The sequence below is a fragment of the Solanum stenotomum genome, chromosome 5 (assembly GCF_019186545.1).
Source record: "Solanum stenotomum isolate F172 chromosome 5, ASM1918654v1, whole genome shotgun sequence".
In the NCBI taxonomy this organism is placed as follows: Eukaryota; Viridiplantae; Streptophyta; class Magnoliopsida; order Solanales; family Solanaceae; genus Solanum; species Solanum stenotomum.
Window position 1 is genome coordinate 43,585,166 of NC_064286.1, and position 72,089 is coordinate 43,657,254.

Consider the following 72,089-nt stretch of genomic DNA (forward strand, 5'->3'; position numbering starts at 1 on the left):
GGAAGACGATGTGAATAACATGTCATTTGAACGACATGATGACTTAACTTGTCTCTTCAAAGGCTGACGACCCACTTTGAACTTAACGTGCCACTTAGAGGGAGGTACTTACCCAACGCTTCTCTTTAAAGGCGGACGACCAAATCTTGAGCTTAACATATCAATTAGAGGGAGATGACAACCCAGTGCGTCTCTTTAAAGGCGGACGATCCAACTTAAACTTAACGTGTCACTTAGAGGGAGGTTACAACCCATCGTGTCTCTTTGAAGGCAGACGACCCAACTTGAACATAACATGTCACTTTGATTGAGGTGACAATCAAATGTGTCTCTTTGAAGGCGGACGATCCAACATGAACTTAATGTGCCACTTAGAGGGAGGTGACAACCCAACATGTGTCTTTGAAGGTGGACGACCCAACTTGAGAATATGTCACTTTGAAGTTGGTAACGTATCTCTTTAAAGGCAGACGACCCAACTTGAAAATAACATATCACTTTGAAAGAGGTGAACACCCAATATGTCTCTTTAAAGACGGATGACCCAACTTGAACTTAACGTGACACTTAGAGGGAGGTGACAACCTAACGTGTCTCTTTAAAGGTGGACGACCCAACTTGAACTTAACGCCACTTAAAGGAAGGTGACAACCCAACACGTCTCTTTAAAGGCAGACAACCCAACTTGAATGTCATGTCCCGAGGCTACCCCCTTGACGTAACACGGGACCTAGGATCACGAGTGAACCCAAGTTATCCCTGTGTCTGGCATATATCAAGCATATTGAGAATAACTGAATAAGACATGTACTATGCGAAAGCTAAAACAATGGATAACTAACTGAAAAGAGCGAAAACTCAACTGGCCTGAATAGATAAAATATAATGAATGTCTAGTGATGACTGGAACACCACTTAACAACTTAAGTTGCATCTACTACTATGTTTGAAAAGACTCTAACTGAGTTGAGTTGTTGGGACATGCCCCCAGAAGACTAAAATGAAAACATGTCTATTGTCCTTGAAATATGATGACTCACCACTGAAGCTGATGAATGCGGACCGTGAATCGATCTATGCGTGATCTGGATGCTGAGTACCTGAACCTACATCATGAAAAGATGTAGCGCAGAATATGCGTGAGTACTCAGGAATGTACTGAGAATGTAGGATATATATATACTAAGTTGAACAAATATATATGAGCTGAACAAAGCATAACTGAACAATGACATAATCTGAGCAAGAATATAAATATTAAAACATAACTAAAAAGTTAAGTTGAATTCAATGACCAAGTAATAATCACGAAGATAACATGCTGAACTATATACTGATATAAATGTTGAAAACCTGATCAATGCACTAAGAGTTTGACTGTGGGAGCTACTATTAACCGACATAAACGACGTGAGCTAAACGTGGAGTCCGATGTATACACCTCATCGAGAGGACCCAATATACCTTGCCAGTGGTATAAAGGCATGATTATGGCGTGATCACTAATATTGAAGCCCAACAAATGAGACTTATAAGCCTACGCGGGCACGTAGTTCTAAGACTATGAGGGTACGCTGAACCCTAGTCCAATTAGGTGCTAAGTCTACTCCCAACTGATTATGTGTATAACTAAAATGCAACTGAAATACGTAGCTCAAAACTAACATGCTAACTGAGAATGCAACATTTATATACTGAGAATGTGACATTCGAAATCTGAAGCATGATGTTTCTGTCTGACTGACCTAGCAAGTATAATTCATGAACTAAGAGAATTTACACAAACTAGGGTTCTGAGTATTATACAGGGAATTATGCAGACTTTCCACATGCAAGGTGTATTCAATTGCAACTAGGATTCTTGGAGGCTACTCAATCCTAAACTATAGTTCATGCCTATATAAAGGGTACTATATTCCCTTGAAAATGCATCTCGAAAATTCTATCACAAATTCATGGAATATTCATAAAGAGATCGAAATCTTGAATATCCCATAAACTCTTGGATATTCATAAAAAGATCAACCCAAATCACCTAGTTTGAGAAATATGTCACTAACTACCCTCGAATTATAGAATTCAAGTTCAAATCATCCAAGTTCGAGAAGTACGCCACTAATGGCCCTCGAATTATGGATAAATGAGAAGAATCAAGAGAGGAACAATTTTGTACCCATATTGATTTATCAATAAAATATTCATGTTTCTTTAGATTTTATTTGTGTGATTGATCTATTTTCCATATGTGTAAAATTTGTTGCAAACAAACGTGCAAAGTTTAACATGGATAAAAAGAAATTATAAATAATAAATAAAGTAAAGTATATTTTATTTTTAAAAAATACCATGTAAGAAAAAATTATTTATGCCAAGTTTAAGAGTACCGCAAGATGCTATGCCTAAAAATGAAGAATTCTTCAAAGCTCCGAAAATATACTTGATGAATTAGTCGAGGGGTCTGAAATTTGATTTTAACACTATTTTGTCTACAAGAAAAAAACAGTATTTCCTCCGATTCAAACGAATTGATGTCTTATGTTTGAGAACATGAATTATGAAATTTAATTGACTAAGATACTCTTAATTATAATTTTCTTTCTTTTTTAGGTTGACATAAATGATCATCATAATTAGGAATATGTCAAGGGCAAATGTGAGAAAAAAGAATTAAATATCTTCTTGATTATGTAACAACTAGTGTACTTGATTGTGCTTCGCGCGGTTAAAATAAAAGATTAAATATATTCTGAAATAATTAGTTTCATTACTTGACAAATATTCTAATAATAAATAATGCAATAAAAGAGAGGAAAACTAAGTTACGATTCTAATATGACCTATTCAAAGAAATTGCTAAGAAAATTATGCTACAAATTGCTGATAAAAAAAGATGAAACATAAAAGTTGATATGAAAAACTTCAGTTAATTTATTATTCAATCATCATAGTTTCATAATAATTAAAGTTAATGATTTATAGAAATCTTATTAGTTCAATCACAATCTACTCCATCATAAATTACTCCTCATGTTCCATACTAGTTGATCAATATACTAAAAATAGTTGTCACATATTAGTTGATCACCTTACTAAATCAAGAAAGCATTAATTGATTTTTTCCCAAATTACCTTGCAATTAATTCCTTTTTAAAGTGTTTTGTAAAGTTTCAAAAAAGTTCTTAAGGGGTGAATTGGTAAAACTACCCACTTATTATGATTTCTAAATATATGTTCGTACAAAGAAAAGTCATCAACTAACATGGGACGGAGGGAGTACATGATTTTCTATTTGTATATATGATGACTATATAATAAAAATAAATAAATAAAGATATATGATTTCATAATGTTTGCACGTAAAAATAAAAGTGATCAACTAATATGGTACAGACGGAGTACGTGATTTTCTTTTTGTATAAATGACTATATAATAAAAATAAATAAATAAAGATATATGATTGCTTGTTTATGATTTCTTAATATATGCGTGTAAAAAAAAGTGATCAACTAATATGTGACGGAGGGAGTACATGATTTTCTTCTTGTATAAATGACTATATAATAAAAATAAATAAATAAAGATATATTTGTGGTAAATCATGATGAGAGAGAATACATGAATTATAGTGAACCCGATCCGGCTCCTCTTCATTATATTTTTTCTCCATTTCATCAAGAGTATACATTTAGATGAAAGACATGTTCTATTTAATATCTATAGGTCAAGATTATATTACATTCCTAACTATAATTAAGTAAATAAAATTAGAAAAATACTCTTCAAAACTAGTAAAATATATATATAAATATTCCACAAATTTTGAAGATCCATTAATACCATTGATTTAATCTTAATTTTATATTATTCAAAATATCAAAATTGTTGAACATGAAATTAATACGTTTAATTAGCCTGATAAATAGTAATCTTTTGAAAAATATGTCTTATGATTCACATACATACATAAAAGAAAAGATAAAAGAATTTCTACTTTTTTAAAAGGAAAAATTGAAAAAAAAATTCATTGACACAACAGCCTCCGCATATTTAAATATCAATAATATAAGATTTATTTATTTTATCTCCAAACAGAGTAGCCTCTGATATTCAAATATTTAAAATATAAAAATATAAGATGATATTATTGTGTATCTAAATTTGTATGAAATATTTTCTTACTGAATTTGAAAAGTACTTTTCAAAACTTATTTACTTAATTAATTATGATTATGATTTTATTTATTTAATATAATTTTTACCTAACAAATTTTGATTATGATTTTATTTATTTAATATAATCTTTACTTTTTAAATTTAAATAGAACATATATCTCTTATCTAAATGCATACTTGACGAAATAGAGAGAAATGATAATGGAGAGGAGAGTTGAATCCTATTCAAACATATTTACTCCTTAGTCAATAATTTTAGAAAAGAAAGGTCAATAGTTAACATATTAAACAAATAAATAAAACATAAAAAAAACACAGAAGAAAAAGGAAAGAGATTGAACACATTAAGGAGGCCACTGTTAATTTTTTTGTTAATGACTACTCAAGACTGCAAAGGTAATGGAGGTGTGTAGATACCATTTTTAAAAACGATTGACATTACAATATCAACAATTTAGTAATCAACTACCTTCGCAATACGAAAATATTATGTATTTTGTATAAGGGAAAAGTACTCTACGCATGAATTAACATTTGTTTCACAATAAAACTAAAAAGTTACATTTATTCGGAGGCAAAAACTTATAAGCAAACACGAAAAGATGAGGTGTACTGAAAGAGACTGTTACTCTCTTAATCAGATGTCTAGTCGAATCTTGAGTATGAAAAAACTCTTTGTAGGAAGTGCTCGCTCCAAATGGAGCCTTGCGCATCGTGAATCTATATATAATCAGGCTACAATATGGATACCAAATATAATATAGAAAACCAAAAAATATATAAATTATAAGAACATTATGTAACTTTGCATGATAACCAATATTCCATAAAAATTGATATAATTTCCATGGGAAGATCTTTTCAAATCGTTTTGAACTTCCTGCCAAATTAGACAATATAAAGTTAGACATCTTTTCTATCAACTATTAGAATAGTATTAGCAAATCATCAAATCCAAATAAATTTATAAAGAGAAAGAAAAGATTAATGGAAATTAAATAATGAAGTATAATTTTATAGGACCTTAATATTTTGGCCGTTGAAAAGCATTAATTCTGAATTTAGAACTGTAAACTATTTCTCCAATTATTATAGCCTTAATTTGAGGAAACGGTTAAGGGCTACTAATTACAATCAAGAATTGGAATTTTAAACGGTATCTTTCTCTTACTTAAACTTTAATTAATTTAAACTCATTAATTATTATAGCCTTAAATTGATGAAATTAAACGGTAACTAATTAGAATCAATTTAGGTCTGAAAATAGGAAAAAAAATCCTCCAAAATAGATAAATATATTCCTGATCATTGATGCATGCCATATCAGCGGGCTGAAGATCCAGCTTTATATATATAGAGAGAGAGAGAGATATTATTTTGAATCAACTTTTTCAAGCTAAAATATAACTATTTTTTTCGTTAATGATCTTAGAAAATGTAAGAAAATGAAATAGGTCACACAATGAAACAGGAGTAGAAACCTATGCTTTGTATGAGAAGTATTGCATTCTCTTCTCTTTTTTGGCTTTTGAAGTAATAAGGGTCATTTAACACGTGAGATAAAGAATAATAATCTTCCGATAAAATTTAAAATTAACATTATGTCATAGTTAGTTTGAGGTATTAGCTAATCATGAAATTGTATTATTCCATAATTGTACTAAATTTATGAAATTACTATCCAATATAAGTAGGATAAAATGATCTCATAACATATCCCAACAAAAATAATGCAAAATGTTAAGATATTCTTAATGATATTCGAGCTTCTGCCTGCAGTCTTCCATAACTAATCAACAAGTAAAAGGATAGTCGGACCCATTGGCAGTTATTGATGGCTCGAAAAGAAAGCTAGGCTAGGTCTTCTTCCCTTAGAGAAATTGCTTTTCTTTTAATTAGTAGAACTTTTGTTTTACATTTTACTAGGGGTGTACAAAACCAAATCGAAAACCGAACCAAACCACAAATCGAGTCAACCCGGAAAAAAAACCCAACTAGTGATTTGGTTTGACTTGGTTTGATTTTGAAAAAAAAAAATCCGACTATATTTGGGTTGGTTTGGTTTTAACTAAAAAAAACCAACCCGAGACTAAACCAACCCGACATTATATATATTAATTTTAAAATTTTATTTTATACATAAAAATATTTACTTTGATATAATTTTTAAATATTTCTTATACTTTTTCATAGTTTTTATCTTTTAATATATTATTTCAAGTTTGAAACTTAGAATTATGAATAGGCCAATAAAGATTATAGTCCACATATGTTGTTGGTAACAAATTACTTAACTACACTCATTTACTTACCTTAATATCCATTTATCCCTACTTGTTTCAAAAATTTCAAAAATCCCTTATTTACCTATGTATCACGTGCACAACGCTATGTATCCCGCTATGTGGAATGTATCAAACGCTATGTATCCCGTGCACAACGTTATGTATCACACATGTATCCCGTGCACAGCGCTATGTATCCCGCTATGTGGAATGTATCAAACCTAATGTATCTCGTGCACAATGCTATGTATCCCGCAAACATCATTTTTAAGGGATTTTTGGTAAATAGAAAACTAGAAGGGATAGGATGTATTTAGTACTTATAATATGTGGTTCCTATAATTTATACTAATAAGGAAGCTTAAATCAAAATCAAATTAATACTCATTCAAAAAGAAAATCAATTCAATACTAAGAATGACAATAATATTGAATATTTGTTCTTTAGTTTTACATTGATCTAGACAATTAAAATACATAATCTAATTTTAATTTTCCTTTAATATTTAGTCATGTAACTAATACTTATTAAACTTAATTTTAGCATGATTTAGTACTTTTAAATTATGATCATTTTCATAATGACTTGTTAATTTGCAATATTTATTTTACGCGATTTCATTATTATTATTTTTGTTGAATATTTTAGTGTCATTAATCATATCATATTGTGTTATATTTTAAAGAAACATCTTAAATAGTTGTATTTTGATAAGACTAAAGAAATATTTGAAATACAAGTAGATCATATGTTTGTATGAATACTTTACCGAAAAAACCCAAAACAACCTGAAAAACCGAAAAACCCGAAAAAACCCAAGGTTGAAAAACCCAAATTTTATTGATTTAGTTTGATATTTGAAAAACCCGAACCAACCTGGTCATATACACCCCCCTACATTCTACTTTCAAATTTTCTCTTCTTTTAAGACATTGATACATTCCTGCAAAAATAATTGCACCAAGATCGTAACTACTAACTAGTACAATATCAAATGCTTCTCACTAGTAGTCACAAAATCCAACTTCAATAATAATTAAGAACTCCTCAAATACAATGCAATATAATAATATAATTCTAAAAACCAATACTTCCCAGCACATTATCAAACAAAATTCTCATTGTTAGCCAGACTATAGAAAAAGTAAGCCACCAGAACATTTTCTTGTCATCACTCTCAGCCAGTTACTCTACATGATATAATTTATATGAAAAGTGACATCTCACTATCAAAAGAAATGTCGAGTTGTATACACCTAGCTCCATTGTTGGGCTAGAGGGCGACCTTCTGACTTGGGAAATAGTCCACGACTTTCACTTATCATGCCAAACAACGTTGATCGTTGCATGTATAGCTTTCTTGAACAGGGATCTGTTCTTTATAAATGGAGCATCCGAAAAATAAAATTAATTATAATGACATGTAAATGTTAACATTACATCTTTGCAAAATAGAGTACACTACAGAATGACCAGACGCAAATGGCAGAGATTGGAATGTATGTTGGCTCATCTGTCAGTCGCGTCAGGTCTGCTGCTCAGTTGAAAACTAAGAAACAAGTCTGAGGTCAACTAGTGCTGCCCGAGAGATCTCCTGAAAGCGCACTTCCATATGATGCTGATCCTGTGTATGAACTAGTAACTCGAGACGAATTACCAACACGATTTTTTTGTAATTGGCGAATCTTGAAAAGATCTCTAGGAAGGGGCTGGCTTTGTATAGTCGTTGATTCATCATCCTCTTGTCCTGCAACAAGTTAACTAGGCCTTTGAATGATATAAACAAGGACACATAATTAGCATCAAGATGCCAAGGCATAGATATTGCAGACTTAGAAATACAGTAGTAGTAGGGAATGAGTAGTTCCTGCATTGCAGGAATGAAATCATAGGACAAGCCTACATGCCAAGAGTGAAGGTAAAACAGATTATGATTTGATGCAACAGTGAGGCAGTGAAGAGACATATCGTTGGGTGTGGCATGAGCAAGAAGAACATAAACATCTCATAGGTAAAGGTTCACATACTGTCCATGTCTTTCCTCTTTCCTGGCTGTCTGTCTCTCGGCCTGAATTTGCTTGAATCAGAGAGGTCACTCGTAGATGGAGCAGCACCTGACTGCAATGGCAGAGAGGCAGTCCCGGATTTTCCAGTTGCTGCAGGGATGTTGCTTTGCAAACATACAGATATCACAAAATCAGCATCAGGAGAAGGACCTGATAAGATGCCGAGAAAACTCAAGTTATTACGGAGCAACCTATACTTCCGATAGAGGAAGCAATTGGCAGCCTTATCCTCCAGGATAGTTAAATTGCTGTCTGTGAAAATTAATATATAGAAAGTATTGTAGGATAATTTGCAATGTCAGTTATTCTGTAAAAAAACACCCTTTAATAGAATCCACCCAAGTTGTAAATTCCCTTCTGCAGCTTCTCGGATTCATCTAAAAGCCTAGGTACAAATAGATGATTGTCTAAAAATCAAATTAGCTCTTGCTTAACCTCTTACTGTCCTTCAAAAGTTTTAGGTATAATCTCCTTGTTAGAACATCAACACTAAGATCACCTTCTGCAACCAACTTAGCTCCCATCCAATCATTTTCAGATGGTATGTTGTTATTTCATTTGACTGCTGATTTTCACTTAAACTTGTGATACAAATTGGTTTGGGCTTGGGACTTCCATGTTGGAGGTCTCAAGTTTGAAACCCCTTGCCAGCGAAAGCAAGGGGTTTGCCTTCTGGGTCGAGCTTGTCACACCGGGCTTGCCTAGCGTGGGTTACCTCTCTTGTGTGGTTTGCGAGCTATTGCATAGGAGCAGGGGTTTTACCCTGTAGTGCACCCAAAGAGTAGCGGCTGCGGGTTTCTCTTGTCATAAAAAAAATACTTGATAACATTCACACGATCACTACGTGAAAAAAAGCTCCTATCTAGATGTATGCCTACCTGCAGCAGATTCAATTGATAACCTACTGTATTGGACCAAACAAACCTAGAAGCAGATATCACATCTAGGAAGTTGAATGGAAGAAAAGAATTATATTAAGACACACAATGGTCATACCTACATTAAAAAAGGCAACTCTAGAGTCTTTCCAGGAAAGGTGTTTCACCTTCTTCTATTGGTAGACCACCATTGACATGCAAATGTAAAGGAGTAATCTGACTAAAAAAACAAAAGCTAACAACAGACTAGAGCGACTTATTAATTTTTACGAAGGACCAAGATTTCACAGGGTAAGTGACTGGAAAATTTGATAGAAAGAGAAAATTCAGAACTATACCTTCAACAGCCGGCAAATTTGCTATGAATGCTGCAAATGCAGGGGGTAACGATTTCAAAATATCATTAAGGGCATTTGGAGGTCCATTGCTGCTAAATGGACCAGAATAGGGCAAGGTGCCTGAAGCAGATGGAGCTGCAAGCGCAGCAGGACCTGGAAAATCCAGCATCATCCAACAAACGTAAGCTGATAGTTCCTCATATAACAGATGCCCACATTACAAGAATATAGAGTTCTTAATAAAAATCCGCATGGTTCTCACTGAAATTGAGGAAAAGTTGTCTACTATACCCTACTTTTCGGATCTGTATATAGTTTAGTCTGAATCTAGAGGACCTCATTGAAATAAGTGTCCATTAGTGTTTCATCATTATTATATGAATCCAAGGATGTGGGGTAGAAAATGTTTCCGATTTGGTTGGTCAAATCTTTGGGAAACATCCTCTCTAGGAAAATAAGTTCATTAAAAATGAGAAAAATGTCTTCCCTTGTGGAAGTAGGAAAAACACGTTGCATGAGTTCCATTCCACATTAATCGTCTCCTCATCTCTCTAACGCACCCCAAACCCAGAGTGTTTTAACAGATTATATAGAAATGTTTTTGAGTCGATATTTTTTATTTACTTATCAAACACCAGAAAATAAGTAGAAACAACACTTATTTTCCTGGAGAACTTTTTCCAAGAAGATATTTTCCATGGAAAACAATTTCCTTCCTATGAAACACACACCAAAGAAGAAAATAACCATAAGCACTTTAAACTTCTTGTATTCACAATTTTTAATTTTTTTGGCAATCAATTTTATTTAATTACTTGACAGCATACAAGTTTACAACTAGCTGATGTGGAGAACAGAAATGAATCGAGAAGGCAATTTTTTTTACGAATTTCATCATTTGGACTACCCATAGTTTCTGTGTTCTTTTATTCTAGAAACAAAGATTGGTCTCTCCCATTCAAAATGATGCATATTCATGTACCAGGGAGTAACTCGCAAAGCCCCAATCCCAGTATATGCAAGAGTCTATGCATTATTTAGTGTCATCCAATAATCACAAAGCTCTATTTTCTCTAAGAAGAGAACTCTGGCAAGGAGGAAACTCACTTATTACTGCAGCACAATGCAGCCTCCCATGATTGGCTTAAAACAATCAAAAGAGCCCTACATCTGAAGGCACTTCACTGCCTAGGCATCGAGGGATCTCTCTTTCATATCATGCAGACCACACAATCCGCATGCATGTATTTTACGTCGTACCTGCAAGTAATTACCACGGCTCCAAGCACTGCAGAGAGGGCTAGCGGGCTTCTTATTTCAAAAGAAAATGAAACCTGCTAGACTTTGAGAGGCAAAAGCTTGCCTAACATAAGTATACCCGACAAACCTTGGTCTGACTTTTCAAGACTTTCTTCAGAGGTTTGTCTAACATAAGTATACCCGACAAGCATGCTTGACTTTCTTCAGATTTTCTTGTATCAAACAAGCATCCTTACCAGCCAGCCAAATAAGGCATGCTACTTTCCAGCCAAACAAAGCATGCTTCTTTGCAGGGTATTTTCACCTTCCAGATGTATTTCCAGTGCCACAACCCAGCCTGCTGCCATTGTCTTTCAAATGTGTGTGCAAATTTCACAGTGTAGGTACAATTGCTGTGTTTTAGCCATAACTATCTGTCTTCTTGATTTGTGCTACCATGGAAATTGCTCCAATGTTTTGAAAAGAAACAGGCCTGTTGATCTCCCAGTCATTCTGAAGCTTAGATTCCAGCCCTATTGACTCCAAATCTCAGCTATTATTGCATTCTGTTGTTGACCAGATTGTATTTATCAGGGAAATATCCTTGAGAGGTCCATGTCCAATCCAGTTATCACTCCAGACGGAAGTCTACATCCCATTCCCCACTTTCACATATTGATTAAGGTAGGCCATAGTGCTCTTAACAGATTTTCAGACACTAACACCATAGGGTGTAGATACCACTTTAAGAGCACCATTGTCCCTCTTTCCCATAGTTTTCATTGACAACTCATCTCCATAGTGCCTATTTCTCCAAGTTGAACCTTCAGAGCCATTTCATGAATAGGCTATTATAGTTATGCTTGAAATTTCTTATGCTTAAACCCCCTTCTGTATTGTTGATGGTGCGAGTCTTCTACTTAACCAAATGAAAACCTTTCTTCTCTCTGTTACCGTGCCATATAAATTTCCTCCTTAAAACATCTATTCTCAGCTGATGCCAGGAAGCACAAAGGAAATACTAGACAGTTGGAGCAAACATGGAATTTGACCTAACAGAAGGAGAGATGGAGGATTTTCCCAGCGTGTATTTGGTGGGACTGTTTGGAAAGAGAGAAACCAGAGGTGTTTTGAGGAGAAGCAGTGCAATATCCAGAAGTTGAAGATGAACTGCTTAGTCCTTTATTATTTTTGGTGTAAACAGGAATGTTTAGTAGAAGCTGAAGATATTTTTGATGTTTTAGAAAATATGTAAGAAGAAACATAGATAGGAAGTTTTCTTGTTTTGGAGACTATACAGTTGGTATAGTATACCTGTTAATATATAGAATGTTACGATCATCAAAAGTATAAAAACATCTATTCTCTTTTCAATATTCGCTAGCACTAAAAAATAGGGACCATGTAAGTGAAAATCGAGCACACTACTTACCAGAACTACCCTCCTTGAAGATAAATATGACTTTCTATCTAGCTTATTTTTTTCCCACATCTTTCAAGTTGCGACTTGTTCCTTGATCCCAAAGACATTCCTCGATAATTGGTTGGTAAACAACTCACTTCACGCCCTCAAGTACCTTTCTATGTTTGTGTATCACCTTTCGACCCAAAATGACATTTATTGTTTTGTAAACCAATTTGTGTATCACCTTTCTACCCTCTCAATCAGCACTTGAGAAATAGAGAAACATCGGTTGCATTAAAAGATCCTCTCAAAGTATTGCTGAAACTGAGAGTTCTTCAATGTTTGCATTATATCCTACTTTACAATGTCCCAGCAAGTGAGGAAAACCCCTATGGTATACCCATCTAGACCTGGAGCTTTGTCTGATGCATATGCCTCAACACCTTCCAAAACCTCTTGCTCATCAAAAGATCTCTAACCACTGCATCACCTCTTCATTAAGTTTGTGACAAGCTTATAGGTTTGAAGTCTCTAAATTTCATGTCCGCAGCCTTTCTAAGAATTAGAGAAATATCAGTTGCATTAAAGCTCCTCTCAAAGTATTGCTGAAACTGAGAGTTCTTCAATGTTTGCATTATATCCTACTTTACAATGTCCCAGCAAGTGAGGAAAACCCCTATGGTATACCCATCTAGACCTGGAGCTTTGTCTGATGCATATGCCTCAACACCTTCCAAAACCTCTTGCTCATCAAAAGATCTCTATAACCACTGCATCGCCTCTTCATTAAGTTTGTGACAAGCTTATAGGTTTGAAGTCTCTCAATTTCATGTCCCCAGCCTTTCTAAGAATTAGAGAAACATCAGTTGCATTAAAGCTCCTCTCAAAGTATTGCTGAAACTGAGAGTTCTTCAATGTTTGCATTATATCCTACTTTACAATGTCCCAGCAAGTGAGGAAAACCCCTATGGTATACCCATCTAGACCTGGAGCTTTGTCTGATGCATATGCCTCAACACCTTCCAAAACCTCTTGCTCATCAAAAGATCTCTATAACCACTGCATCACCTCTTCATTAAGTTTGTGACAATCCTGGAGGTAAACTCAGGTCTCCAATTTAGATTCATTATATAACATTTGGTAGAAGGCCAGAATTTCGTCTTCGATGATTAATGGATCTTCCACTGTTGCTCCATAGGTTGAGTATTTACACAGCCGTTGATGAGTTACAACTGATCTCATCCTTGCCATCAAAGTCCAGCGGAGCAACCCCCAAGTTCAGTAACTCAAGAAAACAAGAGGTCACTACAACCATCTCCTTTTCATGGCCCATCTCACAAAAACTTGCTGATTCGGTGATTGAAAATCAAGTCCAAAGTAAAGTTCAGTGTAATCAATGAACAAACAATACCATTCGTCAACTAGGAGACTATGGAGATATAACTATAGGCAGGTGCCTTTTGTTACTATCAGAGTGCAAAACATCCTAAAAATAATTATGGATACAACTGTACGTGATAATCTAATTCCTTCCAGAAGAGTGAAGCTTATATGCTGATGCCTTTTTCTCTTCTGAGTAAGAAGTTGATAATGTTGTACACATGTATCCCCATTTGTTTAATTTCTCTAAATGGACTGGAAGTTCCATTGCCACGGTGAAGCTAGAAAGCATGAGGATATAACTATAGGCAGGTGCCTTTAGTTACTATCAGAGTGCAAAACATCCTAAAAATAATTATGGATACAACTGTACGTGATAATCTAATTCCTTCCAAAAGAGTGAAGCTTATATGCTGATGCCTTTCTCTCTTCTGAGTAAGAAGTTGATAATGTTGTACACATGTATCCCCATTTGTTTAATTTCTCTAAATGGACTGGAAGTTCCATTGCCACGGTGAAGCTAGAAAGCATGAGGCTTCTAGTCACAAGCACACCAACTTTTGTTAATCTAGCAATATATTCATTAATAATGGGAAAAAATTCACATATACAAGAGGCATACCAAAACAAGAGAACCTATAAAACTAAATGGTTCTCTACAAAAGACGCCCATCCCTCAATTCAAATAGGAACTTCACGGGTGCACCAGGAGAGCTATCCTCTTGTGATTTCTTGCACCCTTTGATGATCTGCAACACTCCTCATGTATTACCCTAGCTAACATCCGTCTCAAACAGAAAGATGAACACCAGCACAAGGCATAAATTCATAAAATATTAGCACTTAAACCCCCAAGGATCTATGTCATGCCAGTAAGACACTCAAATACCAAAACCATTATGTATATACTTTGAGTTTATCATTTCATCCTCAGCTCAACTTGCTGTTCTCCATGGCCTAAGTTCAAGTAGAGAGCCAACCCTTGGTTTCCAACATGATCTAACCCCACCATCAGCTTCCCGTCGTCCTGACTCGGTTAAATTTGTGTTTCTCTTTCTCAACCCATCTTCCTCTCTTTGCTAGCCCAAGAAATAATCCACATCACTGTCAAATTGGATTTACCTTGCTGTCCTCAATTATTTCTGTGTTCAAGAACAGTGATCTGAAGGTGTGACTGAAATATCAATCATGTGCAACTCTTTTGAAAATTAACAAATCCCCAATTGAAGTAAGTAATTTATTTGGCACGGGGAAAGCAATGCAATTGCCCTATGAAGACTGGAACGATAGAGGGAAACTTCTTTTATATTTTGTCAAATACGCATCATAAAATAGATTTTTCCCATGGGAATAGAACTTTATGAGGTCAAATTTCATGTTGTTCCCTTTTTATTCACTTAATGATTAAGGGAGGCATCTTTTATATTTTGTCAAATACATACTTCGTCCTAAAAGGATCAACATGAAGTTGAAATTGTTATTGTAACTTCTCTACTAGAAATAATGGCATCTCCAACTATAGCCCCTTGAACCACACTCCTTCATATATGTCAGGAGTCAATTAATGAGACAGGCTGTTGATAGCTAACATTGAAATGTTAACCAATCAGAATTGCCTTCCAGGATCTACAATTGCCACCAAATGTCCATCATTATTTATTTGAAAAGGTTAGGAACTATGTTTATTTAGAAAATTAGAATATGTTGATAACATCATGAAGGATAATTTAATGAATAAGAAATCAAAACACATTCTATTATTCATTCCTAAGTTTGTTAATCGCACCTCAAACTCTCAGAGACAAACATCTGTTGAAGGGACATAGAACAACTATTTATCTGTTTGGGAGCTTGTTAAGCAAGAACCGACAATAGAATAAGGAGCTACAAAGACCTACCTGGAATTTGCCTCGGGTCATAAACCGTCATTTTTGAAGTATCTGGATACACTACCTTGGCAGGCGGATTTGTATTGGATGAAACACCAGAAGTAGTCTTGTCTAAGCTCAAGAAACCAGGAGTTAGAGAGTACAATTCAGAAACTGAGTTTAATTCAGTATTAAACAAAGCCAACAATAATACCTGCAGAACCTGCCTCAATACCAAGAGTAGGTTTGTCAGGTTTTTTATTGATGTTCCTCGCGAGCCACTGAAAAGCAGGTCGCAAATAGGCAAAAAGTACATGCAAGTTAAGATAATGTTTGGAAATGATACTTGTGCCCTTGTAACAATAATTGAATACGTGTGTGTGTGTGTGTGTGTGTGTGTGCTGACAACCTCTTGGCGTGCTAAATGATCCAAGTCATTTGAAGAGCAAGGCCAAAGATCCATGAAACTGTAGCGTGATACAACATCATGCAACGAACTCTCTAACTCTGATGCTCCATCATCACCTGTTCTGGAAAGAGCTTCTTTCCTTCTCTGCTCAACCTGTCAATACAAGCAATAAGCACAAAGCAAATGTAATCATTGGATTAAATATTACGCCCTCCAAAGAAGGATAATATCTGAATTTAATTTCCCTATCCACTTTTAATTAGAAGTTCGATTGGATCTGATTCTAAGTTCATTTCATTGCATATATTATTTTAATGGACAAGAAAGTAATCAACAACAACAACGTCCCCAGTGTAGTCCCCCACACAGTGGGGTCTGGGGAAAGAAAGTAATCAAGTAGTTATCAACAATCTTATGTTGGTTGGTACAAGAAAATCACATTGTGAACAAAGTTAAATTGCTTAATGAAATTGACTAATTGAAATTAGTGAATATAATGAGTATTCTTTTATTTAGGAAGTCCACAGAATTGGACAAACAGAACAATAGGCATGTCTGGAAAAAAAGCATATGCAGCTCTGAATAGTAGGTCAACTGTAACCAATACTTGTTAAATGCAAAAGCAATGCAATCCAGAAGATATGCTATTCGAGATATGCCAATAGTTCAAAAAGAACAAGTTTAATTTGTATTTGGACTTGAAAATAGCCCACAAAGTTCAATATAAAAACCAAGAGTATATACATCAGTAGCAAAAACACAAAATACCTTCAACATGCTGGCAAGGTCTCCATATGTTTGCTCAAATTGAGTGAACTTTTTCCAAACCTACGTAAAGAATAGGCAGTTCAGTACGATTCTATTTAAACAAGAGTTATCACAGGAATGGTTAGATTGCGAAAATAGCAAGAAAAGGAGTAGCATATTAATTATTCAAATAGAATTTTCAATTTCCCCGATTTTAGGAAGCCTTTTGATATTAGTGTTCAATTTTCCAACTCAAGGAATGCTCACACTACATGAACAGAGACTCCAACAAACCTTAGAATCAGGGAAAAGTCACGCATCAGCATAATGACACCTGGGTTATGTTATGTTCTTTTTTTAACAGAATCAAAAAAAGGGAAACAATTTCATATAAAAAGGTAAAAGTAGACTGCACAAGTTGTAAAATTAAACCAAAAAATGTACAACAACAACGTACCTAGTGTGATCCCATAAGCGGGATCCAGAGAGGGTGGTGTACACAGACCTTACCCCTACCTTCGGTAAGGTAGAGAGGTGGTTTCTAATAAGACCCTCGGCTCGATAAAATCGTTTTCAAAACATGTTTGAAAAATACAAGAGAAAACTATGATGAAAACATTGAAGCCGAAAAAACTGAACAACAACGTGAAATCCCACAAAGTGGGGTTTGGTAGAGTAAAGTGTAGCCACACCTTATCTCTACCTCATTGAGGTAAAGAAGTTGTTTCCAAAAGACCCTCGGCTCAAGTGGAATGGGGAGACAAATTTTGACAGCAAAATAGCATAGATAATCAAAGTAAAAGGAACAATAGTAGTAAAATTAAAGAATACGATTATACTACACAATAGTAGTGAGATTGATAAGGGGAAGGAAAGCAAATAAAGTGTTCTAAACCAGAGCCAAATTCGCCCACAAAAAGGAGAGAGAAACGCTCAACTACCTACTAACATTCTACCCTAATCTTCGACCTCTACGCTCTCCTTTTTGATGTCATTTCCTTAGTGGGCTGAAGTTGTGTCATGTCATGTTTAATCATCTCTCCCCTATTCTTCTTCGGCCTACCTCTACCTCTCCTTAAACCTGTCATTGTCAATCTTTCGTGCCTCCTCCTTGGGGCATTTGTGCTCCTCTTTGCATACCCGAACCATCTCAGCTTCGATCCCTCATCTTGTCCACCATAGAAGCCACTCTCATCTTATTATCTCTTCTAGTATGTCCACACATCCTCAAGTGATGCATCACTAATCTAGCACTCCATGTACTCTGTTTTAGTCCTGCTCAACCTGAAACCTTTAGACTCTAGAGTTTGTCACCAATCCTACAATCTATCATTAACGCTTTCGAGTGTCTCATCAATCAATACTATGTCATCTACAAATAACATACACCATGGTTCTTCCCTTTGAATATGTTGTGTCAATTCACTCGTTACCAAGGAAAATAAAAACGGGCTAATAGTTGATCCTTGGAGCAGCCCCATCTCAACTAGGAAGTCTCCAACCATTCTTACTCGGGTCTTGGATCCATTGTACATGTCCTTAATTGCTCTAATGTATGCACAGATACTCCTCAATACTTTGGGCATCTCCATAGAACCTCTCTCAATACTTTGTTTTACGTCTTTTCTAAGTCAAGGAACACCAAATGCAAGTTTTTTCCTTTCAGGTACTGCTCCAACCTCTGTAAGAGATGAATGGCTTTCATGGTAAATCGCCCCTGCAAGAATCCGAAATGGTTCACGAAAATAGACACATCCCACTTCATCCTTATCTCTTCCACCCTACCTCAAACTTTCATAGTGTGATTTAGTAGTTTGATTATAAGACTAAAATGGAAAAGGATACTTCATACTCAGATTCTAAATGTAATCTACGACATTAAAAATAGATTTTGCATCTTCTAAAACTTCATGTTTGCACTAAAAGTAGTACAAACTATCTTCACAAAAATAGATTTTGCATCGTCTAAAATTTCATGTTTACACTTCTTTGGAGTTGTTAACCCCTGGTCCTTCTCCTTCTTAGATTACCTTTTATTATCTATCTTCGCAAAGAGTTACATTGCTCACTTTCACATCTGGGAAACTCCACCCCAAACTCTTTGCTAAGTTTTAGGATGTTTTGATGGACCCAAAGTTATGTCTTTGTCTTGTCATGTATTCTGGAGATTCAAAGGCAAAGTTGCTTCAATAATGGGACTCATGCTTTCCTCTATCAAATATATTTGCATGTTGTAAGATTCTTTTTTTTATTGGAAAATTGTGATGTTGTATTCTTTAGCATTATGGATATACAAGAAAAGTGACACGTACAGAGATTTTAAAAAATCTACAAGTTGTTCTGTTCCTCTAAACCTATTTCTTTACTCCAAAAATAGAGAGATACAATACAATCCCATTTAACCTTATGAATGGAACTGGATGTATCTTCAAAATTTTCCATTATTCCTCTCTCCAAACTGTCCACCATATGCAATGTGGGATCATTCTCCACCATGCCTTCTAGTTCTTACTACCCCATCTTCTAATCCAATAACTCAACAGATCTGCAGTGTGTTAAGGTATAGTCCATTTCGTCTTTATGAGCTTGAGAAAGATGGTTGTGAAACTGCAATGCAAAAATAAGTGGTTGTTGGTCTCTTTTATCTTCCCATATAATGAACTCCAAGATAATATAGTCATTCCTTTCTTCTTCAGAACTTCATGTGTCAGGCATGCCCTTCTAGGGGTCTACCATGTAAAACATTTTACCTTGTTTGGTGCTAAATTTCTCCATACTTTCCCCCACAAGCTTTGTTGGCTACTACTATGTTGGTTAGTCTCCATTGTACACGCCCTGCTAATAGTGAAAGCCCCATGTGCACTATGTAACTATCTCAATGAATCAGGATCACTGTTGGTTCCGGGAATGCCTTTATTTCATCTAGAAAGTTTGGCCACTCTCTCCACTTCCCAATCATTTAGGAATCTTCTTAAGGAAAGGTTTCATCCCTGTGGTGTCCAGCAGTCTTTGATCTTTGCCTCTGGGTTACTGCATAGTATGAGAAAATTTGGGAAGGAGTCCTTCAAATGGATCGGTTTATTCCAGACATCTCCCCAAAATTTTGTTCTCCTACCATCTCCCACCTTTATGTATAAATTAGTCTCTAATTCTCGCCACAAGTTCCTAATAGTTCTCCAGACCCCAACTCCATAATTACCTGTACTGCACCAATTTTTATTATCACCATATTTGCATTTGGTTATGTCCTCCCATAGAGTTCTCCCCTTCTTGTGATATCTCTACAACCACTTCATCGGTATATTATTGTCCTGCTTTCTCAGATCTTTAATGCCCAAACCTCTCTTTATCTATGCTATTCAAGGTTATCTCCCATTTGAACATGTTATAGCCTTTAATCTCTTTGCACCATGCTAAAGAAAATCCCTTCTCCGTTTGTTCCAATTTCCTCAACACTTCTGAGGGTAATAGAAAAAATGACGTAACATATAATGGAAGGGAATGTAACACTGAATTGATCAGGATGTGTCTGCCTCCTAGGGATAGGTACTCTTTCATCTTGCTAATCTCCTTTTTTCTTCTCCACAATGTCATCCCATATTTTTGAATTCTTATGTTTATTCCCCAATGGCATTCCCCACTTTATTGTAGGTATATTATCCACTTTACAACCCACAATATCTACCAAACTCAGAATATTTTTGTCACCTCCATAATAGGGAACACATTGTTTTTTCCCCAATTCACTTTCAAACCTATAACGACTTCAAAAAAAAAATAAGATTGTTTTGATGAATCTTGTTTGTTCCTCTTCAGGCTCACAAAAGATGAGTGTCATTTGCATATAGTAAATGATGGATTTCTTTAACTTCTCCACTACTGCCACTTATCTGAAAGCCTTTAATCTACCAGTTATGAATTGCTATCCTCATCAAGCTATCAAAACCCTCCATTGACAGGATAAACAAGAGGGGATAGCCCTGTCTAAGTCCCCTTTCTGATGGTAAGAAACCCACTGGTTCACCATTCACAAGAATAGAGAACCTTACCATGCTGATGCAAAATCTAATATGACTCCACGTATTTCTCCAAATCCCATTTGTCTTTAAGTATTACACAGGAACTTCCAATTTACATGGCTATATGTTTTTCAATGTCCAACTAGCACATTTAACCAGGTTCATTACCTTTAAATCTTGAGTCCACACACTCACATGCAATAAGGGCAACATCCATTATCTGTCTCCCTTTTATGAATGTCCTCTGATGTTTGTTGCTATCCACCACCTTTTAACCTTTCAGCAAGTATTTTTTATATCACCTTATATACATCCTGTGATCAGATTTATTGGTCTAAAATCTTTCAGCTCAGAAGCATGTGATATCTTGGGAGGATTGCCACAATGTTGCAATAAAATATCTCTATGTCTGTTAGCATAAAACATTTGGATAACACTCTTGATGTCCTCTTTCTTAGTCCCTTAAAGTGAGATAAAAAGACATGGGAAAGCCATCTGACTCAGGGAGCTTTTCCATAGCACATATTTGATGCTTCCCGAAATCTCCTCCTCCTCCAATGGTTTTTGTAATTCTTCGTGTTCATCAACACTAATACATGTAACCCCTGTAGTTGTAGTTCTGGTCTCCATGCTTTTAACTCTTTGTAATGATTTTGATAAAAACTTTGAATGGCCTCTTTGATTGCAACTGAGTCATTGGTACTGCTTCCTTCCACAAGTTCCATCAAAGTATCTATAGAACTGAACCTTTTATGAGATGTTGCTATCCTATGAAAATATTCAGTATTTTTATCCCCTTGTTTCAACCACAGTATTCTGGATCTGTCTCCACCTTATCTCTTCTTCTTTTTTTGACAAAGGTAACAGGTCTCCACCTTATCTCTTCATTTTTGGCCACTTGCTCATATGACATTGCCAGGTTTATTTCTTGCAAAAGTTCATCGTCTGCAAGTGTAAGCATTATTTGCTCTTGAATAGTCTCCCACTTGAACAGTTGATCCAGGATCTCCTCACATTTTTGTTTCCAAATGTTCATGTGGCTCTTGCTCCATTCCTCCAAGTTTGTATGCAGCATAGAACAGAACAGAGTAACGTGCAGGAGATGTCAATAATCAGTTCAAGCGGTGTTTTGATAAATGCAATCTTGCAAACCACAAATCCAAAGTCGCAAATCCTGATTAGGGACGGGATGGAGAAGGGGGTAGAAGAAGTTGCATGCAATACACTAGAGCAGAGATTAGCGTCCTCCATTGAAGAATGGGAGGTTGAAGAGGCTGAGCCATTGTGCATACAACAACATCTAACTACGGAAAAAGAGAAAGAGATATCTGTTTGGGTAAAACAAAATCTGATCAGACTGGGGAAATTACTGGGTGCTGACTTCCAAGGCCATGAACAAGAAGCTTTGGAACTTCTATTACAGGTGGATAGTGCCAGACAAGCCAGACATCAGGATGCTGCAGTGGTTTGTAAGAAGACAGGGTTCAAAGGTTCTAAAGAATTGAAAAGTTTAGTAGCATTTGATGTGAAATTCAAGTGTGGTGGGGGTAGAGAAAAGGGAAGAAATTTCCTTACCATTTCATGATGCAATTCAAACTAGTATCATGGAATGTAAGGGGTTTGAATAATAGAGATAAGAGGAGGGTTATCAAGAACATTATGGGGGACTGGAAAGCTGACATCATTTGTCTACAAGAAACCAAATTACAGGGGGATATCACTGAGTTGGTAAGGCAGATTTGGGGAGATAGGTGGGTCAAAATGGCATGTTTGGAGTTGAGTGGGACAAGAGGAGGGATAATGATGTTGTGGGATAGTAGAATATGGAAGGGGGAGGTACTAGAGACAGGGACATATACTCTCACCTGTAAATTTGAATCACAATTGCAGGACTTTTCCTGCCACATTACAGGAGTTTATGCACCCAATTGCTATGTGGAAAGAAGACTAGTATGGGAAGAAATTGGCTCTATTGGAGGATTAATAGAAGGTCCATGGGCAATATGTGGGGATTTCAATGTGGCAAGGTATGCTTCAGAAAAGAAAAATTGTACTAGAAGAACATTAGGAATGAGAGAGTTTTCTGATTTGATTGAGGATTTGAATCTAATTGATCTCCAATTGGAAAATGCTAAGTTCACTTGGTTTAAAGGGGACAACCATCAAATAGCTTCAAGAATTGACAGGATCCTAGTATCTCAAGAATGGGATGATGTTTTTAGTAATCTGAAACAGTATACCACGCAGAGAATAATCTCAGATCCCTCCCCAGTCACACTTCAAGGTGGTTCTTGAAAGAAGAACAAAAGTTATTTTAAATTTGAGAATTGGTGGTTAAGAACGGATGGTTTCACAGATAGAATTAGGGAGTGGTGGGACTCTTTCGATTACATTGGGACACCTGACTACATCCTGGCATCTAAATTAAAAGCTTTGAAACATAAATTGAAGGAATGGAATAGAAGTGAGCAAGGAAGTCTTGGCCAACAGAGAAAGAATGTTCTTGAAAAGCTGGCTGTTGTGGAAATTATTCCCATTGATAGAGCATTGACAGAAGATGAAGCAACGGAAAAGGCAACTTTACTTCTGAAACTGGAGGGTTTAATAAAAAATGAAGAGATTTACTGGAGACAAAGGTCAAGATCTGTTTGGTTAAAGGAAGGGGACAAGAATACCAATTTCTTCCACAAAATGGCTAATGCACACAAGAGGTATAACAACATAGATCAACTGCTCATTCAGGGGAATATAGTCCAAGATCCAGAAAGTATCCAAGGGGAAATAGTGGAGTTCCACCAGAAACTTTACTCTGAAAATACTCAATGGAGACCCGGTAACAATTTCTTAAACTGTCCAAGGTTAACAGGGGAGGAAATAGAGGACCTAGAAAGAAATTTTGATGAGGAGGAGGTTCTGAGAAGTTTAAAGCAATGTGCAGTGGATAAAGCACCAGGACCAGATGGCTTTACAATGGGGTTCTACATCAAATGTTGGGAAGTGGTCAAGGGTGATATCATGAAGACCTTTCAGTATTTCTATGACCAAGGGAGGTTTGAAAGAAGTTTTAATGCTACCTTCATAGCCTTGATTCCAAAGAAAAAGGGTGCTAAAGAACTAAGGGACTTTAGACCTATCAGTTTGATAGGAAGCATCTATAAAATTCTCTCAAAAGTGCTCACTGAAAGGCTAAAACGATGTCCAAACTTGTTAATTCACAACAGCTAGCTTTTATTAAGGGGAGGCAGATCATGGATGCTGTTCTAATAGCTAATGAAGCTATAGATTCCAGGTCAAGTTTGAAAAAACCAGGCATCTTATGCAAATTAGATATTGAGAAAGCATATGACCATGTCAACTGGGATTTTCTTATGGGTATGCTAGAGAAGATGGGTTTTGGTCTCAAATGGAGACAATGGATTAAATTCTGCATATCTTCAGTAAGCTTCTCAGTGTTGATAAATGGTTGTCCATCAGGGTTTTTCGGTTCACAAAGGGGCCTAAGGCAAGGTGATCCCTTATCACCTTTCCTTTTCCTGTTAGTCATGGAGGGACTCAACAATATGATTATGAATGCAAATAGAGAAGGATGGGTAAGAGGTTTTGAAGTAGCTAGAGCCGGAAGGGAAAGCCTAAAGATAACTCATCTACCAGATGCTGATGATACCCTGATATTCTGTGATGCTGAAGAGGACCACCTCAAAATTTTGAGACTAATTCTAGTCTTGTTTGAAGGAATGTCCGGACTTCATGTTAACTGGAGAAAAAACTTCTTGTATCCAGTTAATGAAGTGCCAAATATGGAAAATTTGAAGTTAATTCTTGGTGGTGAAGTGGGTGCTCTTCCAACTACTTATTTGGGTATGCCTTTAGGGGCCAAATCCACGTCTTTGGAAATTTGGAATGGGGTGATTGAGAAGTGTGAGATGAAACTAGCAAGGTGGAAGTCTCAGTACCTCTCACTTGGAGGAAGACTGACTTTGATCAACTCTGTGCTTGATGCACTTCCAACATATATGATGTCTTTATTTCCTATTCCTCCAGGTGTCATTAATAGGCTGGATAGCATCAGGAGAAAGTTTTTGTGGAAAGGAAACAAGGAAAGGAAGGGGTACCACTTAGTCAAATGGAAAATAGTGATCAATGATAAGAGAGTTGGGGGTTTAGGGATCAAGAACCTTAAGAATCAAAGCAATGCTTTGAGAATGAAGTGGCTTTGGAGGTATTCCAACGATGAACAGAATTTATGGGGCTCGGTCATAAAAGCAAAATATGAAGAAAGTGACAATTGGATGACAAAGGAAGTTACCACTCCCTATGGTGTTAGTTTATGGAAATCCATCCGATCACTATGGGATGAATTCAAACAAAACACCAAGATTAAAGTGGTAGATGGTGCTAAAACTAGATTCTAGAAGGAGGATTGGCATGAAACAGGAAATCTGGAGACACTTTTCCCGGACATACATACTCTGGTTCTTCAGCAACAAAATACAATAGTTGAACTATAGACACCTCATGGGTGGAATATTATATTTAGAAGGCACCTCAATGATTGGGAAATTCCAAGAGTTACAGAATTCTTCAGCGTCATTGAACAATTTAGTGGCTTGGAGACAGGGAAAGACAGATTGCAGTGGTTGGGGAATAGTACTGGGACTTTTAAAGTAAGTGCAGCATATAGGAAGTTGAACCACCCAATTATGCAGGCATCCAAATGGCCCTGGAAACACATTTGGAAGGCCAAGATCCCACACAAAGTGGCCTGTTTTGTGTGGTTACTGGCTAAGGAAGTGGTGTTAACACAAGAGAATTTGATGAAGAGGGGGATTACACTGTGTTCAAGATGTTTTTTTTGCGGGAAACTGCAGAAACAGTCAATCACTTGTTCATCCACTGCAAGGTCACTGGCCAATTGTGGAGTCTATTCCTAAGGCGCAAAAACATCTCATGGGTCATGCCTGGTAGAATTGCAGAGGCCTTATACAGTTGGGAAGAAGCAGGATTACAAGCAAAGAACAGAAGCAACTGGAGAATCATTCCTGCTACTATTTGGTGGACTGTCTGGAAAGAGAGAAATCTTAGAGTTTTTGTGGAAAGGGAGAAATCTTAGAGTTTTTGAGAATAGGGAGAGTAATATGCAGCAAGTAAAATTGAATTGTATTCTAACTTTGTGTTTTTGGTGTAATCAGATCTACTCTAATGACACTGTCTCTATATTGATGTTTTAGACTCATTATAGGGATAGGACAGTGCCTTTAGAGTTCATTATGTAAATATGGTTTCAGTACAACCCATGTACTGATTTAAAGAAATAGAAACAGTTACCAATCTCAAAAAAAAAAGGAAAAAGTCTTGGTCTTGGTCTTGACTAGTTAATTTCCAAATGATGCACTGTTCACCACTCTCTACTAACTCCCCTTCCCAGACACTCTTGTCCCATAGAATAGAATCCTTCCACTGGCACCCACAGCCTCCAAATGCACCTCAGCCACCCACCTATTACTCCAAATGTTGTGTATCTGCAAATCAAAAAAAACACTATTAACATTGTCCTCAAACTTAGTTTCCTCTAAAATATAGACATATACCCTCATTGATTATTAAGATTTCTAACTAATCCCCTTTTTCTTTCATTATTTAATCCCCTTACATTCCAAGACACTAGTTTCACTCTTGTTGTTCCACAATGGATAGGCTTCTCCCTCTGATCCTCACCAGCTTTGAATTTCATGTTGAAAATTAGATATCTTAACTTCTTTGAAACTGTGTTGTTGTTAACACTGTTAGCTTTGTCACTGTTTTTCTGCTCCTCCCCTGGACTGTTTTACTCCAATATCATAATTAAAGAGTAAAACTCTTTATCATACCCCTTGGTGGATACACCAAATAACCAACTTAATTTGATGATGAGATTGAAATGAAATCTCAGTGTGGCTTGTGACTCGAGACCATCCTCAGTCACACTATCATCCACTACAAGAGGTTTGGGTTCATCAATAATCACCAATTGATCCTCTGGAAATTTCACATCATCTTCTTCCCACTTACTATCAGCTTCTTCTATGTTGTTTAGCTTGATAGAACATGGGTCAAACCTCTCCGGAATATTTTCGGACTGCAAAATGACTTCAGATTGACTTTGTAAGCTCTTGGGATTTTCTGCCATCCACATGCAAAAATCTAGATCCCTGTCGAATAAAGAATGTTCAAAAGATTTTCCAACTTTCCCAATTCAATTTGGAATACTCTACCCATCTCCGTTCACTTTAATCCGCGGCTAGTGAAGATGGTTCTTCAAGGATGTCTCCTCCTCTGTTTCAAGCCAACCACCACAATGGTCGTCTATTTCTTTGAAGACCCTCCAAGACCATAGACTCAAAGGGTGCCATAATTTTGATCCACACCCAATCCCTAGTCAGATTTTCTGGCCAACATCCGGTGGTAGGATTTCCACCAATCATGATGCCACTGTCTTTCTCCATCTCCATTCACCTGTTAGAATATGTTCTGCTGCCTTTCTGGAGGGTAGTTCGAAGAGGAATTGTGTGTCATTCATCTCGTACACATTTATCCCTATTGCGTTCTTCCATGAGTTGTAAGACCATCTCCTTGCATCATTCAATGTCAGCTTCTTGATGCCCCTGAAGCTTTCTGGCAATGCATTTCCCAAAAGGCCTTTTTTTGAAATGGAAGTACCTCCAGTAACACTGATCTCGAGCTGCTACTTAAGATTGGCAACTCTTTGGCCCCCACTGTCGTCCACCTGTTAGTTCTAAGGGCTTCTTTGTACAAGGATTCAAGTTTTGGGAGAAGTTATTGCCTAACAACACCTTCTCCTTTACTGTGTCATTCTAAGTTGCTCGGACTCTCCAAAAAAATTGTTCACACCCATGTTGGATTCTCCAAAAATGCACTACTATTGGAGGATCCGACACGCACCCGTAGATAAATTTGAAGAGTTCGAGCAATATAGGTGTCATGAATGAAGTTGGAGATCTTTGGGCTATAATACCCCACCCTTCCTTAAATGCTGCTTCTGGTGTAATAATGAACATACTTGTTCCCCCCTTGAAGGCTATGAAGCTGATGTATCTCTCAAATTCATTGTACTTGAGGGTACAGAAGAATTTGCACAGTGGCCCTTTCCACCTCTTAACCAACAATTTCTGCCTTGGATGCCATTTTAAAGACAAACACAATCCATCTAATATTATTTAACTAATAGACTAATAGTGACTTGTCTCCCTAAATTCTGCTGCGTTCAACCTCAACCCATTCGAACCAAGTTTCAACCCCAGAACCAAGTCTCCTGATCTCATAAGATCTGAAACAATCATCAAAGAAAGTCTTATCCTTCTCCAGGTTGTAAAGGCTGAATATCTATGATGGCTGCCGGAAAAATCCCCAGAGAAAGTAGTTGGTTGACTGGAAAAGTAAACAAAAGTTAACCTTGTGGAATGTGCCTATTTTATGATGTTCTTAGCTGCATAAATTGGTCTGAATACAAAGGTGCTGAGAAATACTAAACCAACAGTGTCCACTCCCTTGTATTGGGGGAGTTGGATGTCCGTTCCCTCTTCAGGACTTTATTCATTTTTCGTTAAAACAAATACAGCTGGAAAAATTACTAGGAATTTAGACTCTAGGCCTATACTTGAGCACTCATGTGTGCAGCCCCCTTCAATTTAATATTTATATGAGGGAAAGAAGATCAAAAGCCATTGAGTTGTGAGACTTTCTTTTCCAGAGTAATCGTACAGTGAATATAGACAAGTCCAGGCAAATATATGAGCTATGCACAGTGAATGAAGAAACACAAAGGATATCTAGAGATATGACCTTCAGCCTCTTTTGAATTATTAGCAGAAAGAAACACCAACATATGATAGATGAACTCAGGTTCATCCACTTAAAAGAAAGTAGAACCAATTGGCTCCTTTTTGTAACCATTTCAAACAAAAAAAAAAGTAGAACAAAAAAATCACATCAATGTGCACACATACAGAGTCCCAGAGACAAGAGTCACATAAAACGACTCATTCTCTTCCAACCCCACCCTGCACTAAAAAGAACTTTGCAAGCAGACAACAGGCTTCACCATGAAAAATGTTGTTGCAATAGCATGTAGATAAAAAGTATCTGACAAGCCTAAACAGAAAGCAATTGATACATGTTTCTTGGTTCTATTAATAAGCAACACCGGCATGCAACCATCTTAGCATAGAAGATCCAAACTATAGAACAAGACACGCCAAAGAAGATAAAGATAAACATTCAATAAGAACCGATATTCACAAATTAAAGAGGCAGGACTCATCCAAAGGCACCCTGAAACAAGCAAGAACTGCAAAATTAGGCAATGAAACAAATAATAGAAAAACACCTCAACAGATTCCTCTGGCGGCAGTGAGCTCAATGCACGTTCAAATAATGCCCTGATATTTCTATCGTCATTCAAACGATAAAGGAAATCTGCATACCTGCAACATTTTAATTAGCTCATGGTTATTTCTGCTCAGAGAAGAACAGAAAGCAAACCCTGCTACTTGTTACCAGGCAGAAGAGTCATCAATAACAGTTGCATGTTTTTTAGAATATAAAAGTTATGATGCTTGAAATTGTACAACTGTTTCATTTCCACTCATGGACCAGATGTTGCCACAAGTCTTACACCATGCATTACATATAGGGCTATGCTGGCATACCAACAAATTTGTTGGACACAAATCCTAACTTCCTGATTCCACTGGAACTCATGCAGTCACTCATCCACGTAGCATTCCTTTTGTAAATTAGAAGAGAAGGAGACTCACTCAAGGATGTATCCAGGCTCATGCATAAAGCGTTTCAACCCTGCTTCAAAAACATTGTGCGCCATCTGCATGAATGCACAAAAATGATTGCATATCATCCAAAGGATACCATGGATAAAACATGCAGGGATGTCAAAAAATAAAAGAGAGTCAACAATTTATACAAACTAATTTGAAAAGAAACTGTTAGGAAGAGTAATTTGGTTTAAAACATCAAATAATTCAACATATAACCAGCCAACGAGTATGAAATTATCATACACCAATTTGTGAGTGAGAGTTAAATAATTCTAGACATATTCTTTGAGGTATGGAATTCTCTCACAGGTTCCATGCACTAAATCAAATGCTTGAAACATTTGAAATTAAGATAGTCCGAATCACCTTTGCATCCTTGTCAAGACAAAAGGCCATCATTGCATAAGCCACATAAACATGGTAAGTGCAATTTGGGGACTTGCGTGCATCAACAAAGTATTTGCGAGCTGCTTCAACTCCTTCACTTCTTCTTAAAAACCTTATAAACTGCAGCATCAAGGATCAAAAGATCTCAACTGAAGTTAGATTGTAATAATTCAGATAATGATTGGAAGAAATTTTACATGGTTAACGAGAGAAAAACTAACAATTAAGATATAAATATGTTCCATGAAAAAAACCAGCGGAATTTATTAAAGAAAATAAGGAACTTATGTGAGTAGTCAGTAAAACAAAATAAATCAAGAACAGGATACTCCATTTACAATAAATAAATGAACAAGAAAAGAGTATTAACTCAAAATGAAGGCAATTCATGCTTCCAAGAGAATTTCACGGCAATCAGTTTATCTTCATTTTTTATATCTAACAATAAAAACCTTTTTAGTAGTATGGTTTCCAATCCAAAAGTATTCCAAGAAGATCTAAATAGATTAGTATTCATCTAGATATCAATAGGTATGACTGATCAACAAACAATATATCTCAAAAGTAGTTATATTTGGGTCATATCATGATTTGACATGAATTTGCCATCCCCAAATCCAAAAGAGTACATATCCTGTACCCAAATTTTCTAGTGGAGGACAATCAATGAAAATTCAATGCTAGTTTACCCGCAAACTGCAAATCAATAATGAGTCTACAAGCATGTAAAAAATTTTGTGCAAGATTGATTAACAGTTTTTTCTTAAATATGACCTAATTTAGTCATGTAATTCAACAATATTCCAAAATAATTTCTTGCACTGAACTTCTAAACATAATTCCAAACAAATAATTTCTTCTGAAATATTTTAAAATTTTCTCTATAAAAAGTGCTCCATAATCTAAAAAACTACTGTCTTTGGTCAAGAACTTCAGTGTGAGCTTACAGAAAACTGTCCTATCTAATTATCTTAAAAGCTAGGAGCCAAATTGCTTTCTTTGGTTTTTTGGAGATAAGAAATTGTTTTCTTTTTTCCACTTCCCATTGCACATAATCCACATAAAAAGTAACATACTTCTGACGCATCAAGTTGTACTCTCCAGGTACAAGTTTCTTGAACTATTGTTTTTACTAAACCATACATGTCATGTTTGAACTCCATCTCACCTTCTGTTTCTCCAAGGAAGAAGGGAGAAGATGTTTTGGGTTACCCAACCTTACGGAATAGCTAGAGAAATACTTGTCCATCTATTTAATTTTATTTCGAAGTGAAGATGGTATGACCCTTTGTTGTTCCTCAAATTTATCAGTTCACTAAGCTTGATAAGTTCAGTGGCACATCTGCAAGTGCATACTGTATATATCCCGAAAGAATTCGACTTGCAAAATGATTTCTTTGAGGACTTATACGTGTTCTAGTTGTTTACTGTTCAAGTAAATGGGTAACACGAAGAATGGCAACCAGCAGAGCTCTTTTTATGGGATAAACTGACAATGGTAAGAGATATGAAGACCAGCAAGATGATCCCCAGTGATAACGATAGCAGAGACCTGGGAATTATCCAGATGGGAATAGAATGGTGCCTCGTAGCACATCAGGATCATGCTGAACATAGGATTCTGATTTCCTCTGAAGCATGTTTTCCTATGAACATGGTCCTGATTTTCTCCCGATACTGGGACTAGAAAATTTAAATATTACCTAATCATTATTAATAACTTTACCATTCTCAAAAAAAAAATATTTCCCCCATTTTTGGTGTTATCGGCATAAGAAAAGAACTCAAGTTCTAGGACTTACATTCTCAATCATGTTTACACTGAATATGAGTGCATCTCATCTTTACCAAAGATAGTACATTTTCATCTCTTAAAAGAAAGAAAGTAAATATGTATATGATCCTCCGAGGAGATTTTATGGTCTTACCTGGATATGTGATAGTGCAGAGGCATTGGATCCATCCCCAAAAAGACTTTCATATACCTTTTTAGCAGCCTGCATCAGAATGTTCAATATAGGAAAATTGATATACGAAAAACTGAATATTTAGGGAAAGTAAATAGATGCATAACCTGAATGGCTCCACGTGATTCCTCAAGTTCAGCGTAAGCATATCTTAGCATTTCCGAGTCTAATCACAAGAGGAAAAAGAATTATCTAAAAATTAGGAAAAAACAACATCAAAAAGAAACCACAAGTGTCATCTAGGAAAGAAAAGAAATAAGAAAAATACCAGGAAGTGCTTTCAAAGATCGCTGGAAAACCTTGATAGCGGAGTCTACTGAACCAGCTTTTGCATGCCATGTGGCATATTCATACCATATATCAGGATAATGATACAAGTACATGAGGCACTGTCATTGAACATCTAGATCAGTAATCTAGTTTGGTTTTATACCAAAGCATAAAAAATCAAAAGTAGAGGAATTTTTACATTAATATAAAGGAGGAAGGATAGGCACCAAATCCCAACACCACCTCAAACAGAAAAAACAAGAATATCATATATATCAATCAACTATGCCTCAATCATAAATCAAGCGGGGTCGACGGTACAAAAGTCGTACATATCCAATCTGCTCTATTCTGGTCCATTTCATTCAAATACTAAATAATTTGACTTTTGCAACAAGATTTAGGAGCTCTAAACGAGTGTTTGCCTAATTCACCTATTACTGCACCACATGCAAGTCTTTTATCCGACTAAAAGTACTCCTGAAAAAAAAAATTATGAGGCTAATCACCCTTCTGAAAACTGAATAAAACTAACTTCATGACATAGTTATGAAATACAAAATTGTCCAGTAGCTCCTACGAAACTGGGTGTGGATGCTGAACCAACAGTATACTAACACAATCGACTGATATCAGGTAATCATTTGTCAGATAGCTAATGATAATCTTCAATATGATACAGTATCTCACTTCAGCACATCAAGGAGATTTCCAACTGCTAGACTCCAAGGAAAATGCTTGGGAGCCGATCATCTAATTCAAGTATGCAAGTAAAGACACAAAAGAAAGATACATCATCATGAACTTTTAGATAAATCCAAAAAATATCACCCAACTTTTCGAAGTTTTTTTTTTTTTGTTTTTTGAGAAGGCAACTTTTCAAAATTTATTTATGTATAACACACTAACAATTTTAGAGGATTTATTTTGATAGGTATCAAATGTTAAAGGTTGTACTACTAACACTCCAAATTGTTACAGATCCTTTTGTCAGGTGCCTATGTCACTACTAAACATGTGTGCACAAATACATAGCTAACATGAATCAAATAAGAATTTCACGCACTCAAGGGTGTGCCTTAGTGGTCAATGAAGGGGGTTGAGAACCATGAAGTCTTTAGGTTCAAATGAGACAAAAAAAACACTACGTGATTTCTTCCTATTTGTCCTAGCCTTGATGGACAGAGTTATCTTATACCTATAGGAGGTGGCAAGTATCCCGTGTAACTAGTTGAGGTGTTCAAAAGCTAACCCGGACACCACGATCATTAAAAAAAAAAAAAATCACTGATAAGACTGTCAATTGTATAATAAAATAATAAAAAGCACGTATTGAAAAGGAAAGTACTTCAAGATACTATGTAAGGCATAAGTTACCAGTTCCAAAAAAAAAAAAATACTAGGACATGGAAACCAGACATAGAAAACTCCACCTTACCATTGTCCTAAAAAAGAAAGGAAAGAAACTCTAATTAAAGAGGTAACGATTTTAACACCTATGTCTCCCATACCTGCTCATATGTGAACACAATTCTTTTATTAGCATAAGCACTGTCTATCCTCTGTGGGTTTGCTCTGACATGAAAACCAGAATAATTAGATGTCATTATCGTCGATTTTACTTTCAAACGGAAAGAAACCATGAGGGAGAAGATCAAAGCAGCAACATTTGTGAAAAAAGATCATATAATGTAACAAAATATTAGAAGTATCCATACTTGAAAATCTGGTAGGTCTTAACGCTAAACAAGTACATTTGTTCCAGGAAAAAGAGAATTATAACAGGTGCATTCAGCAATTGCAAATGTGAACATCGGGATAAGGAACAACACAAAACTTATAATGGGCCTCTATTGTAATTCCAGACATGGTTAGGAGCATTAGCAAGTCTAATAATCAATACAAGCAAAAGCAATTACAGACGTATGTCTTATGTTAGGGACTAAAAGATCAATAAGAGAGGAAATAATTAATATAGAGTAAATTAAATGTCTCTAACTAGCCATAAGGCCACAATCACATTCTAGCTGACCAAACTATGCTAAAAGACTGTCCCTTACTTCTCAAAGGCAAGAAGTTTTTTCCATGCCATCCATTGCATTTCCTCCTGCAGACCCATGGAAAAGTAATTAATGTAAGAATAACGCAGAAGTAGGGTTGCAGCTTGCAGAGCCACAGAACCATCATCTAAAACCTCTATGTCATCACTTTCATAGTTGCACGAGTCTCCACATGAAACAAGTTGAGATGATAGAACAGAATATTTCAACTAAACATCTATCTCAAATACATGAAGTAGTTGAACATGCCCCGCAAAACTGGGTACTAAATGTGCAATCTAATTGGCCTGCTTCAAGTGTAAAAGCTATGAAAGATACTGAAGGAATTGCCTTGGAAGAGCCGGAGGGCGGAATCGCTAGCATATTCCAATCAATTTCATCAGTGTACTTCTTCCTTTCTCTATATACAGCCCTCGCACTGTTATATTTAGGTTGATATTCAGAAACCAGTCCTTTTGCCTGCAATTTAATCAACAGAAAATATCTCAAAAAAAAACAGTTACCGTCAACATACATGACAAACAATTGTACCAGCCACATTTTTTGAATGAATCTAAAGAAGATTTAGGTAATGTTACTATCACTTTCTGAAAGTCAATATGAGCATGTAGATGACTTCTACAGATAACCAAGTAGAATATGCCTAAACAAAAACTAGACATGTCCTCCTGAAAAGGACAGAGTGAAGAAACTCAAAGCATTATTTTATTTTATTTTTTGATAACCGAGAAATCCGTCCGCCCTTTGGACCAATCACAGCCTTCTAAACTCGGTGGTTCTAAATAACATACAACAATAACCATATTAAATTCCATCCTAATGGACTTCTAATATTTTGACAAATCATTATATTTTGATTTTATTCTCGTTGTATCAGGATTGCTTGCAGCTTGATTTACTAAAAATGTTAATTATGAAGCTCTTTCTCTACTTTTTGTTCTTGCCTAAGGAAAAAAAACACTTTTAGATGGCTCTATTAGAAAGTCTACATGGTCATTTCCTAAGACATCTGCTATTCTTCTAGGATAGAAACCTGAACTTGGCCTCAATTGACAACTAATCACCCTAACTTTGAAAATGCACATCTAGACATCTTAACTTGATTTAAGTTTCCCCCATTAACAGCTCAACTTTGAGAATGCACATCTAGAATACACAATTTGAGAATGCACATCCGGAAAAGTGTGTTTACGGGACCAACTTACACCAGGTTAAGGTGTCTAGATGTGCCTTTTCAAAGTTGGGGTGTTCAATTGCCAGTTGAGACCAAGTTAAGGTGTCTAGCTATGTATTATGCCTAGAAAATAATATTGCAAAATGCATCAAGGTAGTGACAAAGCAAGAGAAAGTACAATCCAAGTGATAATCAAGGCCTTCAGCACATCAACTCACACATCAACCTCCTTAGACTTTGAGAACCCAAAATATGCTATGTCAACTATTTCCATCACTACTTCATTAATTATTTCTAGCAAGTCAATAGATATAAGAAATCCAGAAAAGATCATTATACCAAGCAATAAATTCTGCAATGAGAAAACTTTAGGATCTTACATTAACACACATATAGAGTAGATAGATCATCTAAAAAGACAAGTGAAGCTGCTCTAGAGGTAAGAGCACTAATTTTCAATCAAATGATTGTGAACTCAAGTCATCAAGGATTGAAAGTGGGAAAAATACTATTGGCCCCTGGCAAGACAGGTTTGGGGAGCTTGGATTTTACCAAAATAATGAAAATTTTAAATGGCCTAAAAACTGATCATGAAGTCCCAGAGAGAAAATTATAATCAGTCCATGAGTTTGAAGGTAAGTCCACTTTATTTTGACAAAAAAGCAATCAGCAAAACTTAGGGAACACACAACTGGTTTCTTGATCTTTTCTTTGATCAGAAGCAAACATTTCATTACTATTAACAGCCAAGTATTAAGATTTAAGATAGTGCTAGGCATTACGAAACAGCTATTTCAAAGATCACAATGTCTCATTGTTCTGTAAGTACTAATGTACTATAGAACTCTAAGCATTTTCTGCATCTTATTCATCAGACCTATTAGACCAGAATGCCAGATTACACAAACATCTATGTTTTAGGACATGTATTGATGATGCCTTTCCTGAAACATCTCTGGGTTCTCTCCTTCCAAATTATCCAAAAAACATATGCTGAAATCGTTCTCCGTCTCCAGATACTCCAGATCTGGTTTCCTGTTCTTCTTTCGTTTACGGCGTTTTCTTTTTGTTGACTTTTTTGGTTGCAAACAGTACCACACCTTAAATTGCATACACAGATAAGATTAACCAACCACAACAATCCAATAAAAAAATTCACTGGAGTTTAAACAAAACAATTTTCACAAACACATATATGTAGTTTTATAACTGAATATACAATGGTGTGCTTTTAGTAATTTATTTTAGTGTTTTCTTCTGAAATTAATAATAATATACAGGACCCAAAAAGAAGATTTAGTTGGTAGAACTACTTCCCATACATTGCTAGCCAAACAATATAAAATCAATAAGTTTGAGAACTTGTGCCAAAAGAGAGGCCTACCAAGGCTCGACTAATTGAATTTTCAAAATTCTCATAGTCCCTCCAAAGCTGTTCCACATGATGGGTTGGGGTGACAATAGCTCTCTGGTATATTTTCCTCACAGAGGTCATTCGTTGTGATTCTTCTTGTGCAGTCGGAGCCTACATCATCATCTAACGCAGCATTAACATTAAGGCTACATAACTAACAGAACTTCTATAAAATTTGCTTGACCATGTGTGCATATGTGTTTAGGTATTGTTTGTTGAAGAAGTGTGTCCCGTACAGGCAAAGACCTTAAAAATGCAATGTACTCCATCCACACCGGACCTGATGCTATGTCCGCTCCTGTTAAAAACATAGGTTAGGAAAATGAAGTACTTTGCAAGAACAGTAGAAATATTACAAAGCTTCTATATATATCCTACTATACGAAGCACCAAATGTATCAGTAAAAAATAACTAAAAACAGAAATTACAAGTAGCAAACCCATATCACACTATTTGTAACCTCTATCTTAAAAAGCAACATCTCATACTTTAATTGCCTATGCAATCCTGAGTTAAATAAACAAACATCAATACAAAGATGCTATTATAAACTCAAAAATTGTGTTGTCACCAAGTCCAAGATATTTGAAGCTGTTGAGAGGAAGGATAATCAAGGTACATGAAATGACATTAGCAATGCTTCTCCTTCGGAATGCAAACAATATCACAAACTGCCATGCCTTGTTTCTTGAGCATGAGCAACAATTAAGGTCAATTTTCGATCTTTTTAATACCATCCTTTATTCGTAGTCAAGCCATACACTTAACCAAAAAGGATGATTCTTTCTAAGGGTCTGTTTGGAAACTATAAAAATGGAAAGAGAAAAAAAGTGAAGAGGAAATATAGGGAAGTGAAAGAAAGTTTCTACTCATGATGGTTGGAGAAAAAAAAAAAAGATGGGAAAGAAACTATACTCCGTTTTATTGACCTTCCTTCTCTTTGTAAACTAAACAATCGCATTTTAACTTTCTTTTCAAGTCCCTTCCTTCCCACAACATTCAAGACGGCATTCAGCAAATTGGAGCGCACCTACTTTCATTCAAACTGATGAAATATAATCATGGTAAGTCTAATATTTAAAAGAAGAATTTCATACTAGCAGTATAATTATTGGAACGGAAAACGAAGAGGGTATAGGGAAAGCATGTACATGGTACTTCGCATAATAGATTGGATAAGCATACAAAATTAGATGCACCAAGCAGATATTTTCAATCTTGGAATATTTTTTTAGATAACGTACCAACATAGTTAAGCATGAAATCAAAAGCTTTTCTTGTCTCTTCTTGACCCTCATTCCCCCTCTTGTCGTTGACTTTCCTAATAAAGCGGATGTAACAGCGCCTGAAATCCATATAATTACCATGAGAAATTTCTGGGTCAATGCATAACAAAGAAAAACAATCAAAACAAGAACTCCTAAAATATAACTAGAACAATAAGAACCATTTACTCCGCCGATATTTTGCTAAAAGAACAAAAGAAGCACATCAAATTCCACCAAAATAATTATTAAAACTCGATTGCATGGCCTTCCACGAATCATCTCCCTAACCCTTTCTAGCACCTCTGAATCACAAGCTCTTTTTCCCTGTTTTTCTTTTTGTCCCCTTTCTTTTTGCTCTAGTTTGGAAAAAAATGTTTTGTTTAAAAACTTCAAAGAGATAGAGGGCCTTAGGGTGAACTACCGCCTAGTTTCAATTAGGCCCTACAAGAGAAATATTGTTTTGTGGATAGCGGAAAAGTATACAATTGTACAAGCAAGACGGAGGCTAAGCATATCAAAGTTCCAATTGGGTATGGACTTTTTAAAGGAATATAATGAAACGATGGAAAGATTTTGGTGGCAATATCACCTTCAGCGTAGGTATGAGGAATGAAAAGCAGGATCAATTTTTCGAGTCATCAATGGTGGGACAGAGAAGTGGAGATTCACATTCCCGAGTATTTATAATATTTCGTGCCAAAAAGATATAACAGTACAAGAAATCCATATGCAACAAGAGGGGGGAGATTGTTATTGATGCGTTTGCCGGGAAACAATATTACATACACGAGAATCAATAGGACAGATAATGATTAATATTTTCTTCATTGTGCAGCGGTCGCCGGAAAGTGCTCAAAATCTGGTATAAAAAATATGGATCGTCTTGGAATCAATAGATGAGTCGATAATAAACAAGAAAGTCATTAAAAACTGGTCAGAACATGCGCACGCGTCGGAGTATTAGATTTGATGGCTGAAAGTAGTCACAATCTGAGAAATAAAATTATATGGGTAGGGTCGGAATGATGGCACGACCCTACTGAGAGAGAATTGTATGGGTAAGTAGTCCTTATGTAAATACGGGTTTCAGTACAACCTATGTATTGTTCTACAGAAATAGAAACAATTACCATTTCCAAAAAAAAGGTCGGAATGATGGCACGGCCCTACATAAATAAGCTATGTTGCTCACACTCTTCAAAAATGTCAACAGGTGAGTGTCAGATTCTCCAAAAGTAGAGTATTTTTGGAGAATTCAACAAGGTGCAATATCGAAAGTGAAGAGTTTGTGCAACGTAACAATAAGAGAGTAGTCACCGGAAAGAACAACACCAGCCCTTTTTTTACTATTCTTTATTGTTTTCAATTGAAATTTCTTTTGTTTTTCTAATATTCAATATTTAGCAGTGCTACGCGAATCAGATATGAAAAAGCAATCACCGAAATGATGCCACGGTGCTACACAAATCAGATATGAGAACGTAGTCACTAAAACTTGGTATGGTGATACACAAATAAGATATGAGAAACTAGTCACCAGATTGATACACGATACTACATAAATCAAATATGAGAAAGTAGTCCCAAAAATGCACAATACTACGCAAATTAAATATGAGAAAGTAGTAACCAAAAAGATACATCGTGCTACGCAAATTAGATATGAAAAAATAATCACCGAAAAGATACACAGTGACTCAACTTTTTCTAACATAATCGTTGGCCAGACGGGCAACATAAATGGGTAATAGCCGCTCACCGACAGCGGAAGCTCTTTGAATCTCTACCAAGATCATAGAGGTTTTGATACCATGTAAGAAATATTGGAGAAAAATATTATTGAATTGTGTCTCTACATTATTACATTGAGACCCATTTATAGACACTACATTAGACTCCTTTTCCAACTAGGACACTACATTATAATCCTTTTCCAAGAAGGATTCTATACATTATTCTTATTCCTATTCTAAGTAGGATTGTATATATTATTCTTGTTCCTATTCATATTCAAACCGCTACAAAGATTCAGAACTTTCTCAAACAAGTTATCATGTCTGCAATTCCCTGAATAAAATGCAAAATTTAGCAATCATAGGCAAGTCAAGGAACAAGAACAAGGGCTCAAACCCGAGTGTTGGGCCTGACTTTCCAGCTAATCGTCCAGCACTCGATCCAAAACTAAGGACCTTAACAAATTGGTAGAAGAGCATGTCATCGTGGACGAAAATACTATAGAAGCAAAGTTGTGAAGCTTGTTACAGAAAGCCCACACTCAAACTGAAGCAAAAGTAGCGGAGCTTCAGAAGCAAGGATAGTCCAAAATTCCAACATCTATTGCAACAAATTGAAACCTTAATCTGCACTAGAGCACATGCGAAGGAAGTTGGAGTTGGAGACAACAGTGTTGCTTCTGCCCAACGAACTAGCAAGACAGGTGAACGACTAGATGTGCATCTAGGAGGAAGAAATTAATGACAACAACGGAGGAAGAGGTATCGTTCTTGGATACACTTAATTAGACTTACCTACATATGATGGAAGTGAAGATCCTCTTATTTGGCTTCACCTTTGTGAGAAATGCTTCGTTAACCCGCATAGAATCAACCAAGAATAAGTAGGTTTAGCTGCTTTTCACATGGTAGGGGAGGCTGAAAAGTGGGTTTATCAACTGGAACAAGAGGAACCCAATTTAACATGGGGTGTCTTCAAAGAATATTGTACTCTTCGTTTTGGTCCACTAATGAAAAGCAACCCATTAGGAGAATTGATCAACTTAAAATAAACTAAATCTGTTTAAGATTATCAGATAAACTTCCAAAAGATGTTGGCTCGTACTTCATTTGTATGTATATAGACCAACAAGTAGATATGTTTACGACAAGATTAGTTGATTTGATTCGTCTCAATGTTGAATTGCACAATCCATCCAATCTAGTACAAGCAATGAGTCTGGTGAGAGCATTTGAAAAGACGATACAAATTTCTTTTAACATATAAAGGGGCTATAGTTCAACTTTAAACATTAGTGCAAGGGTTGTCGCTACAGTAGCAACTCCAAGTGCTAAGGTAACTGCTTCTAATCATTTTATGAAAAAGTTGACTCGCACAGAGATGGTTGCCCAACGTGCAAAAGGGTTTGTGCTTCAACTGTCAGAATCCTTATGTTTAAGGCCATCAGTGCAAAAAGTTATTTTGGCTGGAAATAGAGGATGGGGAATTTGAAGATGTACCCGATAGAGGATGGGGAATTTGAAGATGTACCCGACACCAACAGATAGTGGAGAGACCGCCATCTCAGTCCATGCTATCACAGGAAAACAATATGCAAATATTATGTAGTTGCAAGTTGTGATTGATAAGAAGTTGTTCCTTATCTTAATGGTTTCGGGTAGTACACACGATTTTATTAGCTACACGACAGCCCAACGTTTAGACTTGCCAGCCTATCCAACATAAAAGATATCTTGATGTATCAGTGGAAATGGTGAGAAGATTTCTAGTTTGGGCATTCGCATAGTAGTGCAATTTTGTGTAATTAACCAGTCCTTCCGTGTTGATTTATATGTGATTCCTTTGGATGTTTTTTATATTGTCTTAGGTAACAAGTGGTTGCAAACACTGGGGGCCTATTTTGTGGGATTTTACATTATTGACCTGTAAAGGGGAAGCATATCATTTTACATGGACAACAACTACTATATGAGCCATACCTACATCTTTTACAAGACTCTAAGCAATGTGAGCTCAAGAAGGTGTTAGTTGAATTCAATGACCTATTCCAAGAACCTGTAGGTCTGCCTCTATTGCATTCCTACAACCATAGTATATGCTTACTATTAGGAATTGATTCGGTGATAGTTCAGCCTTATCGCTACCCTCATTTTCAGAAAGATGAGATTGAGAAACTGTGATCAAATGCTTCAGCAAGGCATTATTCGACCCAGTCATTCTCCATCCTCATCACATGTACTGCTAGTTTGGAAACATGATGAAACATGTCGCTTTTGCATGGATTATAGAGAGCTAAATGCCAAACCAGCAAAATACAAATTTCATTCATATAGTGGAGGAATTACTTGAAGAATTGCATAGGACACAATTTTTCACCAAGCTTGATCTTCACTCTGGCTATCATCAAGTCTGCATGGAATCTACGGATGTTAGAGAAAACGGCTTTCAGAACATATCATGGTCATTTCAAGCTCCTTGTCATGCAATTTGGATTGAATAATGCTCGTTCTACCTTTCAAGCACTGATGAATGAGGTATTCCGAAAGTACCTACGTCAATTTGTACTTGTATTTTTTGATGACATCCTTGTGTATAGCAAGAGTTGGAAAGCTCATTTGTCACGCATGCGAATCATCTTTGAGTTGATTGCAAGTTCATTGTCTTTATTTTAAAAAATCCAAATGTTCCTTCGGCAGAAATCAAGCAGCTTACCTAGGTCACATAGTCTCAAACATGGGTGTGTCCACTGATGTTAGCAAAACTGAAGCCGTGGTAGACTAGCCTCAACTGCAATCAACAACGTTGCGTGGATTCTTAGGATTGACGGGATATTACCGTAAACTCATCCAGAATTACGGTCTGATTGTTACTCCCTTAACAAGTATGCTAAGCAAAATTCTTTTTAAGTTGAAGGATGATGCACTTGCTTCTTTTGAAGCTCTTAAAAAGGCATTAGTTGTTGCCCAGTGTTACAGTTACCAAACTTTGAAGAAAAATTTGTTGTCGAGTATGATGCTTCAGGTGTTGTAATAGGGGCAATCCTTCTACAACAAGGACATCCAATTGCTTTTTTTAGTCATAAACTAGTTGAACGACGCTTGAAACTTCCGGCGTATACTGTGAATTGATAGGCTTGACAAAGGAAGTTCATATTCAAGGCCTTATCTCTTGGGTCGAGCCTTTCTGATTCGAAAGGATCACTACAGCCTAAAATACTTGTTAGATCAACATCTTACTACTTCTACTCAACAATATTGGCTTAGCAAGTTGATGGGGTTTGATTTTCGGGTGGAATACAAGGTCAAGAGATTGAGTACTACTGCAGATGCATTATCACGCCGAGAAGAGGCTGAAATATGTTATTTGTTGTCTCTCAGCCAGAAGCTTTGATATTTGAGGAAGTTCGAGCAGAAGTCAAGCAGTCACTCACCAATTCTTCGGGATCTTATGTCTGGTTAGTGTACACCCATATTGCCAAAAAACTCTAGCTAGTCGTGTCTATCATAAGGTGTGGTCTTGAAGCGCATCAGATCTGTTGCTTGCCAGCTAAGTCTAGCTGCAAGTTGCAAGCTTCATGATGTATTTCATGTGTCACTTCTTAAGCCATTCAAGAGTGAAGTACCAGCTACTCTTCCACCGGTTCAAGAAGGACGTGTTCTTCCCACCTCTTGTTTTGTGCTCTGATCAGTCTTAATCATGGTAATTGGGAAATTCTAGTCATTGATGCGTTTGTCAAGAAAAAATATTACATATATGAGAATTAATAGGACAAATAATGATTAATATTTTCTGAATCATTTTGTTAGTTGAATAGAACTTCTCTGAGTGGATTAGGATTCTTATTATTTTAATTTTATAGGACGTAATTTCTAATTTATTAGGACTCTTGCTATTGTAAACCTCTAATTCAAGAGAGTTGGCGTTATTCATAAAACAAGTTGGATTTTATCAAGTTAAAGAGATACAGAACTTTCTCAAATAAGTTTCAAGGTCTGCGATTCCCTGAATGAATTGCAAAATTCAGCAATCATAGGCAGGTTAAGGAAAAAGAACAAAGGCGTAGACCTGAGTGTTGGGCCTAACTTTCCAATTAATCGTCCAGTGTCTCAATCAAATTTATGGACCTTACCAAAGATCATGTGGACTAAGGTTTAGGAGGAATTCAAGACTGAGATGTAGCTCCAAGGTGACGACAACATACTCATGGGCTTACACTTTTAAGACCAAAGGACATATACGAAGAGTTGACCAAGATTGAGCCAAGGTTGATCAAAGTTGACCGTGTTTTACCAAGATATTGACTAAGTACTAGCATTTGGACTTCCGCAAGCATATTCTTGTGACCAAATCACTTGCAGCTCACATGGTCACCCCAATTGGGCCACAAGCCTTACCTAGTTATTTAGTGCGCGTTTGACCATGAAAACCAAAAAAAAAAAAATCACTTCATTTGAAAATTTGGAAGTTGGAGTTGGAGTTGTGTTTGGCCATACTTGCAAAAAATATTTAGAATTTGACTGAACTTCTTTTAAATATGGTTTATGCCTCCAATTTCTTAAAACTAGCAAAGACACCCAACTTGACTTTTTTTTTGAGAAGGAACATACAATCAAATCTGCTTCTCTAAAAGAGTAATATCTCAAATAAATAGTCACATATATTATAGATTAGATCATATATACAAGCTATCCATTACTAATATTTTTTCACTTTAATTGGAATTTTTGAAGTTGGACCTTCTCTAAAAGAGTAATATCTCAAATAAATAGTCACATATATTATAGATTAGATCATATATACAAGCTATCCATTACTAATATTTTTTCACTTATAATTGGAATTTTTGAAGTTGGACTTATGTTTGGTTATAATTTTTGCAAATAATATTTGGTCGTTTGAATTTACTTTTCCTAAAAACATGAAATGTAATTTAAATATGGTCATTGTTAAAACGATAAAAAAAATCAGGGTAAATTTTGAAAAAGGAAATTATAATGAAAGTGAAAGAAGTGAATACAAGGTTTTGGGTGTTCTCCAAATTCCAAATACAACTTCAAATTGTATTTGGAATTTCCATGGCCAAATGTTGATTTTCAAATAAAGTGATAAAGAAATCCAGAAAAAGGTGAAAAATCTAATGGTCAAACAGGGCCATAGGATCTTCTTTAGTTTGTGATTGGGCTTAGCCCATAGCCTTTAGTGTTAAACTTTTGATGAAAATTTATCTTCAGAGAAAATCTAACCTACCTCTTCTAAAAAGAGGATCTTGCTTTCTAGTATGGGTTCAAATTCTCTCTCCCTTATATCTTGTACTTGAATGTTAATTTAGTTGGTATCAACTCCTTCTACCAGTTGTTCACTTGTTCTCTAATTTGCACTAGTTACTTAATTTTTCCCTTCTTTCTTGACAATCTTCAATTAAGATTATTAGCTAATAATTTCAATGAGTAAATTTCGTTATTTGATTTTGATTCATTACTTGTCTGAGTGTCTTATCCCATTTATCCTTTAATTTTCTTTCGCCATTTCATGTGTCTATGAGGGTTGTTGGAGTTTTCATCAATTTGCTTGAATCTTGTGGGATTTTTGCAGGGGTGGTTGAATTGTTTTACAAGTGACGTACAGCACATGCTAATCAGAGCACATGGATGGAGGTAGGGAGTTGGGAGAGTTGAATTGTTTTCGTTGAAGGCATATAACAAGTGGAGAGAAAATAGGGGAGCATAACACATCTCAAGGCAAAAGCACAACTTGATGAAGACGGGTTCCAGTAAGAAGTATGCGTCCAAATAGTGATCCCCCAAGTGTGAAAAAGGAGACTTGAAAATCAAACAGATTGAAAGATCTAATGATCTCTTCATGGTAAATAAACAACGGGATCTTCAACTCAAAATGTGAAGCATCAAGTAACAAAAACACATAAATATGCAAACATTTCGACATTGTAGTCCGTGCTTTTCTTGGTAAGGAGAAAAGTACAAAACAATCAGTATAGGTTGGAATAATTTTTAGAACTTCAGCAATAAAAAACAAGAACAAACTGCTTTTAAACCTCCAAAGCAGTTTTTCCGCACCATCAAAATCATTAATGTTACTTCCAATCCATTCCAAGTGACATGAATATGCAAAGGGTTGAACATCCCAGAAACTCCAAGGTGTCAACCCCATCCCACACCAAAATGTGAGAGCTAGAAAAGATCCACTGACGAGAAGAAACATGGACAACAAAAACAAATCCAAATCAAGAAAATATCATCAAAATAAACATACCAAAGTGGAATCTGTAGACAGTTTAACAGGCAGCGACTAAATATTTGTTTTGTCGCATCATCATTATTTACCGCCATGTGTGCCTCAACATATTGCTTCCAGTATTTTGCCTAGATAAAAGTAAATATAACATCAGCGAGGGAAGGTGTCTTCAAGGCCCCAAAAAACATCTTCCTAATCATAGATTTCGCATAGCATATTTTCTTTCTAGAGCACTTTGGAGGAAAATCAACTTCACATGAATATGCAAATTCGAGAACTTAAAGCCTGAACAATATTTTTTATCAGTTAAAGCGAAGTTTTATTTCATCAGAAGGCACCAAGATGCTGCAAATAGCTGTGCAGTTACCAAAAAAGAAACTCAGTTCATCAACTAACATGTAAGGAAAACTGCGAGAGTCGAGGGAGAGAAAGTGTAATGGAGAGGCTTTATGATCTTCAACTTTCACTTAAAAAATTATTCAACTGTCACAAACTATTTTTTCTATTTATAATTAAAAAAAACATATGAAATTTTGACCAGTTTTAAAAAAAAAACTGAGACAGTCGATTAGTCTATATTCTTCATTAAAGCCTGAGCAAGGATATCCTGTACCTTCTCCTACAGATAGATACAGAACGTGAGAAAAAAACACTACATGAAGGCAATAGTTGGACCTCATACGAGTTGTTTAACATTCTAACACCACCGCACTACCTAAATATAATTTTCCACCTCCAGTTCTTAGAGTACAAGTACACTTTTTTCACTCTCAAATCGGAATAGGTGAGTCAGTTAACTCACATGCTTTATATTGAGTGAAATATTTTCATCCTAGTTTATAGTGTAAATTACCAAAAACTGATTCCTAATGTATGTGGTGTGTACCGATATAGTTCTTAATCTTCATGTGGTTCTTAAGGTAATCCCAAATCTTCAGCATTCATTATCAAATGGTCATTGACCTAGCAAACTGCAAGAGTAATATTGGGAAATTAAGAGAACCTACCAAGCATTCTACATATCTTCTTATGATTCTAAGTTAATCCTAATTATGGCGCTGGAGCTTGTTCAAAAACTGTCCAAATTTATTGTTACCTTCTCATTAAAAAAAACTGTCCAAATTTATTAATGTATGCAGAAACTGCACCAAAAGAACAAAAGGGATGAAGACGTTCTCAGACTTTATTGACGATATGAATCTCACTGACTTGCAATTAGAAGATGCAAAATACACATGGTTCAAGGGGGACCTCCATGAAGTTGCTTCAAGAATTGATAGGATGTTAATCTCTGCAGTTTGGGATCATAGTTTTAATAAAACAAAACAGATTCCCTAGCAAAGGATCAATTCTGATCACACTCCTATTGCTCTACAAGGGGGATCTTGGGAAAGAAAAAAAAGCAACTTTAAATTTGAAAACTGGTGGTTGGGTACTGAGGGCTTTATAGACAGAATCAAAGGTTGGTGGAATACCTTCAGCTATGAAGGAAGACAGAAGACCTAATTACATTCTGGCCTGTAAAATGAAAGCTTTAAAGAACAAACTCAAAGAATGGAGTAAGAGTGAGCAGGGGAATCTTGGGTCACGGTGGAACACTTTGCTATGGAAATTTGCTGCTTTAGAGACAGTTGTAGGGATAAGAATGCTTTCAGACGAAGAGACAACAAACAAAAGTGAATTGTTGCTTGAGTATGAAGATTTGATTAAGAAAGAAGAAATTTCTTGGAGGCAAAGATCAAGGGCACTATAGCTAAAGGAGGGAGACATGAATACTAAGTTTTTTCACAAAGTAGCCAATGCTAACAAAAGGTACAACAATATAGACCAACTTTGTGTGCAAAGAGAAATAATTCAGGAGAATGCTAGTATTGAAGGGGAGATAGTGGAATTTTATCAAAGCCTTTATACAGAAACAGTTCATTGGAGACCTGCTTACCAGTTTCCAAACTGTCCAGTTCTAGCAACGGAGGAAAGGAGAGTATGCAAGGAAATTTTGAGGAAGAAGAGGAGTTGAGATGTCTAAAGATGTGCGCTACACACAAGGCACCAGGGCCTGATGGTTTTACCATGGGATCTTTTATCAAATGCTGGGAAGTGATGAAATATGAATCATGAATGCTTTTCATAATTTTCATGAGGACATGTTTGAAAGGAGCTTCAATGCTACCTTTATAACACTCATTCTAAAGACGAAAGGTGCCAAAGAGCTAAGGGATTTCAGGCCAATTAGTTTGATAGATAGTATATACATAATCTTCTCTAAAGTACTCATAGAGAGGCTAAAAGAAGTGACGGGAAAACTGGTGGACTCACAACAAATGGTCTTTATTAAAGGAAGGCATATCATGGATAAAGTTTTGGTAGCTAATGAAGCAGTGGGATCCAGACAGAAGCAAGGAAAACCAGGGATTCTTTACAAACTTGACATAGAGAAAGCCTATGACCATGTCCATTGGGCCTATCTATTGGGAGTGCTAAATAGGATGGGGTTTGGACAGAAGTGGATAAAATGGGTAAAATTTTGCATATCCATGGTGAGTTTTTCAGTTATTATCGATGGCTCACCAATAGGGTTCTTCAGGGAACAAAAGGGTCTAAGACAAGATGACCCTTTGTCACCATTCTTAGTCTTATTACCAATGGAAGGTCTCAACAGTATGGTCAAAACAACAAATATGAATGGGTGGTTGAGAGGTTTCAATGTGGCTAAAGAAGGGATAATCTGAAGGTGACTCATTTGCAGTATGCAGATGATACCCTCATTTTTGGTGATGCAGGTGAAGAACAACTCAAAATTATAAGGGTGACATTTTTTTTTTGATCAAGTAAGAAGAATGTTATTAACAAAGCATCAAGCAGATGCACAGATTACAAAAGAAAGAAAATATCAGCTCCCAAAATGGCAAAAAAAGCTATCTAAACAGCTAACAACAAAAATTTTGAGGGTGATATTGGTTCTCTTTGAAGGGATGTCTGGACTGCACATCAACTGGAGAAAGAGCTTCTTTATACAATCAATGAAGTCACAACCATGCAATCCCTAAATGCAATTCTGGGAGGAGAGATTGGTAGTCCGCCAACAGTGTACTCGAGTATGTCTTTAGGAGGAAGATCGAAGTCTAATGAAATTTGGAACAATGTGGTTAAAAAATGTGAGAAGAAAATTGGCAAGGTGGAAAAGACAGTACTTATCACTAGGGGGTTGATTAACCCTCATCAACTCTGTGTTAGATTCCTTGCCAACTTATATGATGTCTCTGTTCCCTATACCAGCAACAATCATTAGTAGGATGGACAGAATCAGGAAGGAGTCTTTGTGGCAAGGAAATAAAGACAGGAAAAGCTACCACTTGGTCAAATGGGAATCTCTGATAATTGACAAGAAGTTTGGGGGTCTGGGGATAAAGAATCTGGATACTCAAAGTAAGGCACTCAAAATGAAATGGCTATGGAACTATGCCAATGACAAAGAGACACTGTGGGGGAGAGTCATAGAAGCTCAGTATGAGGAGGAAGACATATGGATGACTAAGGAAATTACAACTCCTTATGGAGTTGACTTATGGAGATCCATCAGAGATCTCTGGAATGAGATAAAGTGCTTCTTCAAGATCAAGGTGAAAAATGGGGCTAAAACCAGGTACTGGACAGATGAATGGCATGACGAAGGCAACTTAGAAAGGCTATTTCCAGATCTGATTAGTACTACACCATCAGTGGCAGAATTATTGACAGAGGAATGGGGATTCAATTTCAAAAGGCAATTAATTGATTGGGAAATACCAACACTGGCAGATTTCATCAACAAAATTGAGCAACTCAGTGGATTGGGAGCAGATGAAGATGAACTATGGTGGAAGAGAGATGAGAAAGGCACATACAAAGTGAGCACTGAGCAAAGCGTATAGGAAAATGAACCACAGCCAGCAACCAAACATTTGGTCATGGAAGAACATTTGGAAAACCAAAATACCATATAAAGTGGCATGCTTTGTGTGGCTTCTGGCAAAGGAGGAAGTGCTTACCCAAGAGAACCTAATGAAAAGACAGATAATTTTAAGCCCTAGGAGCTTCTTGTGTGGGGAGCAGGCAGAGAGAGACTGTGAATCATCTATTCCTACATTGTAGAATCACAGGGCAACTATGAAGATTGTTTTGGATCCTCAGAGGAATAGAATGGAGCATGCCTTGGAAAATTACAGAGGCCTTAACAAACGGGGAAAGCTGGGTTGTTGGCCAAGAATAGAGGCAGGTGGAGGATAGTCCCAGCAAGCATTTGGTGGACAATATGGAAGGAGAGGAACTCAAGGTGTTTTGAGAGCATAGAAAACAATATGCAATAGATTAAGCTCAATTGCATCTTGCTACTGTGTTTTTGGTGTAATTTCAGTTACTTTTGAATGATCATGTCTCTATTATTGATGTTTTAGACTCATTATAGACATAGGATCGATGTAGGTAGTACTTGGTAAATATGGGGTTACTACAACTCTTGTAAGATTCGGATTCTAACAAAAAAAAACTGTCCAAATTTCACCAACAGTTGAGTTAGAAACCATTTTTCTTAATAATAAATGTCACACATTAAGGATATCAACAGAAATGAATAGCAGACAATGTGGATAACCGATAAACAGTGAATTAGAGACAATTTTAATAAATATTCCAGTAAGGATATCCTAGTACACAGGAGACTGAAGTTTAACAAGATACATCCAGGTATCCCGTTGGATCCATAAGGATGAATTAAATCCAGCCTTCTATGCGACAGAAAAACAAATGAAACATTTATGTGGAATGCAGAAATATTTCACTTGAAGACAAGCAAGATGTACTGAAAAATTTATAAGTATTAACTCTCGCTTCAAAGAGCACTAATGGCCATGAAACCAGCTGATCAGTCTCGACACCTTACTAAATGAATGAGCATGGCCATAGCTTGAACAGGTGAAGTAGGGCTAAGTTAGCTTTCTTATTTCATCTTCTTCCTCTCTATTTTTTCCCTTTTAATCAGTAATTGTGTCAATCTCAAATGTTGATTAGCTTTGTTTTCTTCATCAATGAACTAACTAGCAACTGAACTCCACCCCAGACAAAGATAAAAAAAAATAACAATAACAGATTGTTACAAGAAAGTTCTCTTGTTCTGTCTTCTTAGTACAGAAAACTGTAATTCAATCAAGCTAGAAGTACTCAGATTTGGAACTCACCGCTGTGGGAAACGTCGATAGAAGCTGCTCATATAAAGGCACTGCTTCCGAAATTGGCGAGCGCTATACAAAACAACACACCAAAATGTAATAAGAACCCATAAAACCCCTCCCTAAACCTAATTCATTGCGTTAATTAAACTAAACTCACAACAACTCATAAGTTAACTCAACAAGAACAAGAAACAATTACCAGTGCCTCGTTCGCAAGAATTTCTGCAGCTTCAACATTGTACTTGTCCGTCATAGGTCTTTGCCTACTGTATCATCCTCTAAAAATCCAACCTTTAATAAAACTGAAAAGTACCCCACTTCAGTATTGAGGTAACCCTCCTTCTGTAAATTAAAAAAAAACATTCACATATGAAAAACACCATTCATAATGGCATTACAATCCTTCAAGAAGTACTGATTGGTTTGCACATAAAAACTTTGATAAAATTGACAATTAACCAGTTCAATCTGGAGAAAACCCTGCTTGCGAAATCGAATTGGAGCAGATAGGCTTTGCTCCCTTTGCAACTGCTCACAAGCAAAACGAAACGGAGCAAAGTGCTTCAGTTGATAAACGCCGCCGGAGAATCTCAAGTGGAGCTGGCCTTCATTGGTTTAAGGAAAAGGTTAAAAAACTGTCTTCAAGTATGTCGAACAAAAATGTCCAAAGTTAATTGTTTAATTTTAAAAATTGACCCTTTAGTCAATAATTTAATCTAAAAACGGAAAAAGGTCAAAATTATCCTTAAACTATCTGAAATAGCTTAAATATGCTTTTAAACTATATTTTAGCTCAAAAATACCCTTTCCGTCAAACTATTGGGCCACTCATACCCATCTAGTTAACGGAAGTATCCATGTGTGTGTTAAATGCCACATGGATGTCACGTGTGCACGCCAAACAGACCCCACATCCACATAAACGACTACGGAAAAAGGTCAAAACTACCCTTAAACTATTCGAAATAGTTTAAATATACCCTAAACTATATTTCGGCTCAAAAATGCCCTTCCTGTCTAACTATTGGACCATACTTGCCCTTCTGTTTAACAAAAACATCCATTTGTGTGCTAAAATGCCACATGGACTCCACATGTGCACGCCAACCCCACCTCCACATACACGACTTAAAGCCCTAATTTCACTATTTTCCCCCTCATTTCATTATTTCCTTATTTGGGTATATATATATATGAATATAATATATACATTGACTCAATTCAGTTCCATTTTATTTCGATACTAATATGTTGTACTTTGAAGATCACAACTTAAACAAAATTCAAATTAATTATGCTATCTAATCCTTGAATCATCTATTATATTGAATGTTTCTTTTTCCACAAAATCTAAAACTTCCTTAACAATCATTTAGAGCATCGTCTGGATTAGGGACCACAAAAGTTTAAAACTTGAACAAAAATAGGGTAATTGGTAAAAAAAATTAAATTAAGAAATCTATAAAGACTTACTAGGTCTTCGTTGATGTAGTAGCAATCGAATGTGTCATCCCAGTCGTTCGTCAAGTTTTCCTCATTAGCGAAATCGCCGATGTTGATGTGGTGGAGCTCGATCACCACCGCCAGGGTAGCCGTTGTAGTCGTCTTCCTTGTGTCTGGAGTTCCGGTGATAAGTATATTAGGTCTCTTACGACAACTGTTATTTTGCGCCATGGCCGTGAGTTGAATAAAGAAGAAAGTTTCGCTAAGATTTGTTTAAAAAAAATTAATTTATTAAGATAAATTAAAATAATAAATTAGTGATTGATTAATTTATAAAATGAGTGTGTTTATATTATACCTTAGATCGTTTCTTTTATTGTATTTGAAATGGTTATCAAATTGCAATTTCTCTACTTTATTCAGTTACGTATACAAGTTTCCGCAAATGTTTTTTCATATTTTGGTTTAATATATACCTTTCAGGATGAAATGAGGGAAAAGGAGTGAAATTAAGGTTTTAAGTCATCTATGTAGAGGTGGTGTGTGTTTGGCGTGCACATGTGGAGTCCATATGGCATTTTAGCACACACACATGGATGCTTCCGTTAAACAGAAGGGCAAGTGTAGTCTAATAGTTAGACGGAAAGGGCATTTTTTAGCTGAAATATAGTTTAAGGATATATTTAAGCTGTTTCGAATAGTTTTAAGGATAGTTTTGACCCTTTTCCGTAGTCATCTATGTGGAGGTGGGGTTTGTTTGGCGTGCACATGTGGTGTCCATGTGGCATTTAACACACACATGGATACTTCCGTTAACTAGAAGGGTAGGTGTGGTCCAATAGTTTGACGGTAGGGTATTTTAAAGCCGAAATATAGTTTAAGGGTATATTTAAGATATTTCGAATAGTTTAAGGGTAGTTTTAACCCTTTTCTGATCTAAAAATGTCATCTATATATATATATAATAGGAGAGGTGATAGCGCCTACGTGTCAGCACCACAAAAAAAACATATTTTTTAAATAATTAAAATTAATTAAATCTATATAATTTTTTAAAAAAAATTAAAATTACGGCAATGCAACTGTAAAACCGTTTTTTAATAATACACAAAATTTTAAAACATTTTGAAAATTAACTTAAACACGGTAACTCTTTTTTCCTACAAATTTTGATGACGCTTCTAAAATTTTATTCAAAGCAAAAAAAATGTTAATGTTAATGTTAATATATATATATATATTATATATATATATATAATATGAGAGGTGATAGTGCCTATGTGTCAACACCACAAAAAAACGTATTTTTTAAATAATTAAAATTAATTAAATCTATATAATTTTCAAAAAAAAATTGAAAATTAGGGCAATGCAACTGTAAAACCGTTTTTTTAATAATGCACAAAATTTTAAAACATTTTGAAAATTAACTTAAACACGGTAACTTTTTTTTCCTACAAATTTTGATGATGCTTCTAAAATTTTATTCTAAGCAAAAAAAATGTTAATGTTAATAATAATAATAATCTATATATATATATATATTGATAGCGCCTACGTGTCAGCACCACAAAAAAACATATTTTTTAAATAATTAAAATTAATTAAATCTATATAATTTTCAAAAAAAAAATAAAAATTAGGGCAATGCAACTGTAAAACCGTTTTTTTAATAATACACAAAATTTTAAAACATTTTGAAAGTTAACTTAAATACGGTAACTTTTTTTTCCTACAAATTTTGATGAAGCTTCTAAAATTTTATTCAAAGCAAAAAAAATGTTAATGTTAATGTTAATGTTAATGTTAATGTTAATAATAATAATAATAATAATAATAATAATAATAATAATAATCTATATAATTTAAAATAAAATAAAATTAGGGCAATGCAACTGTAAAACCGTTTTTTTAATAATACACAAAATTTTAAAACATTTTGAAAATTAACTTAAACACGGTAAAAAAAATTTCCTACAAATTTTGATGATGCTTCTAAAATTTTATTCAAAGCAAAAAAAATGTTAATGTTAATGTTAATAATAAAAATAATTTATATCTATGTATATATAAAAAAATAAGAGATCTACGTTTCAAAGACAAAAAAAGAGAAAAAATTAATTAGAAAAATATATATAAAATCTGAAAATCAAAATAAAAATGAAAATTGCAAACAAAAAAACGAAAAATATGGCTTTTTTCTATCAAACCTCAAATAATTATTAAAAACAACGATTCAAATAATTATTAAAACCAATGATGGATATATTTTTTTTAAGAAGTGCAATATATAAGTATGACTATTTAATTTTGAATAAAATATATTCTTTTTCTCTCTTATACGTGACAGATAGTCTCCATTTTAAAAAGTACAGTTATAACTCTGTGTAACTGCTTATTAGTTTTGAGAAAAAAAAACTGCTTTATATAACATAACTTCATTCTTTTTATTTATATATATGTCACTATTTCTTCAATGCTTATACCAACAGTTAAAGGAGTACAAATACAAGTTTATACACAAACCTCAGTGCTTTAGCAAAGAAACAGTCCAACACAACTTCAAGAGTTCAAACCGTAGACCAACCAATGTATCAAGGTCTTCAACTGGTTCACGAGTATATACAACCTTTAAAATACAATTAAATAACTTCTTTAATCCCTAGAAACTCAATAATATTGATGTAAAATAGGATTATCATCACAAGTAATATTAGCCTGTACAAACACAACTATGCTCCCAAAACAGTGATTCTGGCCAGCCTAGTACCTCATGTCGCAACTTAGATTTGAAAAGGAAAACGGCAAAACTAGACTTTATAGACTTCATGAAAGATGTAGCTACATCTCTTAAGGTTGCAAACAAACAAAAATCACCGCAAAATATATTTTGTACAACAAGATATAGTCAAAACACTAACAGTTGTGCATACAGGATTTGAAATTCCAAAATCTGGACAGAGCTTGTCCTATGTTGCGTCCAATATTTCGAATCCATAACAGCTAAATCAGAGTTTTACATAAACATAAGAGTTGTAGGTCTACGAATTATCTTTCCAAATCATATTTATTCACTGTAAACTAAGTTCTAGAACAAGAGATATGCATAAAATACCAAACACTACCAAGCTTAGTCACTTACCAACAAAAAGTGTGTGTTCTTGAATTCCAGCCAAAAGGGCTAAGTTTTTCTTTTGTAATTTTGAAGAACAACTGATTAAAGAAGGCTCTAAGGTTTTTAGACTTGAAAAAAAAACGAATTAACTCAAGGAGGTGAAAATATATATAGTCACACAAGTGATGTTTATCACTTGTACAACTGTCTCCAAAAAGGGCTGCCCAAATAGTTGTGTGCTGCCCAAAATGCATACATATACACCTATATATATATCCCTCATCTCCTTTTAAAGTTATACATAATTCTAATTAGAATATTACGAAAATACCCTAATACAATACCTTAAATTACAATCACAATTTATGTTAAGCAAGTTAGCAATTATCACAACATTTCAAGTTCCCAAAATGAGACTAAAACATATTCTAGTAATTAAGAAACGGTAAATCGACATGTGACTCTTGGTTAGTGTTTAGGGATGTTACAACTTTACTGAAAACGTTAATATAATCCCAATAAGTGAAGCTAGTAGGGACTTTGTTTAGGCTGATCTGTCTTTCTTTCATCGAGGATATACCCCAATCTTTGATTGATATAATCTGTTTTATGATCATTTTGGAGAAGTTACAAACGTTCTCGCCAGTGTTATAACCTAAGAAGTGCTGAAATTCAACACTACCCTTATTCATCAAGATGGTCTCGTAATACGAGCGGGTTTTGTATGACTTACCCGTGAAGTATCACTGGAATATCTTCCTAGGTTCCTCTTTCCTCTAAATCTCAGAGTTTTCGAGAAGAAATATCATTTCTTTCTTTGCTACCCTTTCATACGATCTGATATCATCAATATTGTATTTAGTTATAGAGGCAAAAGTGTCACTTTGCTTCTGTGACAAATATGCATGTAGCTTTGCGTATTATGGGCTATTTTCTGGAATATCTTCCAGTCTGACGGATGATGATGCCTAAGATAGTTTTGAGCTTATCAAGCTCATTCCTCCTTGCTGTAGAACTGGCGAGTTGGACGAGGATCCGAATGATGATCCTGAAGATGTTCCAAGGGATGATCTCCCCGTCCACGAGGGTTATTTACCTTGCCTCGATCCTTGGTTACCCACAGAGGGTCCATCCTACAAACAAAGCATTTTGTTTTAATCATCAAAGAGATCATAAGCATCATAGTAATTCTGATAATAATAATTCACGCTATCAAAATCGACGGCTTCTTCAATATTATGAATGGTGAATATATCTATCACCATGCCATCTATAATCTTCCATAGGATACGTTCCTGTACATCTCGATTAAGCGGAACTACTTTCAATATTGTAACTAGAATTTTATCAGTGAAGAAAGGGGTTAAAAAACTCATGGTTAAGAAGATAGATATTCTCTTGATAAGAAATCTAGAAGAGAGTTATCACTTCTCTTTTTATAATGTAGTTCGAAATCAAATGGGGCTAACTATGCCTGTCACCTGACAAATATCAACTTCGAAGCATCATGTTTGAAATCTTTATCAAATATATATTTAACCGATTGCGCATCAGTTAAAAACTTTTGATTGTATAAATCATCTTGAAATTTCAATACACATTTAACGATAGTTAGCATTTCATGAGCTACCGTAACATATTTTTTCTGAGCATCGCTCCATTTTTCGAAATGAAATCGAATCAGATATTCAATTTTTATCATGAGGATTGATTTGTTTTAATATTAATCCATAGCCAATGTTAGACGCATCTGTCTCTACAATCTTCTGCCAAGCTGGGTTAGTCAAAGTTAGACAAGGCAAATATTTAACAAGAAGTTTAATATTTTTTACCAAATTGGTAAGAATATCAATCCAAGGAGTTTTATGATCCTTTTTTAGCCTGTCGTATAATGGGGCTACATCACGAGATAAATTCTTGTAAAAAGGGGAAATATAATTTAAACTTTCTAAGAATCTCTGCAATTGCGTCCTATCTGTAATAACATCAAGAAACTTCGAAGCAAAATCAATCGATCGTTGAATAGAGGTAACTTTCCCCTGACAAATAAGATGTCCCAAAATCTGACTTCAGTTTGAAATAAACTCATTTTTTATTTAGAAATCACCAAACCGTTTTGTATAACTATTTTCTTGAAAATGTCCAAATGTTTAATATGCATTTCAAGAGTTTTTGAATAAACCAGAAATCATCAATATAAATAATGATAAAATTCAAATATGGGTTGAAAATATCATTCATAATTTTCTGAAATTCAGAAGGAGCGTTTTTCAAACCAAATGGCATAACATTCCATTCGTACTGTCCAAACGGGACATTAAAAGCAGTTCTATAAGAGTGTTCTTTAAATATTTTGATCTGCCAATAATCTGATTTTAAATCGAATTTAGAAAATATATTGGCGTCATATAATCTTGATAATAAATCCTTTCTATTTGGAATAAGATACCTAATCCATTTTAAATATTTTTTCAAAGGTTTATAATTTATAACTAACCTAGGAACATCGTGTTCCTTTTCCGCTGCATTATTGACATAAATTGCAGTACAAGACCAAGGAGATTTAGAAGGTTTTATCAAACCCTTTTGTAATAAATTATCAATTTCTTTCTTGCAGAATTTCACCAATTCGGGGTTCATCTGGCAAGGGTGTGATTTCGTAGGAATATCATCCTCAGAGAAATTATCTTCATATGGAAGGGTCACAATATGCTTTTTTCGATTCCAAAAAGCACTAGGATGATCAGCACAAATATCAATGGCCATTTGTTCAGAAATTAATTTAATTTTTTCCTACACTTTAGTGGATTTCAAAGTATCGAATATATTCATACTAAATAATTTAAGTTGTAAAGAATCAACATGCTTTTGTTTCATATTAATCAAAGCATTAATATCACGAGAAATATGATCAATGATAAAAGTATAACTAATATCTCTGTCTTTGTAAGTAGCAGAAAAACCTTCAGCTGTTATGCTAGTGAAAGGATAAATAGCATTTATAAATGGGGTTCCAAGTATAATCGGAGGGTATAACTGATTTTTAACCAAGAAAAAGAAATGCGAAATGCAAATTTTATTTTGGCAAATACGCGTATTAGACAATTTATACTTTATATCTAAACCATGTTCATAAGCAAATTTGACCGTATGAGTAGTTTTTTCAAAATATTTGGTAGGTACAAGACCTTCCTGAATACAACTCACATCAGCTCCACTGTAAATCATAGCAATATCAGTTATAGAGAAAGTATTATCAATTAATAAGGTGCATTTAACATATCATTTATGAGCAGTAACAATTTGCATCATTCCTAAAAACATATCTTGTCTAGGATCAATTTTAATAGGTTTTGCAAGAGTATTTTCTTCAGCAATATTCTTATCTTTGCTGGTAGCAGTTTCGATCTGGGTAAGACAATGATCACAAATTATTATTATTATTATTATTATTATTATTATTATTATTATTATTATGTAGTTGGACTACCTCTAAGAATAGGTGGTATAAAGATACTTATTTAAGTCAAGTAATGAAACTTCCCGAAAATGGCTTAGAATTCTGGAAAATCAAATTTATTGATGGTTTACCTCCTTTATTTGCAGAAAGAGTGAAAAAGACTCTTAGAGATCCACAAGGAATTATTCCCTATAGTAGTTTTACTTATGGAAAGCTTATTGGGGCTTGTACGCAAGAAGGCATAAATTTGTGCAATGAGTTAAAATTCTCAAGACAGCTTAAGATGGATAAGCTTAGAAAAAAGTCTCAATTGGGAGATTTTTGTACTCAGTTCGATTTACCAGATGCTTTTAAAAGTACCAATTGAGAAGCTTCTAAATCAGAATCTCATAGATCTCATCATAAGAAAAGAAGATCTAGAAGAAGGACTAGAGAAGAAAGAGATGAGCGTAGGGCTCATCGTAAATCTCATAGATTTACCAAGAATAGGTCAAGGTGAGATATTGATAAGATTAAGTGTTATAAATGTGGAAAATTTGGGCATATAACTCCAAATTGTAAGCTAGAAAAGCTTAAGACTCTAAACTTGATGATGATATTCAAGAGAAGTTTTATAGTTTTCTATATACTTCTAGTTCCGAATCAGATTATGATGATTCTGAAGCAAGTTATGCAACAGATGAGGAGCAACCTGAGTCATCTAGTAAGGTTCAACAAGATTCGAATGATGCTTGCAAATGTCATAGTGATATTTGTCACTACGAACATGATGAATTCTACAAGCTGCAATCTCAGTTCGAAGACATGAATATGTTCACTATCACTGCAGACAATGCGATAGAACTTCTAAAAGAAATTACCGATAATACTCTTCGTGAAAAGATCATTCAATTGGCTGCTGGTAAAACTAGCTCTTCATCTAATATTCCTAATGATAAAAAGGTTAAAGATGAGTTTAATTATTCTGCTCCTTACTCCTTGTCTGAAGTTCATAATAGACTCTCTTCTAAACAAATCATGGTTATTCGTGATACCTTTTTTGATGATTTAAAAGGAGAAATTGAACATTTGAAGGAAGAAATTAAATTTCTTAAACAAAATCATATTATTTATGATCACCGTCTTACTTAGATTGAGTCAGCTAATAGCAAAGGAAAAAATAAGGTTGATGAATCTACTGTTGAAGAAAATACTCTTGCCAACACTTTGAATATTGATCCGAAACAAAATATATTTTTAGGAATGATGCAAATTATTACAGCTCATAAATGGTATGTTAAATGTACTATATTAATTGATAATACTTTTTCTATAACTAACATTGCTATGATTGATAGTGGCGTTGATGTGAGTTGCATTCAAGAAGGTCTAGTACCTACTAAATATTTTGAAAAAACAACTCATATGGTTAAATATGCATTTGGTCATGCTTTAGATATAAAATATAAATTATCTAATACTCGTATTTGCCGGAATAAAGTTTGTATTCCTCACTTCTTTTTCTTAGTAAAAAATCAGTTATACCCTCCTATTATTCTAGGAACTCCTTTTATAAATGAAATTTATCCTTTTACCAATATAAATGCTAAATGATTTTCTGCTACTTATAAAAATCAAGATATTAGTTATATTTTTATCACCGGGCCTATTTCTAGAGATATTAATGCTCTAATTGAAATGAAACAAAAGCATGTTGATTATTTACAACTTGAGATATTTAGTATGAATATATGCGATACTTTAAAATCTGCTAAAGTACAGGAAAAGATTAAACTCATTTCTGAAAAAATGGCCATTGATATTTGTGTTGATCATCCTAGTGCCTTTTGGAATCAGAAAAAGCATATTGTAACTCTTCCATATGAAGATGATTTCTCTGAGGAAAATATCCCTACCAAATCACGTCCTTGTCAGATGAATATCGGATTGGTTGAATTCTGCAAAAAAGAAATTGATAATTTATTACAAAAAGGTTTGACAAAGCCTTCCAAATCACCATGGTCGTGTACTGCTTTTTATGTTAATAATGCAGCAGAAAAAGAACGAGGTGTTCCCAGGTTAGTTATAAATTATAAACCTTTAAATAAATTTTTAAAATGGATTAGATATCCTATTCCAAATAAAAGAGTTTATTAACCAGATTTTATGATGCTAATATCTTTTCAAAATTTGATTTAAAATCTGGATATTGGCAAATCCAAATATTTAGAGACCATTCATATAGAACAATATTTAATGTTTCGTTTGGACAGTACGAATGGAATGTAATGCCTTTTGGGTTAAAAAATGCTCCCTCAGAATTTCAAAAGATAATGAATGATATCTTCAATCCTTATTTGGATTTCATCATAGTTTATATTGATGATATTTTGGTTTACTCAAAGACTCTTGAATGCATTTTAAGCATTTAGACATTTTTAAGAAAATAGTTATTCAAAATGGTTTGGTCATATCTAAACCTAAAATGAGTCTTTTTCAAACAGAAGTTAGATTTTTTGGTCATTTGACTTGTCAAGGAAAAATGACTCCTATTCAACGATTTATTGAATTCGCATCAAAGTTCCCTGATATTATTACAAATAGGACACAATTGCAGCGATTTCTGGGAAGTTTAAACTACATTTCCCCCTTCTACAAGAATTTGTCTTGAGATTTAGCTCTGTTATACGACAGGCTAAAAAAGAATCACAAGAAGCCTTGGACTAATAGTCTCACAGATCTTGTAAAGACTATTAAAGAAATAGTTAAATCTTTGTCTTGTTTAACCCTTGCTAATCCTGTTTGGCCAACGATTGTAGAGACGGATGCGGCTAATATTAGGTATGGAGGCATATTGAAACAAATTAATTCGCATGATAAAAATGAATATTTTATTTAATTTCATTCAGGAAAATGGAGCGATGCTCAGAAAAAATATGTGACGGTAGCTCATGAAATGTTAACTATCGTTAAGTGCGTATTAAAATTTCAAGATGATTTATATAATAAAAAATTCTTGATAAAAACTGATGCTCAGTCAGTCAAGTATATGTTTGATAAAGATTTTAAACATGATGCGTCTAAGTTAATATTTGCTAGGTGGCAGGCACAATTAGCCCCTTTTGATTTCGAAATTCATTATAAAAAGGGAAGTGATAATTCTCTCATAGACTTCTTATCTTAGAGAATATCTTTCTTCTTATGGGTTTTCTTGACTTCTTTCCTGATAAAGATTTGGTTACGATTTTGAAGGCAGTTCCTCTTAATAGAGATTTACAGGAACATATATTTTGGAGAATTATAGACGAAATGGTGATGGATATCGTCAATAATTACATGATTGAACAAAAGCTTTATGAAAGATTTTATTGTTATGAAGTTTATAATCTCTTGAATGATTAAAACTAAATGCTATGTTTGCAGGATGGATCCTCGTTGGATAACCAAGGCTAGAGAAAAATGTAGTTATACTCGCGGAAGGGGAAGAACATCTTCGTCGAAAACATCCGGATCGTCATATGGATCCTCGTCTAGCTCTCCAATTATACAAAGAGGAGGAATGAGTTTATATAACTTAAGCTCTAGAACGCAAGAGAAAGCCTCTTCAATACATCTGGAAGATATTCTAGAAAGTGATCCATTACATGCTCAACTACAAGAATTCTTAACACAAAAGCAAGGTAATACTTTTGCTTCAGTCGCCAAAGAAGACGTTGATGATATCAAAATATATGAAAAGGTAGAAAAAAGAGAAGTGATATTTCTATTAGAAAATTCTGACGTACAGAGAAGAGAAGAGCCTTGGAAGATATTCCAAAGGTATCTAGTAAATGGGCTCTATTTCCCCGGAGAGTTATACAAAACTCGAAAATATTATGAAACTCTGCTGATAAGCATAGGTGTTGAATTTCAACACTTTTCAGGATATAATACAAGTGAGAATGTTTATAACTTCTCTAAAATGATTATAAAGCACATCATTCATATTGAAGATTGGAGTATTTCCTCAATGACTGAAAGACAATTCAGTCTGAATAAAGTCATGGTAAGCTTTACCTATTGGGATTATGTTCAGGCATTTAATAAAGTCCTATGTTATAACAATGAGAGGCACAAACATACTTGATTTATAAAAGTATGTGCCAAGATATTTGTTAACCCTATTCCAAATTGATTTTTAAACTGGTGGTCATACCACGGGCCAACCATAAAAATATTGCCCGAACCATTTCTCAAGTTATACAAAGAATGGGTCAAGATTTCCCCAGATCTCAACAAGTTATATCATCAAGAACATATTTGTTATATTCAACAAATTGAACAAATATTTTTTTTTATAGAATTCTCTGTTCCATGGATTCACAAATGGGTTCCAGAAGTAGATTTCACTGAGGAACAAATCCCTTGCCTATACAGAACTTATTATAATAATTTTTTGGACAAGTTGATGAAGAAAGATCCTCAAACAAAGTCTACATACGGACAAGAACTGCTGGATCTAATAACAAAAATCATACACGATTATAAATTGATTCCTAATAAAGAAATTATGACTGATGATTCAACCTCCGTAATACGTATGGCTAGAAAAATTTCTAATCATGATGAAGGAGAACAAGATGAAATGATTATGAAGTATCTAGAAGAAGTAAATAAAAAGATTCTTCTAAATCTAACTCATTACGCAAAATCAGATTCATCAATGCGTAGTGAAACAAGGGAAAATATGCACGAAGCTCAACCATATGAAGAAGAAAGTCCAGTAGATGCACTGAAAAAAGCCGAAGATTTTTTGGCAAAACTAAAGGACAAGATGTAGCAGTGTTAAGTTTTTTCGGAACAATAAAAAGTCCGGACTACTGTAGCAACACTGTAGCTCAACAGTAGATACACTGTTACCAGGACCCAGATAGGGGCCCAATATCTAGTACAAAGATGCTTTCTTTTCCTATAAATAAGTTTGTTTTTCTTTAAGTAAGGAGCAGGTTTTAGAAACCCTCTCTTTTGTTTTGCACTCTCTCTCTTTCTTGTAAACTTTTCTTACTAAGTTTTGTAAGCTTGCCTGATTTTGGCCGGAATAATAAAGTGTGCGGTTTGGTAACAACAAGGTACTTTATTTTCTCATTCTTCCTGTCTTTTACTTTTATAAATTCTTCGATCTAAACCGTGACTATGTCCGGCTGAAAAATTATATTTATGCCGGATTACTAACTTCTCTTTTATATAGACCATGAACGGATCTAAGCTTTATTTAAATATAGAAGAATTTTAGTATGACTTCTCGACTTGGTTCTAAGATTGAGGTACAGTCGGATCTAGTACTACTTTTATTGGCTTTGTCTTTGTGACTCCGTCTGATGAGCTGTGGTTTTGAGCCCGAAAAAGAGTTTGATAAGTAGGGCGCCTGATACCCGGTTAGAACTATCAGACACATAGGATCAATAAAAGTATGTATTAGCTTCTTGACAGACCCTTTGTTTGGATAAAATAATTAAATCATGCAGTCTGAGAAACTATGTTAAAATTCTTGTGTATTTCAATTCTTATGTAGTTGGACTACCTCTAAGGATATTGACTTGCTTGATCTATGACTGGACGGACCACCGCCAGGTCAGTGATCCTGTATTTTGGTTTACTATTATTATTACTATTATCATTATTATTATTATTATTATTATTATTATTATTATTATTGTCGTCGTCATCATCATCATATTATTATGATTATGATTATTATAATAATAATAATAATAATAATAATAATAAAACAGTTCTAAAAAAAAGGTGTGTGAATCCTTTTTCTGTGGGAAGTTATCACATTTTTAATTTTTAATTATTTTTAAAGTCTTTCATAGAATTATTTAAATTTTTAATTGAGAAGTTAATTAGTTTTAAAAAATAAAGATTTAAAAGATGAATTTTAGAAATAAACGTTTTTTTTATTATTATGATAATTTTAAAAGAGTTCTAGAAAATAGGGTGTGTGATTCCTTTTTTTGTGGGAAGTTATTACATTTTTAATTTTTAGTTCTTTTTAAAGTCTTTCATAGAATTATTTAAATTTTTAATTGAGAAGTTAATTAGTTTTAAAAAATAAAGATCTAAAATATAACTTTGAGAAATAAATGTTTTCATTATTATTATTATAATAATATTATTATTTTTATTATTAATAATAATAATATCTATTTGTATATAATAAAAGAGAATAAGAAATATGAAGTTTTAGAAAAAATAAAACAAATTATATCCACTATTACACGTTGCTAAAGAAGTTTTAAAAACTAAACCAAATAATTTTAAAACAGTTCTAAAAAATAGGGTGTGTGATTAATTTATTTTGTGGGAAGTTATCATATTTTTATTTTTTATAGAATTATTTAAATTTTGAATTGAAAATCTGAAATCGTAAATAACTGTTTTATATTTAAACTTTTTAATTATCTTATCCTTCTTCAAACTAATCATTCATTGAATTTCAATTGCACCAAAGGCATATAAGATCCCGCAGAAAAGAAGTCGGCGGAGGAGAATTAGGAGACCACCTTAGCCAAGAAAGCTTCATTAGTGGATAAATTGAAGGTCGGAATAGAAGTGAAAGTTGTGCTTTTTGAGACACTGCAGAACGGATCTTAATATATTTGAGAATATTTTTGAAAATTTTCATATCTTATCTCTTAATTCCTTCAACAGACTATAGTTTCTAGGAAGTACGCATATGCTTCTATCTCCTAATGTGCCAGTTTATATTAAAAATATGTAGCTTCAATCATTGTATCATATCTTAACTATGACTACTACTCATAATAAAGTTATGGAATAAGATTAGTACATAAATTTTTAGATATGTTTTTAATTGTTCACTACATACTTTTCTAATTGTTCTTTTTAATCTCCCAATTTTAAATTTTAATTTTGCATGTTTAAAGTAATCGAAAAACTTGCTTCAAAGTGATTAAATGTTAAATGAAACACCCGTTTGGTATGATCTCACTTGGAGCCTTACTATGTATATGCTTGAATAAATTTTAAATTGAAAGTTCTTTTATGTTATTTGACCTACTCAAATTTTAGCAGTTTTGACTTTATTAGTTTGGATTTAGATTGAAGCTACAAGTATTAGGAGTAGATGCATTTGTTTTTGTAAATTATTATGATATTCAATTGATAGTTTAATTATGTACATATGTGTTTCTCATATTGCTACGTTTATTTTTCTCATTCATATTTTCAACTATTTATGAACTTGCCTCAAATAAATTTATTTGTCAAATGATGTATATTTTAAATTATTTAAATTAAATTAAATAATATGAAAAATATTGTAAATAATTTTTAACAATAAATAAAAATTATTAAGATCAATTAGATTCCAAAAGTAAGATTATATATAACAATACTAAATAATGCATATTACAGTAACAACAAATAAGGAAAATGGTAGGATACATTTTACTTATTTTATTTATAATTTCATATACTCAGTTGTTTTTGAATTTAATCATAACTTAGTAATCTTATCTTTTTGTACTTAGAGATAATTATAAAAATAAAGTAAAGGACGTAAATGATACACATAAATATCAATGAAAATTTTCAGGAGAAAAATCAAATTATGAAATCAATAATTAGAAAAATTAATATATTATTGTGTGAATTATAATTAAAAAAATTTAGTAGACTAAATTATTATGCATTTAAGAAAAAATAAGTAATCCAAATTTGACAATTGTGATACATTGAATTGTAGGATATGTTGTTAAAAAAAATTCCTAAATTCCAACTTAAAAAATAACAAATGATCAAAATATGTTTCAAACATGAGACTTTGACCAAGACTTAAATCTTTAAAATTTTATTTTGTAAATTACTTTAGTAAATAATGCAATTTAGTAATTAAAAACAGAATTTTGAGAAACAAAGTGTTTTTTCTTTTAAAAAAACCTATTCGTAAAACATATGTTTGTATCCACATTATATTGTAAGCTTATTGTTCATGAATACTAAATCAAGTGACAAACTTGATGAAAATAACATGCCAAATAAATAAGAATAAGTGCTAAATAATGAAATAACAAAAGGAAAAACAAAGGTATTTTTTTAAATAACTCCAACAAAAAAATTATAGGGATAAGACTATTGAAATTTAAAAGTAGAAACATTTTAAATGATGCTAAGATAAAATAATCATAACATGTCTTACCCACATAATTGAAGTTTGGTAAAAAATAAATTTAGTATTTGAATTTAAAACTAGAAACATTTTAAAAGCTAAAACAAAATAATCATAACATGTGTTTACCCACATAATTGAAGTTTGGTAAAAAATAAATTTAGTAAACAATGAAAGTAAAATACAGATAATGTGAGAGCTATGTAAACTTTAAAGTAATTTATAAAATAATAAAAATTAAATTACATAGACATATTATTGATAGTAAATTTAAATGAAAAAAGAACTCCCTACATACTAATGAAAGTTTAAGACTAATAGAAAATTTCACTATAATAGATTCATATATTTCAGATCAATATTGAATAATGAAATAAGTCCAACTAATAAAGTAAAAATACAAAAATAAATTTAAATTTCTCATATGTTAAATGTTTGTTATTCCAAATAAACTCAAACCTTCATATATTGAAAATAGAAGAGAAAGGAAAATTAGTTTCTCATGGCATGCAATACAAAAATAACAATTATAAAAAAAAACATTAGACTTTCATCATAAAATAATATTAAAAATATCTCTATTCATACTTTGGGACAAATTTAAAATCATAATTTAGTATTAAGTAAGATATTAATATGTTAACATACAAAAAGATAAAACTTATAAAATATCTTAGTGCAAAAAAATGTTCAAAAGAATACAAATGATTTGCAAATGTTTTTACTTTGAATTCAAGCGCAAAAAAAAAACAATAAAGAGTGTCAATAATAACAACAAACTTATAATGTTTAAAATATTATTAAAATTAAATAATATTTTATGATGAAAAATATATATTTATTTGTATTATATAAACATAAGATTAACGAATAAGAATATTAGGGCAAGTGATATGTTAATCAAAATTTAGTCGATAATGTAATGATATTAAGTAGTTAATAATAATATAGTAATAAACAAAAGCAAAGTATATTGTACAAGTTATTAAATAATCATGTGATTCGTTCTTTAATTTTATGGAGATTTAATTATATTGTGTTTAACAAATAGATGACAAAAGAAGTTTGATACAAGAATGAGAAATGATATATTAAAATATGTCACACACACATATATATATATGAGATTAATAATTCTTTATATTAGCCGCGCAACGCGCGAAAATGTATACTTAATAGATCAAAAATATCATTTTTTAAAATAAATATATTATTATATTTCTTTTAAATACATTTGAGTCCTAACAAAAGCTTTGCTAATTAAAAGAATTCTATTCTTATTTTTTTCCTTTTAAATAAATCAAAATAGTGTTCTTCTTTTTCTTCTTAATCTATTTTATCAATTAAAATGAAATACGAGCTTATATCTTCTAATGGATACTATCAGTCACTAGAGCCGTCAATATGGGCTAGGTCCGTTGGGTCGACCTGGCTTAACCCGTGATTTGATAGGACTGAGCTATGATTTTTGGAGCCCATTTAAGAAAAGAGCTCTTTAACCCGGCCTGAATAAGTCTGTCGATTTTTGGGGCTTGAGAAATATGGATAGGGCCGGCCCGTGGGTCAAATAAAAATTAATCAAAAAATAAAATAGAGTATTAAAAATAACAAGAGTCAAAACTGAAAATCTGTTTAAAAGTTTGAAATATTACAATTTAAATACAAATTATGTTTATAAAATATGTACTACATAAAATTAAAATTCTCTAAAATTTCTAGGGAGTCACTACATTGGCCATAGCCAATGGAATATTGTCATAATTTTTGTGTTTTATTATGATCATTGGAAAACAATTAGGTTAATATTTCTATTTAGCTATTTATGTTTTTACTTGAAATCAAACTTAATAATTATTATAAAGATAATTTTATTTGTGGATTTGATTAACAAGTAGTAACACTAACACCATATAATAGTCTTATGATAATATTTTTAAATTATAATTTAATTTAAAAAATTATAAAGAATATACTTTTAACAAAAGAGGGCTGATCCGGCAAAGCCCGCAACCCACGTACTTGTGGGTGTGCCGATCATTTTCTGGCCCATACCAAAAATGGGCTAGCCCGGCCTGGCCCGCCAAATTTCAAAGCATGTATGGGTTAACCCGGATAGGGTGGGCTAGCCCATATTGACAGCTTTATCAGTCACATTAATAAGGTCATATCAATTCCAATATTAATTTCATTTCGATAATAATTTTAAAAATCTAATAAAACAGAAAATATTTGTGTTTCTTAATTTTTTCAAATTATTTGCTAATAGAAAAAATTATTTGTATGAAAATAATGTGTTTAAAAAGAGATGAAATAATATAGGGAAAATTGTATGAAATAACAAACTATTAATTCAAATTAAATGTTATAGCCATAGTTTATTTTAATTGTAATTCGCAGCAAACATCTCCTTTTTTTTGCCATATGATTCGGTATACAATTAGCATTTTCGGTATACAATTAACCATTTTATACATTTCGGTATAAAATGCATTTGTGTTTGTATAAAGCGAGAGAAAAGTGTATATACAAATACAAATATATATATTTTCGTCCTATACACTTATAATTGTACAAATACATATCTTGTTATACAAATTGCAATGTATAAATGAATTTATACAAAACTGAACAATTTGTATAAAATTGGATGTTTGTAGCGAATTATATAAATCAAAAGCTCCATACCAAACATAAAATTTGCTATGGAGCACAATTCTGCAAACTATAGTTATAACATACAAATATGATCTGTATGTTTGCTATATGTGAAAGTTGCTCAATAATATATTTATTTGGGAAGAGGGGATTTTTGACCTCATTAAGAGCATGCTTGGCATTACTGCTAAAAACTGCTTATTTTTAGAAGTGTTTTTTTAAATAGCAGTTCAGAAAAGTGTTTTTCAAAAAAAGCAATTTGTGATTGGCAAATTCATTTGAAAAATATTTTTGATAAGCAATTTGTGTTTGACTAATTTTCTTTAAAAAGTGCTTTTGGGAGTCAAATTACGAAAAAAGACAAGTATCGATGTGCTTTTAATATTAAGATTATTTTATAGTGAGAAACTATTTTAAACATCTAATACAGAAACTTTAATTACATTTTTAATTTAATTATTTGAAATGTACATAATCAAATTTTCAATCAATATTGTACATAGATAAATATTGTTAAATTTTTTTGAAAAGAAGAATCTTTTTATTATTTATTACCTATTTTTTGGATTCAATCTTAGCTATTATCTTTTTTTTTTTGTTTTGTTATAATACTCTAAATTTTAAAAATTCAAACTAAAATGAAATAATACGTAAATTAAGAAAAGAAAACTTGTTATTTGTTACTTTTGGGAGGGTCTAAATCTTTAATTGTTATTTTTTCTTTTTTTAATCCTACAAAAATATCGTTGTTACTTTTATTTCTAATTTTGTAAAATAATACATAAAGTAATAAATACAATATATTATATAAATAATAATATAAAACATAAATAAAATAAAAAATTTATTATATAAAAATAAAAAATTTATTATACAAAAATAAAAATAAAATTCTTGAATAAAAATCAACCAAACTTATGAGATATGTTGATTAATTAATAAGGGATATATTGATAAATATGTATATATGTAAGGGATATTTTAGTCCTAAAAAAATTATTTTTCTGCTTCTGCTTCTGCTTTTACTTTTTTTAAAAAGCAGAAATTTTTAGCTTCTTCCCATAAGCAGAAAAATTGATTCCGCTTTCATTTAAAAGCAATTTTAAGAATTTGTCAAACACTTAATTTCTCAAAATAAGTATTTTTTTCTCAAGAAAAAGCACTTCTTGCCTCCCAACAACAATGCCAAACAAGCTCTAAGTAACAATGTAGGCATTGTTTACCAAACTATTAATTGAGGATATTTTTATGGGAGAAAAACACGTGTACCAAAAAAAGGAAAATTATTTACAAGCGGCTACCCCTTACTTTCATACTTACTAATGCAAGTTTACAGCTTGACATCATCAAAGTATATATACGCTCTGATGATATCAATGAGGAAGAAACAATGTTTCAGTGAAAACACTTGTAACACCCTCAAAAATTTCTAAGTTAAGGTCCAAACCATTCTTTATTTACATCAGGTGATTCTTAAATTGCTCATATGTGTAAAAGTCAATTCTTTAGTGTGGGAATGAATTTGGATATGAATTTAGGTCACAAGAATCCCTTAGCACACAAAGTTTAGTTGAAAGTTTCCTTACCAATTAAGTTCTGATATAAGATTCTACTTAGGTCAACTTCAAATGATCATATCTCTCAACACAAAATGAATGAGGTAACCCATGAATTATCAAATTGAAGATCTATGATTCCTCTTTTCTAACGCCGCCAAGTTTGCCTTATTTTGGAGTTCAGAGTAATTAGAGTTATGGTCATTTTACTAGAGATTGTCACATTAGAGTTTCCCGAAGTCAATTCCTATGAATTGCTTCTACGAGCCGGAGAAATTTCTACGACATGCATTGTCAAGTCGTAGGAAAAGTTCAGAGAGACAAATTTTGGGGT

The 72,089-nt window shown here is 34.0% G+C and overlaps 2 protein-coding genes across 6 annotated transcripts; both read right to left on the reverse strand.

Annotated features, from left to right (window-relative positions):
• Nucleotides 1-7,528: 7,528 nt before the first annotated feature.
• LOC125864784 (cleavage stimulation factor subunit 77) lies at nucleotides 7,529-52,002 on the reverse strand. Of its 5 annotated transcripts, none has more exons than XM_049544847.1 (23): nucleotides 51,834-52,002; nucleotides 51,574-51,676; nucleotides 51,381-51,443; nucleotides 46,186-46,295; nucleotides 38,158-38,258; nucleotides 37,149-37,210; nucleotides 36,883-37,023; nucleotides 34,655-34,783; nucleotides 34,325-34,371; nucleotides 33,776-33,839; nucleotides 32,263-32,383; nucleotides 32,102-32,160; nucleotides 31,956-32,024; nucleotides 30,007-30,147; nucleotides 29,623-29,687; nucleotides 29,193-29,289; nucleotides 16,812-16,871; nucleotides 16,044-16,196; nucleotides 15,849-15,915; nucleotides 15,665-15,766; nucleotides 9,743-9,895; nucleotides 8,488-8,676; nucleotides 7,529-8,207 (listed from the first exon to the last, which is right to left on the reverse strand). In XM_049544847.1, exons 2-23 carry the CDS (start codon nucleotides 51,625-51,627, stop codon nucleotides 8,029-8,031), a joined length of 2,226 nt encoding a protein of 741 aa, XP_049400804.1. In that variant the 5' UTR covers nucleotides 51,628-51,676; nucleotides 51,834-52,002; the 3' UTR covers nucleotides 7,529-8,028. The 5 variants fall into 5 exon arrangements, with proteins under 5 accessions (XP_049400804.1, XP_049400803.1, XP_049400805.1 ...); XM_049544846.1 differs by having other exon boundaries at nucleotides 51,574-51,716; XM_049544848.1 differs by lacking the exon at nucleotides 51,834-52,002 and adding an exon at nucleotides 51,755-51,771.
• Nucleotides 51,738-53,048, reverse strand: LOC125864021 (uncharacterized). Its single transcript, XM_049543973.1, has 2 exons — nucleotides 52,848-53,048; nucleotides 51,738-51,902 (listed from the first exon to the last, which is right to left on the reverse strand). The coding sequence occupies exons 1-2, from the start codon at nucleotides 53,046-53,048 to the stop codon at nucleotides 51,738-51,740; spliced, it is 366 nt and encodes a 121-aa protein (XP_049399930.1).
• Nucleotides 53,049-72,089: the final 19,041 nt, after the last annotated feature.

Bases quoted from the DNA above. Each gene is read 5' to 3' on its own strand.
- LOC125864021 (XM_049543973.1), bottom strand. From the start codon at position 53,048: ATGGCGCAAAATAACAGTTGTCGTAAGAGACCTAATATACTTATCACC. The intron at 51,903-52,847 runs GTAAGTCTTTAT...GCTTGTGAGCAG, and splicing joins ACTACATCAACGAAGACCTA to TTGCAAAGGGAGCAAAGCCT.
- LOC125864784 (XM_049544847.1), bottom strand. From the start codon at position 51,627: ATGACGGACAAGTACAATGTTGAAGCTGCAGAAATTCTTGCGAACGAG. The intron at 30,148-31,955 runs GTAAGACCATAA...TTGATGCTGCAG, and splicing joins CTGCACTATCACATATCCAG to TTTATAAGGTTTTTAAGAAG. The intron at 16,872-29,192 runs GTGTTTTTCTAT...TTCTTTACGTAG, and splicing joins CGCCAGAGGAATCTGTTGAG to GTTTGGAAAAAGTTCACTCA.